The sequence below is a fragment of the Lepisosteus oculatus genome, chromosome 16, assembly GCF_040954835.1.
Source record: "Lepisosteus oculatus isolate fLepOcu1 chromosome 16, fLepOcu1.hap2, whole genome shotgun sequence".
Classification (NCBI taxonomy): domain Eukaryota; kingdom Metazoa; phylum Chordata; class Actinopteri; order Semionotiformes; family Lepisosteidae; genus Lepisosteus; species Lepisosteus oculatus.
Genome location: NC_090711.1, coordinates 12,098,867 through 12,156,886, shown reverse-complemented (window position 1 = coordinate 12,156,886; position 58,020 = coordinate 12,098,867). Strand labels below are relative to the sequence as shown.

The 58,020-nt window shown below is 43.4% G+C and overlaps 1 protein-coding gene across 1 annotated transcript; it reads right to left on the bottom strand.

Moving 5' to 3' along the window:
* Window positions 1-35,351: 35,351 nt before the first annotated feature.
* ptpn1 (protein tyrosine phosphatase non-receptor type 1) lies at window positions 35,352-57,764 on the bottom strand. The gene is made up of 9 exons (XM_015364601.2): window positions 57,501-57,764; window positions 47,135-47,225; window positions 45,267-45,367; window positions 42,700-42,798; window positions 41,459-41,596; window positions 39,053-39,262; window positions 36,866-37,027; window positions 36,289-36,491; window positions 35,352-35,728 (listed from the first exon to the last, which is right to left on the bottom strand). The coding sequence occupies exons 1-9, from the start codon at window positions 57,567-57,569 to the stop codon at window positions 35,476-35,478; spliced, it is 1,326 nt and encodes a 441-aa protein (XP_015220087.1). The 5' UTR covers window positions 57,570-57,764; the 3' UTR covers window positions 35,352-35,475.
* Window positions 57,765-58,020: the final 256 nt, after the last annotated feature.

Below are 58,020 nucleotides of genomic sequence, written 5' to 3'. Positions count from 1 at the left end.
TTCACATTCAGATGGTTTAAAAATGTACAAAGATCTGCGTGTTTCAAAGGCCTGTTGAACATGCATTGTGCACACCTAATTTGTGATTTGGAGACTCAATAGCTGCCAAAACACCAGAAAACAGGTCCGAAATTAAAGATTTAAGATCCTTGGTTCACATTCATTTGGTTTAAAACACGTGAATTACCTGGTTTTCAAAATAAGTGCTGGTTTCAGATGCCCCTCGAGAATGCATTGTGCACACTTGATTTGGCATCTGGCAAGACATTGACTGCCTGACACCAAACACAACAGGTCCCCTATTAAAGATATAAGCCTCTGGATGCACTTTCAGAAAGAATCAGAAGACTGCATTCTGTCTGTGTTCTCCAAGGCCTCAGCAAACAGCACCCAATGAATCAAAAGCCTTTTGACTCGGTAACCCAAGCTTTGGCACAAGACGAAGTTGCAACCTTGTCCCAGCTCCTCCTCTGGTGACACACAGCTGGAATACAAAGGGGATTTCCCAGACTGCCTAGAGGCCGCTGGATTTCTGGAAAGAAAGGTCCAGCCCCTTTTTTCCGTAAACTTTTACTGTCATTGCAGTTTGTGCCTGGCAGTAAATTCTGCATTGCATCAGTACGGTTGCTTTTCACATTAACCCTTCTGACCTCAAGCTCTAGCCAGGATGTTCTGCTAACACAAACATATACAGTATACACAGACTTCACCGTCACCTGTTTTAGGGTTTGCTTAATTCGTAAAATTCCCACTATTTAATCCAGCACGGTCTAAATTGAATTTAACCAGACTGGGGACAAATTAACCAAATTAAGAAGTGCTGTCTTACATTTCCAGGAATGACAATGTTTGGCTTTGGCCAGAGTTGCAACATTTGCCCTATCATTGAATCTTCCTCTATTTATTCTCCGTTAGTAGTAAACAGACCCATCACTTCCCCAAAAGATAGTGCAAGCTCCATCTAACGAGTGCTAAGACATTTTACTTTCCTCTGCCTTTTCTCAGTTTACATCTCTTTTCTTTTCCCTTCAATCCTTAGTAAGACAGTGAAAACCACCAAAAACATGAAAAAAAGCAAAATATACAGGTTAGCTCCACCAAATTCAGACTATTTGTGCTTAATCTTCAAATACAATTTATCCTGACAAGCACCTTAGTGGAAGCACACTCAAACGTTCTATAGTGTCTGCTCTAATTATGTAAAGTCTACTGAAAACCTGTTAATTATAAAAACAGGTTTTCCCAGAATCAAAAGATTCTTCTTTAAAACTGATCCTCAAGCTCCTGGTTTTGGACTGCACAGATTCTACATTCTGGGGACGGGGATGTGATGGGGATAACCAAACTGCAAATAATTGCAATAATTGGAATGTAGAAATACATAAAAAAAAACTTTCACTCAATAAACCTTCACTGATGTGGTGTGAGCTACAATTGCAACATGAATCACTTTCTCAATGTGCACTTCAGATTACTGCCAAGTGATATTGAGGCCCACGGTAAACAACAGGGTAATACTGTAAAAAACAGGTAAGTAGAAAATTTACAGGCAATTTTCACAGATTTCACAGGGCTTTGAGGTGCAATACAAAAGGCCTACAATCCAAGTTTTTACAATCCAAATTGATTACACCACTAATTTCTGTAATTCTTAAATTTCAGTTTTGCAGCATTTGTGAACACTTTTATTCATGTTTCATTTTTGTTTCCTACAGCTGAAATGGAAAAAAACTACACCATTGTTTTTAGTATTTAGAGGAAGAAAATAAACACCATGGAGATCACTAGTCTGTAAAGGATTGTTTCCAAGTAACTAAAAACAGTTCTGTTCCTATAGAAGCGCTTTTTGTTATTGCTCTCTCTCTCGATAAGTGTCACTGTTCAAAACACACGCTGATGAAATTAGACTGTACTGTAAGTGCTCACTTTCACACCCTAAGCTTTTATACAGTATATCTACCCAAAAACTTGGGTTTGGACTTTGTGATTTCTCCCTGGAGATCTCTTTTTCTTTCAATGAATTTGAAAGCTGTCTTGTCCTGTCTATAGGTACTGTAAGCCACAATGTGGTCCCTGACATACAGGAAGAAAGGTTATTTCTAGTCTTTAATTAACATTAAAGTGGAAACAAGAGCTGATACAGCAGTTTTTGAAGGAATTAAACTTAAACACTTACTAGCACACCAGAGAATTTATAAGACCTCTTAATAGACTAAACAAGCACATAAAGTCAGAGACCAAAAATATTCATCAAAACCTTGCATTTATTGCTTTACTTCAATATTGTTTGCTATACTATACTTATAGTATAGCAGAATAGTAGGTGATGCCCCTTCCTATTTCCACACCAATACCCTGCTATGGTGAACAGGGATGCTGTATAGCAAAAGGGAATTTCCTAAAGGATGAGATGATAAAACAAAGGTCTGGACTCCTTAGTCATTAAAGATCCTATGGCTTCTTTGTAAGAGTAGGGGTGTTAAACCTGGCGATAAGGCTAAATTCCACTCTGGGCTTGCACAATCTAGCCTCCCTAAAATTCCCCCCTTAACTCAACTGCTGAAGTAACTTCTCACTTCTCCAACTGTCTGTTGTGTAAGGGGTTGCCGGCACAGAGTGGCGTCATGCGTGACCCAGGTAAGGGCTGAACCTCAGAAGTTGGTCTGGTCCATGCGTAAGGTCATCTGGGGGCATTTGGGATTCTCGGTGATGAGCAGCAGTATACAAATCCAAATGCAAGGAATTATTTTCATGTTTATTGCCACATCCTAGCACTTAATTAACACCACACTTACTGTTTCTGTGGTTTACTGTTTTATGCTGCTGTAATCTGCTCCCTTTGCATCTTGTCCATATCCCATTGAGAGTCACTTTGGATACAAGCTTCTACCAAAGGAATAACAGCAAATGTAAAATTGTAAATGTAAATTGTTATCTTAGTAATAGTGTTATCTACAAAGAAGCAGGAGTCCTGTTAATTCACCTAGAGGTTTTTTACCACTTTCTAGGATAAATTAGTGTCCATTAATTAAAATACAGTATATTATTTATAAGTATTGTTTAAAAAACAATATTTCTTAAAATGGAAATAAGCAAAGATGTTTCAATTGAAAAATGTAAATAACTTTGTCTCTGCCTGTGTAAAATATATAAGATACTGACTTTATTAGCCATATACAATTTCTTGCATTAGGAATTTGTCTTTTCCATACACCCCAGCTTGCTCCCCATGATGCACACAGATACGGAGAGAAGTTTGGGGTCAGAGCGCAGGGTCAGACATTGCACAGCGCCCCTGGAGCAGCTGGGGTTAAGGGCCTTGCTCAGGGGCCCAACGGAGTAGGATTCCTCTGCCAGCCATGGAATTTGAACTGGCAACCTTTCAGCCACAGGTGCAGATCCTTAGCCACAGAGCCACTGCTCCGCCCCTTATATATACAGTGTAACCAAGATTCTTTCATGCAAAGAATCTTGTTTATACCATACTTTTATCTTTATCTTCATCCAGCTCTTCCTGCAGTCTTCCATCTTGCCCTCTTACAGATGTCTGGGGTTCCATTGGCCCAGGGGCAAGGGGGTCTTGACACTGATTGATTTCTGGGGTTGGCGTACCCCTTACTGTTTTTTTTCCATTTCCCAAAGGTTGGAGTGAGGGGGTTGCTGGATGAGGAGGGAGTAGTGTTTAATTTCTTGATTCCTGGTATCATTTTAGGAAATGTGGAGGAAGAGCCCCTGACCTCACACTGTATGAAACGTTACCAGAGTATGCAAGTCTCTGGTCTGCTAGCTGCTGGGTTGCACGTTCAAGTCAGCTGCAGACACAGCTGGGGCACCCTAGGGTGATGTTTGCTTGCCCCTGATTTTTCCAGTCCAGTGCTGTATAAATGGGGAGCAGCATTACTGGGGGTAATAAAAAGGTGTACTGACCAAGGGAAAAGATGTGGGTGTGGGTTCATATCCTCTTGTCCACAGGATAAGCTGGTCCCATGAGCTGATGTGACTCAGATATGGAAATGATCACTCTTACAATGATGTCACACACTCTTGTTTTTGTTCTTGTGTTTCCAGGCATCTCAAGCAAACCCGCACATATCACTCCACACTTCTCTGGCTCGTCTGTGGCATTAATGTATAAATAGCAGTACAGGAGGTACATATTGATCCAAGACTGAAGTCTAAAGCACAAAGGCAATTCTTTCTGAAGATCAAATTCAGTTTTCCAAGGGTTCTCTTGGTCATTTGTGCTTATTGCTTATTTAAAACATTTGTTTTTCAATTTGTGATCGGCAAATGAAAAAAGAATGCAGGTCGAATGTTTTAAGCGATCAAAACAAACTGAGCAAGGCTCTGTACCTCAAAGCTACATGCCATAGACTGTGCCTGAAAAATATTATCTGTGGGTGGCATGGTGACACCAGGGTGAAGGGTGGGGGTGGCTTCTGCTCTCTTGTCCACTTAACTCCATGCAAAGCATTGCAGTGTCACAGCCTTGAAGCCCCGAGTTCAATTCCTGGAGTGCCATCTGTGTGGAGCTTGGAATGCACTCCCCTTGTTCAAAAACATACTGGTAGGTTAATTGAAAATTGGCCCTAGGTGTGAGTGTGCCCATCAGTGTTTGCGTCTGCCGCACAATAGACTGGTGTCCCCTGTAGGGTACACACGCCCCATTGCTTGCCAGGATAGGCTCTGGCTCCTCTACAACCCAGAATTGTCAAAAGGGAGAATATATTTTATACTACTCTAATAGTCTGTAACCTAATTTTAGTTTTTTGGGTAGCGATACTGAGGTCTCAGACTCATAACTGCAGGTCCTCCGGAATAATGCAAGTAGAATTAAGCTGTCTGAAATTATACTTAATTCAACTTAGTGCCAATCAGGCCCTATTCACACAAATCCGGTATCTTGAAAACATCTTCCAATACTGTTGTAATCAGGTTTCTGTTAAGCATTCTCAACTTTAAGATTCCTGATGTCTGTGCGTAGCCTTATTTACAGTCTATGCAAGTGTGGCAATTATTTTTAGCGTGGGTGTTTTCAATACCTATTACCTTGGTGAGACAACACCTAGCACACACGTTATCGTAACAACACCACAGCTAGAGCATCACCGCAGTTCTGGTTTTCTAGGTTGGCACTCTTTCATCTTTCAGAGCCTGTCTGGGAACCTACCTGTTCTTTCTGTTTCCTTCTTAGGGAAAATCTGCACAGCCTTCTTCCTTCTCAGTAGCTCTTCACATGGTTCTACTGAGTCACTAGCGCTTCTCCTGACTCTTTACTCTCCATCTTCATTAAACCCAAGTGCTAGAGTATTGAATTCGATGCACTGTTTCTCAATTGCAATCTTCACAAAAATCACTTTGTCTCAAATCTTTGCTTTTACTACTTCAACTATTCACTCCTACCTTTCATCCAGCACCAGATCTTCACTAACTACACCAGCGAACCCTGTTTGGCCTCTCCGCAACCAGCACTCATGGCCCTGACACAGCATCAACTGGGTTGTAGTTCTTTAATGCCACATTCTCTGCGAGTCCGCCAGTGTCCACCAATGATAAGGACTCTGCTCTCTGCCCTCCTCTCTCAGCTGTGGGATGATGATACCCCACTCCACCAAGTACCAACACCTCAGTCAGCCCAGGTTCAGCTGTCCAGTCCTGTTCCTTGCCACCACACTAAAACCATCGAGACTGGCAAACCAACTTCCAGTGTAAGACACTGTTATTCCTTCTCCTTTGGGACTTTTAGGGGAGTAGTTTCTCCCCCTCACCTCTGCAACCTTTTGGATACAAATGCACTGCCTCGCTAACCTTCATTAGTTTTTTTGTGTAGTTAAGAACAATCCCCTTCCTAGTTCCTACGCAGCCCACCTGGAAAGGCGCCTCTGACACCACTTTGTAAAACCTAAGCAGTATTTTCCTCAAGAGGCCCCTCATTGCCCCCACACTTTTTTCATGTAAACCAACCCAGTCCATTACTAACGAGACCTCTCACTCTCCCAACCTTCCGAGCTGAAGCCTAAACACAAACTGAAACATTTTCCTCTTTTTCATATTAGCCTCTTAATCAGCCCAGAGGACAGATCAATTACTGTACATACAGAGCCTATCCTGCAGCTCCTTTCCCTCACATGGAATTTCTCTCAATGCCACCTCTAACTTGGCTTATTATGGCATATAATGTGTAGTATTTATAGAGATGAATACTTTCTCATCTCCAATCAATCCTACACGTAATGGCATTAAAGGTGAGAATTACATGTCCTGCTATTTGCTAAGTAGCATGAGGTGTTCAAGTCCCTCCTAAATTCTGCTTTTGACTGGGCATCACCATGCTTAAAGAGGAGTCTGTAAGTGTACATTTTGGTGGGAATCATGTGTCATACAGGTATTAGGTGAACTGATCTATAAGCTCTTCTGTCTTATGTATTACCACAGAGATATTCAAAGAATCATGTACAGTACTTTTTTGCTTAATATCTTTTGTAAAACATTGAGCCAATCTATGTATTCGCTTGGTTTTCTTCGCTGTCTTTTGGGAAGGCAATTGACATCCCACCATGTCGAAACATTTTAAAAACTGCAAGAGATTGTCCTTTTTTCATGAGCTCTCAATGTGTAATTACCAATTCTGATTCAGTGCTTTTTCAGTGCATTGGTTTCTTTTTCATGCTACAGGGCAACTACAACATCAGCACAGCAAAGGCAGCAGAAAGAGGTGTGATGCAGCTCTCACTGACAGCACTGCGGGCTCACAGAGGTCGATGTTGTTCCAGGCTGAGGAAACCCTAAAGGAATCTTATGCCAGCTAACATAACAGTCTATACAACCCCAACCTAAAACCCAGCCTGAGCTGATGTCTTCACCAGATGAATTGCTCAGGAGCCCTAGTAGTACAACATTAAGATGTACAGTGTTTGTCACATCATCTATTTACAACAACATCAATCCCCCCAAAAAAAAAGTAAAACACCAAGTATGTTGCTAACATCACATCCGCCTTCCTCTGCAACACTCAACAAAGTGTTGAAACTTCCCACTGACTAACGGAATCACAGAGGCACAAAAAGACGATGAGCTGACAAACACAACACACACACACCAAAAAAAAACACAAAACAGACAAGCAAACAGAAGTTAAGAAACCGTTTTACTTAAAAAGAAATACAAAAAAGGAGACCAGAATAAAGAGATCAGCTTCATGCTGAGAAGGACTGAATTCCAAGTCTCCAATGGCATGGGATTAACATGAGGGAGAAACGCATTAGACAAATGAGTGAACCCATGGAAAGAACACATCCAAAACATTCCTCAGATGCGTATTTTTGCTCCACAGTGATTTCTTCAAGACTTCTTATATAAACATTCGGTGGAGATATTGACCCTTGGTACTGGTAGATGGAGTTCCTCAACGCACCTCTGGAGGTGCCCTCAAATTCAAACATGGCCATTTTCAGTGGAAGCGCATGTCTCAGTCCTCATGCTTCCTTACCGCGGATGTCCGGGCTGGCTTAGCACCCCATCCCTGCCCGGAACAGAGTTCTGGTCAGATCCAGTAACTGGAGAAAAAAGACTGGCGCCAAGCCCTGCACAATTTCGAAACGCCCTGAAATTTCACTTCCCCTTTTTTTATATTGCAAATCAGCCCGAGCTTCAAAAACCTACTGACGTCCAGGGTCTTGTGGTCACGGCAACACCAGTTATCACGGGGCCAGTCTTGTGAAACTGCAGGCCTTCCTGTTGTTGCACAAGGGTGCCCCAACCTTGAGAGACGCTAGGGAGGACGCGGAACATGGCGGGGACATAAAACAATGGAAGAACCATGTCGTTAAAAGACACCGCTGAGACCCATGAGGCTCAATTGTCGACCTCCTCCTTAGAGTGGCTCTCCAGTGAATGGATTCACACCAAGGTGCCTCTCAGTGACTGAACTGCAGACTAAGAGCATATAATATTGCGATGTGCTGACGCAGTGTAGGAATGAAATAGTGAAACCAAGTAAGGCGCCTCTTAAGACTGCTGTCAAAAAGTCTGATTACCCTTTGTTCACTTCCTCTGTTTCAGTATTAATGCACACTGTACATCACAATACTGTCACTTGGTCACCTACAGTTCTTACCACCTTTTTCTAAATTTACCACAGTATGGCTGGGTGGAAATTTCACACTCCTACTGGGACCTACTACAACATTTTGATTGCCATTGCTCTGCCTTACTATACTTTCCTGTAGTTTATTTACTCATGCTTTAATACGCTTAACACAAATGGACTATTTACGAGACAGCCAACAAGCTAAAAGAGCTATACAACACTTCATCAAATCTAGCAAGTAGTTTAGTCATGTTCCAAGTCACCTCTCATAATAAAGCTTACTTAAACGTGGGGACATCATAGGAAGGCAAAGGAAAATGCAGAGGAAATCCAGTACAAAAATGCAGAGATTATCGCCAAAAATTCATAAGGGCAGTTATTGAAGATGATGTCCCGAGGAAGGGGCAGTGTCCACAGCAGGGCATCTCTATGTCTAGAGAAAGAAATCACATTATGCTTTTCTTACCTGACACATTAATCAATAAATCTTCCCGATTTTCTCCTCTGGCATTCCGAATTCCAGCTGCCCATGCTGAGAGCTATATTTCTTCCTGAAGGAGGACAGATGCAGGGAAAAGACTGGAACAGCATTTTCCCCAGGAAACATGCAGAATGTCAATCCATCCATTTTCTTACCGCTTTATCCAATACGGGGTCATGGGAGAGCAGATCCCGGCGAGCAGCGGGCACCAGGCAGGATACACCCTGGACTGAAACGCCAGTCCACTGCAGACAGACACCAACACACACTCACACCAGGGACGGGGACGATATTCCTAGAAGCCAATTAACCTTCCGGCATGTCTTTGGACTGTGGGAAGAAAGCAGAGCACCCGGAGGAAACCCACAGAAACCTGGGGGAACATACAGACTCCACACAGACAGCATGTCAGGGCCAGGAAAAGGACTGTGGAAGGAAACAAGGGGAGAACATAAAAATTCCAGCCAACAGCACTCCAGGAATTGAACCCTGGGCCCCAGCGTTGTGGTTCAGTAATGCCGTATATGTTAAACATATTTGCTTAAAATACTCTTTTGTAGGACTCCAGGTAAATTTACACGAATGTGCAATGTGGTGAAGGAAAAACATAGTGTACATTTTAAGTGCTGCAATACAAATGATTTATTCCTGTTCTTGTAAAGTGAAAATTTTACCGTAACACAGGCCTAAATGCATTTTTAGGTGTAAGAAGTTAAATAGCCAAAACTACAAATCCCCTTTGCCATGACAAGTGTTAATTACTTTGACTAATCTAGCCAATCAATTAGCTGAATGGCCACAGTTAATTCTCATGGCTTTGTGGGGTTTTACATGACTTCAGAATAAACACATCTGTTGATGTAAGGTCTTTCAGTCAGGCTTGCAAGGTTGGTACAGTCTTATCAAAAAAGATTTGCAGCTGTAATTGCTGCTATACAAGCTTGCATCAAATATTGCATACTTATGTTATCAACATATTTTCAACCTTAATGTTGCTTTGCTGACATTCAACGTCTTTCACCCACAGAAGTGATCAGTTTCAGCATTCCATTTTTCATTAAAACTATCATACATCTACAAAATGTGTACCATATGTAATTCAACAAAAATGGGACATCACTAGAAAGTGGATGAACGCTTTTGCAGGACACTGTATGCTATATTGAAAAGTCCTGATGTATCAGAAACACATTTATGACACATTGGATGAGTGGTTTGAGGGTTTTGTGACTCACGAATAACATCACCAGCAGATAGTTTTCTCCCATGAGCACGTCTGTTTTTGCAGAGCTGTTTCGCACTTCTCAACACACAATGACACCCATTGGCAGAAAGGAGTATCTCTGCATATTAAAAATAACTGGCTATGCTATGGTTATGATCTCGTTGATATCAACCTGGCTGGTATGTTAAATTCAAAAATGAAAAAAGAAAACAATCAAAAATAACTGCTTCATCAAACTACACATTCAGATTTAGGACTCGTTTGCTGCAATACTTAAAAAGCCAAGACAAATGCTACCCCTTACTAAAACAAACAGTCCAGACTTTCCTTAACTTCTCTCAAAGATGATATTCCTTCATTTCCTTATCACAGGTCATTTGGTATTCAGGGCAATGGCGATCTTTGCTGGCAGTGTGATACAGGTACATGACCTGCCTCTGGGTAACAGCCTGTTCTAGCTGGGTTACGACAGCAATGATGACCACCAGATTGAGTTTTGCAACTCAATGTGCACGCCCTGTTCTATCTCACTTACCAAGCGCTTCCTAACCACAGAAACTTCCGAGGGTTTTGAGATGGCAAGATAACTTAATCTCTAGAGACTCTGCACTGATGGTGCTGGATGGAATATTTATTTTCAGTAGCCGAAAGCTGCTGTGTGCCTCTCTCTGAATCTTTCTCCTTGCCATCACCACGATTCATGTTCACTACTTTCACTATTACACAGCACGCTGACAGTCAGCTTCATTGTATCTTTTCATTTGTAGTACACATTGGTGCCCCCACTCAATTTTAAACAGCAGCCTGGGTATCACTGTTTTAGGCAAATATATAATTCAATCAAGGACAGCAACACAGAAAGGTGATTCAGGTGTATTATCCCTTGCAAGAGAAATTATCATCACCAGCCAGTTCATGAAGTCTGAGCTTCCAAGAAACTGAATTGAAAAAGACTGTCTCTTGACATAATTATGAAGTTAGGCTGCAGACGAGCAGATACGTTTTTCCTAACCTTGACGGATGATTGAAAGTTCTATGTGATAATCTATTTTATTATTTTTAAATCAAACCTATGAGAATGGAGCACTCATAGGAGTGACTTCACTTTTTATCAATATACTGGTCTTCTGCAGGACATAACATTGAGCAGATCTGCTCAGGTTGGTAATAACAAATCTGTGTTAGGATACTGTTGGTCTATTTCCTTCACCTATGATCATCTAGAACCTGCAGCATTCCAAATATTGTGTTAAAACACAACATGATCAGCTTCTTTCTTTTAAAGCAAAAACAAGGAAGAAGTGCATTTTAGACTGAAAACAGGAAGGCCTTCTTTTCAGAGGGAGTTGTGGTTTTCTGCATCATACTTGTAGACATATCTTTGCATATCGTTTGGGAAACAGATGAGATTCTTGGATCATTATGCTATAGGAACCAACAATCAAATGAGCCAGAAGGTCATAATGGCCTTCTCTTACTCAGAACCTTTCTTTTGTTTTTAAAAATATTTTATATTTATAGAAGTTATCATTTATATTTACAGGGCAGGTTAATGAGGTGGGTGTTCAGCTCTAAGATAATGATGATAAGCTGGTGTTTGGGAGGCAAGTGGAGAAAAGGACATAACAAGGAGAACAAGCAAACTCTACACTAAATTAAACTAGGAGAGCACTAAGGGAAATGTAGTTGCTAATGTAAGTGGTTTTGATGGACCAGTAGGTTTGCTCTCTTCCCTCTGGATGAGAAGTTTCAAAGCAGTTCTGTAGAACAACAACAGGGACGCTGTGCTGTCCTTCAGATGAGATGCCAAACCGAGATCCTGTATTAAATATCCTCAGACTCTGCTCTGAACACTAGAGGTGTTAACCATGGTGTCCTGTTTGAAGTTCACTCTGGGCTTCTACAATCTGGCCTCTCTAAAGTCACGTATACCTGACCTTATGTGTAATGGGGCTGTACAGTAGGCGCATAAGCCGGGCTTCCACAGATCGCTCAGTGGGAGCAGTGTCTGAGAGTGGATGACATGGGTCCCATCCATATGAGAATAACAAATATGTTTACCCTGGTCCTAACAGGCGCTTTGCTTACTGGGACACATTTAAAAGGAGAGGCTGTGAGCAGCACTTTACTGATTGAAATAATACTGTTTGAAAATAAGACCTACCAAAATGATATGGAGGTTATAAATGTCTATTAACACATTCTAATGTGGTATGACTTGGGGCTCAGTAACATTAAGATCTGCACTACAGTTGGCAAATAAGCCCAAGGCTAGAGAGCTGACAGATTAAGCACTGCATTACTTTTAATGGTAACATTTCAGAATTACAGCAGCAGATCCATAATGAATTCTGAATGAATGACACATAAATAACACCTTGGTATCTCAGGTACATTCTTTGATTTGCACATTCTAGTTATAAATGATGATCTTTTGATATTATCCAAATGTCTGAAATTCATAATGCATGCATCCATGCCATGTGAATTGCCTTAATATCTGAAAGTGTAACCCGTTTAATCGTCTTTAACTTTAGAAGATGAATGCTAGGAAAAGGAGTGGAACTAAAACATAACTCTCCCTCTAGGACCGATACAGCAACCATAAAGCTTGGTTATGCTTTAGGATGAGTGGCAATAAATTAAATTGAATTTCACATGGAATTAATCCATTTTCAATTACCGCTGTTTATCACTTACAAAATCCAAAGTTGGGATAGTTGTTATTCGTTAAAAATGAATGTTTTTTTTCCCCAGATACGACTCTAGTCTGCCCACGTTATTACGAATTACTCGCTTTAAAGAAGAGGAAGGGAAGTGGTGCGTGTGTCGGCGGGGAAAGGCTAGGAAAACACGAGCAGTAATAAAGAGTTCAGTTTCTGAAAAAAAAAAAACTTTATATTTTAAAAAATGTGGTTTTAAACGAAACTGAATGAAGGTCGGAATACATTTTCTCATGTAGCATCCAGATAAAGAAATTCATTATAGCGTGAAACCTATTGTCTTTGGAGAGCAAGGGCAGAAGGTTTGGGGAAGTATGGACTGTTTGTTAGATGTTATTATTTGCAGTTCCAACTAGTTTTGGGTTGTTTGCTTTCTCAACAGAACAAATGCCACTGCAGTCTTAAATCCGAAACGCAAACGTGTTTACCGGCGTGTGAACCTGGCCCGGCTTTTATAGTGCTGTATCTGTGCTTTTCCACGGGCTGCTCGCTGAACCCCGCGACCCTCTTCCAGGAAAAAGACCACGGCGATTACCAGAAAGCAAAACAAAAAAAAAAACTCTGGCTGTCAGTTGACCAATCAGAGATCCTGTGGTGGTGACATAAAACCTAGTAGTTTAAGAGGAAGTGACTCATTCGGGAATATGGAGAATTTGCATAGGGAAGAGCCGCCTTCTTAATATTCGTGACGCCCAGTTACAAACACCTGGAGGGTTGGGGCGCTCCAAGACAGCCGGCCAAACCGCAGGCTTAAGCAGCTGTGTGAGTCGGCTCTGGGATAGTTCCATAGGAACATGTCTCCAGGCTCTCCATGTTAAACCAAGCACCGCTTCCCAACGGCTTTTTTAATTTACAAACACAGAATGGGTTTAAGTTAAAGTTCGTGGGTGCTGGAGACCCATAAAAGTCGAGTGGCATGATTCTCACAATTATTGCGCATTTGAAGCGACCTCATGTGTTGTTGTTTTTTTTTTAATACCATGCGCTTATTACAGACGCAGCCTCTGGCGCCGTCATCTTGGCAAGAAACAAAATAAAACTTCAGTTTAAGTGCGTCATTTTGAAAAAGAAAAGCGATTGTAAAACTCGAGATATGTGGGCAATATCACTTTACATTTTTAATGTAGAAATAAATATTATCTGAAAACGTTGGCACCCCCCATGTCCAAAAATTGTTTTGCTAGCGCATTGTATTTACCACGTGTTTAATGAGTGTCCATTCTCCTCAAAATAATTGCGCAATGTTAAAAACGTCCATTTTATGTAATAATTAACCTTTACAAAATCTGCACCAATTGCTATTGTGCCTGTACAGCTGAACAGCCACATATTGATGTTAGATATTCATCTAAGTTCTAAACAGTTTTTCCAATACAGGGTCTTGGGGAAGCCAGAGTCTATCCCAGCCCGCAACAGGTGCAGGAAAAGACACACCCTGGACTGAATGCACAGTCCATTACAGAGCGCACACACACACACAAAGACTAATTTTCTCAGAAGCCAATTAACATACCAGAAAGTCTTTGGACTGTGGGAGGAAACCAGGAGTACCCAGAAGAAACTCACACAAGCATGGGCCTGGAATTGAACCCAGGGCCCTAGTGCTGAGGCAGCAATGCTAAGCTGGAACACTCAGAGGAAACCCTCACAAACATGGGGAGCACCCCAAGAATAGAACCCAGGACCCCAGTAAAGCTAGCCACTGTGCCACCTATGTATATAAATATGTCATATCCAAAATAAAATCCAATTTGTTTTGGAACCCATTTATACATTTAAGTTTATTGGAGTAAAGGGTAAAGTATCGTGTTTAAGGGTGTAGTAGCAGTGTCCACACCTGGTAGCTGTCCTCAAACCCTCCAGTCAGGAGTTGAGAGCACAGATCACTCCTTCATCCTGCCACTGTAAATCAACTCACCATGTGCTGAACAGGAAAATAGATTGACAGCTGTAATCTGAACTGTGTCTCCTTCCTACACACCATGAAGGATCCCCACCCCCCCCCCCACAAGCAACCTGAGTCACCGCTAGAAAGCTGAAGGTGGAAACGTTTTTACACATAAAAACTGTCAGATCTGTAACCACACATTAGTGATTCTCTAAAACAAACAACAGTGGAGGCTTTCAAAGTCAGAATGAAAATAAAATGTTCAAAAAGCATTGAATCGCTGGGTTGGTTAGGAGTATATTAAAAAAAAAGAATTGCAGAATTGAAATAAAATGGACTATGAACCTAATTAAATCTTCATATATGTAGGACAAGCAACCTCACTGCTTTTGAATATGTCCCATCGAAGGGGACAGGTTGGCCCTGAGCTGATATTTGACAGGGGGAATTCCCTTGGGTAACTTCTCCCAGTTGACACATGTGATGAAATAAGAGTTTCGGAGCTTGCAAGAAAAAAGTTCAAAGCCATCTAATAATTCCGACAACCGGAGAGTCACTGCCCACAGAGAAGTGGAAGTGCTTGAAAAATCATTTCCAAGACCTTCTCCTTGGCTGTAATGTCCACAGTCGGTTCTTGCATTCGAAAGAGACAAATAGCATCCTGGTCAGAATGGGGAACTGCCTCCGTGTGAGAGCTGCACCGGAACAAGTTCATTGCAGTAAAATGTAAGAAGAAATTGCGGGAGGCTTTGGAGATGTACGACGATGACGACGACTCTGTTTTTGCACTGGGTTCAGCCTAGAGAACAACCTGACCGCTATCACTGCTTCACATGTTTGTCTTAAAGGACAGGAGGCAGAGCAGGAAGAAGTTTGAAGAGGACAGAACTTACTGAACTAGGATGACAGAGTACGGCGGACATTTGTCAGTGAAGATCAGCTGCAAGCTCTCCACTCGTAAAATGCATTACAGGCGGGTCAGTGTGGGATGCTAGCTGCCTCACAATGGTAATAGGTAGTTTTCAAAGTCATGGGCATCCGGCACCTACCTCCTCTGTCGAGTGGAAATTGTTTTAGAGATTCTGGTTGTTGTCTACAGTCACAGTCGGTCTCTCAAGGAGCTTGAAATCAGCTTGGGCACTACTGTTCCGTGTACAGTATGTACATGAAATAGGGGAGAGCCAGAGAATGTGGCCATTTTGCTTCCTGCCTGATGAAGGGCTGGCGTGAAAACATTACTACTCTGAGTGAGAGCTGATTCCAGTGTGGGTGTGAGAGTTGTGAGGTACTGTCACTGCATCATGGGAAGATTTACATGTCATCCGTTGCTTGACTGTAATAGTCCTGGCGCTTTTAAAAGTTTCCACCTGTAAAGCAGCACTCAGTCAGATGCAGAGCCTGTGGACCAGATGTCGTTGGTCTGAGCCTGGGTCTTGTCACCGGTCAACCAATGCCCTATTCCCCTTAGTGGTGGCACGTACCTGGCAAAGCACCAGCAGGTAGGGAAGTCCTGCTGCCATAACAACATCTGTGATCTGCCATACAGCCGCAGGACGCACACGTTTCGGATCATTAATTGTTGCTGCTAGCTACAAATGAAAAACACAGAGTGCATTTGCTAATTTTGCTCTGTTTGCCCCTGCCACAAAGCAGTGTCTCTTTCAGGAGCTGTCGAGTACAAAAATAAAACATATGTCCGTGTAACTCAATGAAATGGGAAACATTATGCAGCAAAGCCCCCAAGGAATTAGAGTAAAAATGGATTTGGCCCACGCTTCAATTCTTTGAATGTTGGTGAAGTTCGCGAAGTGAGGAACCTTTAAGCACTTCGTCAGCAAGGGTCACGACCAAACTGGGCCTGAGGAAAACACGGATACAAAACCTCCAGCTGTGTCACTCCAGCTGTTCTGAACAACATTCATTAAAATGTGTGAAGAAATGCCTCTAACTCCACACAGATAGCGCCCCAGGAATTTAACCCAGGGGAGATTTAACAAGCAGTTGAGTTCAGTGACAGCTCATACGGCAAGGACTGTCAGAGTTGTATTTCTACACCTGCTCAGGCTCTTGTAGGATCAATCAGAATGTGGTCTATTCAGGTATAAGTGTTTGACAACCTTACAAGAATATCAAGCACCTCCAAATCTCATACAACCCCCTTGTTCTGACCTTACATGTGGATAAACCATCCCCTCCTCTTTGCCGAGCAAACTATTTTATTTTAACACTATAACAAAATCCAGATGAAATTACACTTGGTATGTCATGTGGCTACACCCTCTTTTCTGCACCAGTCTTAGAGGCATCGAGCTTTGAGGCACCACGGTTGCAATTTACCACTGCAAACACCAACAAACCCCAAGTGCAATGTCGCCTGTGGTATTGAGGGAAAGTGAGAAGTCCACACGTTTCTGTGCTGGTGCCGGTCCCAGAATGTGTCACAAACACACACAAATAGAAACCGCAAAGTGAAATGCAAAACAACAAAATAACAAAAAAAAAACCAAACCACGAGCCGGTCTCTTTGAAGCGTCAGGGGGGAGAGACAAACCGTCCCGCCGGCCTCCTTCCACCACAGCCTGCGTGTGAGAGGAGACAGCACGGCAGCGGTGACGAAGGCTCGGTTCGTCGCCGGCCTGCCTTGGCGTTTTGTTTACACGGCGGGGCTGCTCTTGCCTGTGATGAGAGCTGCCGAGACGTCAGCAAGACCAGCGACACTTCCCTCTGCACAGGGGCAGGCGGAAGGAAGTGGAGCCCTCGGTGCAGATAGCAGGAGGGGAAGCACCGAGCCAGGCGCTACGAGCACGGCACTTGTGCACAGAGACAATTGACGTGACCTATTTGCCTTTTTTTCGGTCCAACGTGCTTGGCTGAAAATCACGGTATCGTGCACGATCTCCCCCTCTGCCAGGGTCGGCAATGAGGCACAACAGGGAGAAATACACAGACGGGACACTTGCATACCCGCTCTCTAAAGCGGCAGCACGAAGCAGCTGCTCCTGCCCTGTTGTTTACCTTCTGCTCGCACAGGAGGAAAGAGGTCAGCACGAGGCAGCGACGAAGACGCTAACGCAGCCTGCCTGACGACGTCAGCGTGGACCTCAAGTAGTCGTGCAGAACAGCGGCCCCGTGTTCCCACAGACGGCCCCAGACGAAGGAGATACAGACTGTCGAAAGTAAAAAAAACTCAGCCCTGCTTGTGAAAAATGGTCATGTTTCTAGGTCACAGCGACAACACGGCAAAGGGTGCTTGAAAGGGAAAATGTTAGGGCGGGGAGATAATGTTTCAAGATCGCTAGTCGGCTTAACTTTCTAATCGACATCCTGCTCCTACCATCCTGCTAGCGAGGGCTGTGAGGGGTCTTCAGGTGGACGCCGCAGCTCAAGCCACAATCCTTTTTCCTGGGACGTGCCAGTACCCAACAGGGAGGCAGGAGAGCTGAATGCCAGCTGCTGGGGAGAGATGCCTACCTGATGAGCTTCATGCACCTCTCGCCTCTGTCCTATTAGAACTGCTGTGGGGAGGCGTGCTACAACGCAATCTGCTCCCTGCCCTGCCAGATCAGATAGCAAGCTGAGGCAAAGCAAAACACCGATAAACAGTTAATTGATCCAGCTTAAAAAAAATTTAAAGATAGAATCTTACATCTCTAGTACCCTAGTACCGCTAGCGCTTAGACCTACAGAGGTCTAGGTAAAAAGAAATAAGACAGCTCCATTTTTGTTAGCTGTATTTTGTGTAAATCAATATTCAGAGAAAAAGAAACTAAAAATGCATCTCTGTATTGGATGGCCTAATGAGTTCTTACTCTAATTATTTATAATAATTGATGTAAAGGAGCATAGGGACCATGGCAGACCATTTTGGATTCCAAATTACTCCGTTCATGAAGCTCACCCTGGATGAACCAACAGCCCTGAAACTTTGGATGGATGACCCCTGACATTCTCTTCCAGGATTTGCTGATGCAGCACTGGTTCCATTAATGATAGTGAGCTGGGTCCTAAAGCAGCAAAGCAGTACTAAATCATGATACCCCTGCCGCCATTCTTGATGGTTGGGATGGGGTTCTCCTGTTTTTGCAATTGCAAAAAGCCGATGAGATCAGCTACAGGAAACATCTAGTTGAAGTCATCGCTGATGAGATGTCACCAGCTACTGAATCTAAGGGCTCGCAGGCCTACTCACACAAGGCCATTATCTGACGGATCATGGTGTTAATTTTTTAAAATATATATATATTTATGTCCCTGACATTTGAGGGTTTACTTGCAAGAACAGCTTCTTCATGTCCACACCTGGAGATGGCCTCTCCACAATGAAACATTTCTTCTCCTTCAGCCATTCGGTTGTGGGTCTCCTGGTATGTTTACAATCATTGTCTTTACTGCACGACTCACTGGGGAAGCTGACCAATGGATGACCTGACATTATGCGCACGAATTTTCTGCTTCCCCACAGAAGAACCCCATCCTAACCATCTCTGCCCTGTCTTTCTCACACCTGAAGAAGGCTCCACCGCCAAAACATTGTGATTTCTTTCTTCTCTTTTCAGCATGGAATAAACCTTTACTTGTTCCTTTGCAGCCTACCATGCTGACGCAGCTACCCACCTGAACTATATATATATAATATGTTTTTTTGTATTATACATTTTATCAGGTTATCTTCACCCTTCATGACGATTTTCATGAAGATCTAAATGTGTTTTAGGTCTGAAATATATGAGAACACAGACCAGCTGAGATGGTGGACAAACTGTTTTTCAGCACTGCACATGCTTTATCATAAACAACCCGCATGTACAATTCTTTCAAAAATTTGAAGGTTTGATTAATTAAAAAAATCTCCTTCATTATCATGGCTGTGGAGGCTGTGGGCATCTCTCCATCCAAAAATATAAAAAAAGTACAGACATAGGTGTTGCGCGGTGCTTGTTTGGTCCAGCATATTAGCCGTAACTGCATTCATCCTGCTGGAATAAATTAGGAAATAAGATAATGAAAATGGATTTTGTTTCCGTTTTTTTTTTATGTTGCACAATCAGAAGGAAATTGAAAACTCTCAGATAACCTCTCTGTGTTCATATGACTTTCTTACGAAAATAAAGATTAGGCAATCATGATCCATCATCAGAAATAAAAGATTTTGTCACTAAAAATAAACACTTACACCCCCCTTTTCATATGTTTATACACTAGGAGGAAACATCTATTATTCACACCCTGGCCCTCAAATTAAGATTAAGATTGAATTAAGATGCTATTTAGATTCTTGTTTTCACAACTACTGCTAGAGCAACATTGAAGTCTACATTCCTCTAAATATTAGTAGATTTTCTTGTCTGTTTTTGGAATGAGATGCCTGGAAATTCTGTACAAGTTTTAAAGGAGATTGAAGGAATATCTACAATCTTATTTAAGGCACTTAAAATTGTTCCTTCAGTCTGCATGCCAGAGGGTTAACAGAGTGTACACAGGCAGTACCAGAGAGGACACAGGGGTCTGAGGTGACTTTGCACCTTTAGTTTCTGGAGTTTCCAGAATTTCTACCCTCAGGAACTATCTAAACAAAAGGTGAGGCTGGAGACGTACAGAATACTGGCATCTGTCAAAACCCCTGCCATTGACAACACCTTTTTCCCTTAGGCATCTACATCGGAACTTCCCAGTGATTCATTAACCACAAGAGGTGTAGACTGTGATTCTCATTGGACAGGAATAACTCATTCTTCTTCCCATAAATCTGTGCCACAGCAGTCTAGTCAAAAGGAGCATGGGGTGAATTAATGTTAGCAAAGGGCCCTGGACACAGCATAGAGTAGGCCTCTCAACAGCTTTTAAAGAGTGTGCTTTTTTAAAAGAACTAAACTGAATCCTTAATCACCAAATAAGGAAGGAATATCTTGTAAATCTTATAAATTCCTAAGACTCATATACTTATATACTGTAGCACTTTTCTGGATAATCCACACAAAACGCTTTACAGGTAATAGGGACTCCCCTTCACCACCGCCAATGTGTAGCCTTCACTTGGATGATGCGATGGCAGCCAAGAAAATTTTGAAAAATCTTGAATCTTGAAAATCTTCACTTCAGCAAACATTAATCCTTATGGAAATACAGAAAGACCACAACTAAAAAAGGGTTATTGAAAGTAGCCTTTACGGAAGATAATACATGAAGAGGTTTTGTCTCTTGAATTCCAAATCATAAATCACACAGAAAGTTACTGTATAACAATCCTGAACACATGGCTGATTACTGTGTATATTACAAAAGCATCTCACGCCAGTGACCATATTGAACTACTTGGCAGCTTTTTATACCAGAAATTTACTCTCTCCATGATTTGTGTCTTTTTTCTTGTGGTTACAACATTGCTTACAGTGGGCCTGTGTCCATATTTTAAAATCAGCCTCCCAAATAAGTGAAAATCACATAAAAACAACTGGTACAATTTTATTAGGAAAAACGTCTGTGTCACTGGAACAATTCCATTTGCACCAAGTTAGTTCCCGAACATGACTTCAGTAAGGCAGTCCTTCACCACGTACTGTAATTCACTCTCATACCAAAGCAGTTAGACACTGCAACGCAATAGCAATTTAAACAGGAAGAAACTGTCCTCAAAAGTACTGTGAAACTTTGAAAGCAGGGAATTGAGAAGACAGCTGTTTTAAGTTGGGATTTAAAATCGAAAGCACAAGCAGACTCTACTGCAATTTGAGAGTCTATTTAGTAAACAAAGAAACTAAGAACCAAAACACCAACAGGAGAGCAAGTTAGTAAGTGGTAAACAATATGTTGCTAGCAACTCAGACAGATAGAATGTAGCCAAACTGCGCCAAGCTTAGTATATTAACAAAAGAACCTTCATATCATTACTAAAAAGAGGAAACAGGAAGCTAGACATATAGGTATTTAAGTGTTATATGGGGTGGCACCATCGAGCAGTGGTTAGCATTGAGGTCTTGCAGTGCTGGGTTGTGGGTTAAATTCATGGGGTGTTGTTTGTGTAGAATTTCAAGTTCTCCCCTATGTTCGTAAGGGTTTTCTCCCAGAGTCCAAAGACATACTGGTACTGGTAGGTTAACTGGCTTCTGAAGAACATTGACCTTTGTGTGAGTGTGTTTGTGTGTGTCCTGTGTTGGCCTTGTGTCCCTTCCAGGCTGTTGCTTGACAGGGAAGTCTCTTGCTCACCCCCTGAACTGGATGAAGCAGTTAAAATTTGGATGGAGGCAAGTATTATACGGTCTGTAATTAAAATCCTGGTTAACATACAGTATTTGTGGCTGAGGACTTTATCGTGAATTCACTTAAACTATTCTTAAATTTGAAACTGCACTTTTGAGACAGGGGAGCTAGGCAGTACCTACAAGTAAAGAATTATAGTGGGCAGTGTGATTTCTTAACTGAATACATCCATGTGAGATTACAGTTCAAGGCAATCAATGGGGTATTCATCCATGACTGTAATGAGGATCATTGTGGTCAAGGGACACTAAGAAATTATATGGCAAAATAACTATGCCATCAAAACATGGTAGAGAGCATATACCTATTTGAAAGCTAAGCAGTCGTTCCATTGCTCAAGAACGATGCTGAAGAAACTCAGGTGCATTTTCAAATTGGGAACTTCAGAACAACTGCTGAGTATAACAGAACTAAAAATGCTTGAGGGCTAGGTAAGTAAAGCAGATAATAAGCAACTGAGTATACAGCAGAAATGCAAGTATCTGATGGTGACAGGCTAACACTGACTGTGGTATGTAAGCTTGGAAAATGAGACAGAGGCCATAGGCTACAAAGAGTTCCATGAGCATTTTACAAGAAACATTTCCTGTTTTACTAGTTTGAACCAAACCATCTAGAAGCCTTTGCTCACAAGACTGCCTTGTAATTGAACTGTTGGCTGTGGTTTTTCTTGTAAAAACAAATCTTCTGTAATTGAAATAACACAAAGGACCTGATTTAGGTTTAAATGATACTTTGATTAATAGGAAAATACATTCCTGTTTATTTTTAATTGAGCAGTAATTTACTGATATCTTGGGACCTCATTTTTCAGAAGGCAACAGACTCCTGAGATGTGTGAAGGCCATTTCAGTTTCTTTTATTTTCTTTCATGCCCAACACCTGAAGGGGAATAAATCTAAAAAATGATGCTGAAGTAGCCAACTGAGGTATAGTCCAGGAGTACAAAACTAATGAGAACACACAGGAGGAGTGTAATGGAGAAATACGTCCTGTATCTTCACATACAGCCCAGTTATTGAAGGTACCCTTTCCATCATCTGTACTCATTTCCTTCCATTCATTTTCTAACTGCTTTATCCAGGACTGCAGGGCATACTGGAGCCTATCCCAGCAAGCAATGGGCACAAGGCAGGATACATCCCGGTCAGTGCATAAGGCCATTGTAGGGCACACACACAAACACAAACATTCACACCAATATTCCCAGAAGGCAGTTGACCTATATGTATGGCATTAGACTGTGGGAGAAAATCAGAGCACCAGGAGGAAACCTACACAAACTCAGGGAGAACATACAAACTCCACATAGACAGCACCCCCAGGAACTGAACCCAGGACCCCAGCGCTGTGAGGCACTACGCCATTGAGCTGCCCTTATACTCTTTTCCTTATTGCTATGTTCCATTTATAAAATGAGAAAGCAGGATAAGCCGACAGTCTCTTACCAAAGGTACGCAATGCAGATGTCATGCTAAGCAAACAGAGGCTCCTTTGTACCAGCATGCGTAGGAGGGCCTCTCCTTCATGAAAACCTTAGACCAGATTTTAACCATTTTATGTCCCTTAAGACTAATGAGATCTTAATAAGACCAGAAGGTGCCTCATAGACCTGTCACAATTCTGTCACTTGTGATGGTCAAAACAATGAATATATAATTGTACGTTCCATTCACATAGACATACTGCACCTACAAATTTACATTTACATGCTACACATCACACATCCCATTTGTGCATAAGTCCACAGTCCAAAAACAAACGTGAAAACACAGTACGGGTAAGTGTTCTAAATGTATTTGAATGACTTCGTCCTGATATGACTCTGACTGAGGGCAGATAAGAGCAGAGTCACAAAAAATATATAAAAGAGGAGTCTAACAAACCTACAGCTTTCTTGAATGTTTTACAGGCATATTGGTACTGCATAAAAGTACTCAATTATGTCCTCTGCAAACACAGCTGAACGTGGAGACACTCAAATAAAAAAGGTAGACATGTGATATACTGAGTAATACTGGCCTGACACTAATCTAAGGCAGCTGTTTCATTACTTTTACAAATGATATTTTATGTAGGATGTAAGATGATATAGCTATTATGAAGAAAAATAAAACAGTGGTTTTCTGTGGAATAGCACCCACCCTTGTACATAGTACAGTAGAAATAAACACCCAATTGAAAGTTAGGGGTCTCGGACAGTTTAATGTACATGGTGGGCAGGCAGTGGGCTTTCTCTCCTTCCGATAACTTCCTGTGATAAAGCACCCTTAACAAGGACGCACTTCGTTTGCAGAGTGTAAAAAGGACCACTGCACTTTTCAACTGCACAAACACACACACTTCTTAAATGAAGACATAAACAAAAGAAAGCTCGACAAGAACAATTAAACCAAGCAGTTTTCTCTTATATCAGTTTGCACTTTAATTTTCATGATTCATAACACACAGGCAACGTCACCGACACTTTTAAAAACAGGTCCCTTTATATGACAAAGCAGAGGCAGGGGTTAATTAGTACCCCCCCATGAGCAAGAGAAAAAACTTTCAAGGAAGATATATCCCATTCCTTCTTAAACCTTTGAAACAACAAAACGCAACAGAGCCCAAAAATGTAAGCCCGTACTTTCTGAAAATTAAACTGCTGGTACAGTATCTCGTATATCAAGGAAATCAACATCTTGCCCAACCCCCGCCCCCTCACTGAACATGTTTTTTCTATTGTATCCTGAACTCACACACTCTACTGCCTTTTCTGTCTTTTGGATGATTAAGCGTTTATGGGAAAGAGCGATGCTTTAATTTAACCGTGAGGAGGTTAGCACTGACTGCAGCAGCAGATCAAATTCAAAGATTTCCGACCAAACTGAACACGGAGCACACACCTGATAGTGCAGACGAGCGCAGGGTTTTGCTTGCAGGCAGTTAAAACAAACCCTAAATACAAATTGGGAAATGCTCTGCTAAAAGAGGCAATTTATAAACCGCTTCAGGTGTTGATGTTGCCATCCCACTTACTGTACATCTTCTAAACCTTGGGGAGCAATAAATAAGGCAAACAAATGTTAAGCAATATAGTTTAAAGTGTAGAATTCAAATTAAGGAGTGTGATGTTGAAACTGCATAACACATTATAGTTGGTGGGCCCCTTTAGAAGATTGTGTACAATATTGGTCACCATGTTACAAACAAAAAGCTATCACCAATCTGCCATCTGTCCAGAGCATACCCAGAGGACTTTTGGAAAATGATCATTGAGATATCACCCAGAGCACACAAGTGAAAACTACTCGAAAGACCATTTAAAAAGTGAGAACACGAGACCCTTCGGAACGATCTACCCAGCAAGACTTCATTCAAGAAAACGAGACAGGTGAACCAGATGACCTCTTCTCATTTATAAACCTTCTTATGTTCTTACACATAGTGCGCATGTATTTTAAAAGTAATACGCAGCATTGGCAGTCGTGTAAATCGCTCTTCTCCTTGGCAACTTTTCCTCAGCCTCTAAAAAGCAGCACCTCATTTCAGTCCTTTGCCATGGATCTTGACTCATTTCCTTTGAGGACATTTTCTGTTTATTGCAATACGGAGTCATTGTGGTCATAGAGCAAAAATGATTACAACGAAAAAAAGGGGGCTAAAAATATGTTTTGAACTGCCTTTGAAACCAACAGCTGGAACCGTTTTATTTAGACACAGCAGCATGTGCGCAGTTTTTAAAAGCAGGCGCTCCAAAGTGCCTTTATTTCCTCGAAAAATAGAATTACATTCTGCGCGCTGCAAAATTCGTTTTAATTTAGACAGCTGGCTGCAAAACAAAGTTTGAGGTGTGAGCAAAACCTTACAAAACCCCTTCTAAGCACTGACCTATAATGCACGCAGTACTTTGGTTTAATTGGCAAACAAACAAAAAAAAATGTAACTGGAAATTTCCACGGCGACAGTCTAGGGTGTTCTGTCCACAGTCCTCTCGCTCACAGCTGGCATGAAACAGCGCTGTCTCTTTAAGACCATTTCCTGCCGCTGGCCCCGCCTGCCCTGTACTTTTCCCAGTCTTGCTCAGAACGGCCTGTTCCATCCTGTGTGCTGACGTCAGCCAGCCACTGGAGCGCAGTCCGGTGCCGTTACTCAGCACTAACAGCATTCCTTGACCGTGCGCTCTCCATGCGCCTTCCGCCCACCCTCTCACTCCCAGCACTCCCGGCACAGGAAGCCCCGCCTGCCACTCGCATCTCAGATATCCACCGCAGCTCGAAGTCCTGACACTCAGAAGAGAAAAGCCTACCTGTCACAGTTCCCAATACACGTCACAGCCCCTTATAATAATATCACAGGTTACCAGCCATTCCAAAGACGAAGTTTGGGATTCTTTGCTAACAGGAGTTTTCACCCAGGGCTCTGGTTGAGGGGAGGTCCTCAGAAATATACTTCAAGCAGCCTGTCATATCAACACAGACACTGGATTTCCACTGACAGTGCTTACAGAAGACCTTTTGAACTTAATCAACCGTGGACCTTAGAGAGCTTGTTTTTTTTTTTTTAGTAGATAACACTTTGTCTTATTCTTTAAATTATCGTGAACGTTTTTTCCTGTGGCAGCCACAGGTGTGCTTTGCTTTTAAAGAAGCGTCGCCAGTAAAACCTTTCATGATTGCTTTCAAAATGGCCCCTTTGCAAATGCACTCTTCAACATACGATACACACGATCCGCCCGACCCCCCAAGAGGGAGATCACAGCCAGCCAGTGGGAAACTCAGAGCAGTGCAAAGAGAGGCAGAGATAAAATCAGCGAATTCGAGAGAAAAGACAGCCTTTCCCGTGTGCGTTTGCCAGCTCATTCTTTCCACATGCCCTTTTGGTGTGAATCATCAGTCAGGCGTTGCTCATTGTCACCTCCTGGGTTTTCACTGGAGTGGCACCCAAAAGAAGTACAGTCAACATGGGGAGCAGTCTTCCGAAGAGGGTGCACGCCGTCTCCCCTGGCTTCTCTGCAGAGCTAGAAATGAGACATGTTAACATCTCATAATGAAACTTTCGTTTCAAACTCCGTTTATGCTGCCACAATTCAGTTCATACCTCATTTCTGTGTGGAAGGTGGTGCTTTGGAGACTGTTAATAAAATCTGGGGAACTCCTGGGAATGTGGTAAAATGCTGTCAGTGACAGGGCCCAAGTCAACTAACTTTTCCATCATGAAAGTAGGCAAAGAGCTCCCCCTTTCTCCAGGTGCTGGAACATCATACTGTTGGAAAGAATAAACTCAATGAACCACACACAAAAGCACAACCTGCTGTCAAGCAGTGTAACCCCTTTACCATATACTGCATGAATGTCTCCTCCTCCTCATAAGCATTTATTTTTAAACTTGTCAAGTTTATCAAGGAGCACATCTTCGTTATCGTATCATGTAACCAGACTCACAGGATGCTACTAACAGGCATTATAAGCAAATAACTTAAATGAATTATTAAGTCAAAAATAATTTTTGGACAGCTCTTTCACATATCTACGAGCTCTGAGCTACTCCCTCAGAGAATGCTTCAGTGAGGCACATCCTTTAGGCCTTCGAAAAGTCATGTGGAGGCCTGCCTGGACACACCTCTCTGCTGAAGGAAATGTCTTATCTTTCATCTCTCTGACGTAGAAAGGTGCCAGAGACAAGCACACTATTTCACAGGGGAATATGAGGCCTGCTCTAATCTAAAGCCTCCGTGGGCTGTTTTACAACCTCACTGAGGAGGCGGCTACGGGCTGTCTTACGCTATATTGCTTTGCCCACATTTACCTCTGGGGCACAGAGCCTTATTGTCTGAACCTGAGGGCTGTCAGGAATCCTTGGAAATTAATCCCAGCCCATTCTTGCTTCTGGAAGGACAGCCTTCCCAGAAGAACCCTTTCCAAGCCTGGATTTGTCTTAACCTCATTTGCAGACTGCTGTCCTAGCTTTTTATATTTGCAAATTAAATTAGAATCGCAAAAGACAAGATCTTGATCTAGTGCGGCTTTGAAAGAAAAAAGGAAAGATTAAATGTTGTTTAGATGGTCTTTCTCGTGATTTATTTTATAATCAGATTTTTTTGTGTGCTAAATTGAGTAAGCGACTGTTCCGGCAAAAAAAAACAGAACAGGACTGAGTCAGAAGGACTCTACATAAGCTTGGTGACAGTGTTGAGCTGCTGGTGTCAAAATGGTGCAATTCTTTTGTGCACGTGCAACACGAGCTCAGCCTAAGTCCGGTTTCCCTTGGCAGCTAATAAACTTTCGATTTGCCAAAACAACTGATACCACCTTCTAGATAAATTCTCTTCTTCTGTTACCTCTCTGCTTGAGACGAAGAATTTAGCTTTGTTGCTTCTTTTAAATGTGATGAGCACCATTTTAACTGTTTTATCTTAAACACTCTACTAAACCTGAGTAGGTAAATAAACGTACACTAATGGAAGATTAAACACTGTTGATCGCACAGATACATTCGGATTGGCTAAAATTGATTTTTTTGCTGTCAATGTGGTTTTTACAAAACCAAATTTGAGCTTCACATCGGTGACGCGGTCCGCACGAATCCCGCATGGTCATATGAATAGCTGAACGCAAAACCCTCTACTTTCCTCACGAGTCTCGACAGAATGCAGCCTGGCAATTCAGAGTATGGAGCAAAATTACAGACCCTGGAACAGATATCTTTTAGATTTCTTCATCAAAAAATTTCAGCCATCCATTATGAAACCTGAAGCACACTCAAAATGAACACGGAAGAACATCATGTTGAAATACCTTTTTACGAGAAAATGTCTGTTTTTACAGTAAATTGGTGTCAATTTAGATATTTGAAGTTCGAAGCAGACAAGAACAGTAGCGTGCAGCCTCAGTAACTTTTTTTTTTGCCTCTGTGTGACTGATGGGTGTCATCTTGGAAAGGGTGTGGTGGCACCCACTGGGGTTAACTGGTTTAGTGTAAAGCCACAATAATGAAAATGAGCGAGCTTCAGAGATGGGAGTTCCATATTTTTATTAAAAACTGAACCTTATGCCGGCATAACTAAGAACTTTTAGAGTACAGTATCTTACTGTAACACATACGGCCTCCATTGCTTGCGAGAGCTGGCTTACCAGCGCGGTGACGTCACCGCCCTTCCCTGTGGATAGCAGGGACCGCAGCTGCCGGGCTGACGGGAGATTTCCCTTTGGCTCAAGAGGCTGGATCCCTGCTGAGTGACGCCAGAGGCCCGGGTTCGAGTCCCTGACGGCGGGGGGGCCGACCTGATGCGGCAGCGGCAAGGGCGCCCACGTGCACCCCAAAGCGTTACATTGGTGTTAATAGTGGGATGGGATAGCCATTTGCCGAGGATGGCGAGTTAAGCGGAGGAGAGTGTAACGCATACGGCCTCCATTGCTTGCGAGAGCTGGCTTACCAGCGCGGTGACGTCACCGCCCTTCCCTGTGGATAGCAGGGACCGCAGCCGCGGGGCTGACGGGAGATTTCCCTTTGGCTCAAGAGGCTGGGTCCCTGTTGAGTGACGCCGGTGGGCGCCCATGTAAATCCCGGAGCGCTGCACTACGATTGTAGAACCACCACAGAAATGGAAGTCTGTGGTTACTGCGTAGTCCAAACAGCCTTGGAAAAAGAACTAATCTCTCCTCTTCGTGAACTTCCATCAATCCATTTTCCGAACCGCTTTATCCAGTTCAGGGTCGCAGAGGGATCAGAGCCTATCCAGGCAAACAATGGCCATACACCCCAGCTGGAACACCAGTCCATCACAGGGCGCACACACAGACACACGCACACCAGGGCTAATTCTCCCTGAAGCCAATTAACCTACCAGTACGTCTTTGGACTGTGGAAAGAAACCAGAGCACCCAGAGAAAACCCACGTGAACAGGGGGAAAACCTACGAACTCCACACTGATAGCACCGATCAGGTCTGGAATTGAACTCCAGCACTGTGAGGCAGCAATTGTTAATCACTGTGCCATCACGCCACCACAATTCACATTAAATCTTAACAAAAATAAATGGCTGAGTTCTCATGAAGACTTTGACTGAATTGTCTGAATCGTCTGCTATTCCGATGGAAGCATTTGGAGAATAAGACACAAAGTGTGATCTCATAAACCGCAACCAACATTAAATTCAGATGCCTGATGCAGATTTCTTAATTAAACTATAATAAATAATTTCTAGACGAGAAGCCTTTCCTGTTCTTCTAAAACGTCGTACGTACTTGTACATTCTGTTCAAGTGAGCACGGACAAGGTAATCACGTTGACACAAGATGCCTTGACAAAGGTATAGCTTAGAGCGCCCTCGTGTGGATATACGGGATATTACTTACAAAATGAGTGAGCGGCTCAGCGACCATTGTTGTACAATTTAACCTTGATTCTACACACAGAGTATCTGAAGTGCGGAATTAGGTATTTAACAAACAGGTGAATGCATAGTGTTTCGTTTTAATTTTCTTCTATAATCTGGAATTGTCATTTTTTATGTGACTTAATACTCAGGCTGGCAGAAAGTAACAAATGCATCCCGATTGCCAAGCAAGCCACTTGGCACTGGAGACCACAGAAAGCCAACAAGCTGGGTATTTCTGTGTGGATGCTAAGGAACTGCCCTTGCTAGGGTAGTACTCCTGTAGTCCCACCAGTAACCCCATTGCTACAGGTTTCGTTCTGTACCCATGGTACATCATGGTCATTGCTGGTGTTCAACTATTTCCTTGGCAAATTTCTGAAACTTGCATTCTTCCATCACAAGGACATTTCGGGAAGGTAACAAATTCAAACATTCACTTGTCTCTTTGCCTCCAATTTGTATGGAAACAAACAGTGGCATTGGAGAGAAAACCCTTGTTATCTCATTAAACTTCAGTGCTGCCTACTGTTTAACCCACAGGCAGAGGAATGGTCTAGTACGACCTGCACTCTAAAAAAATATGTAACCATTGATTGAAAATGAAAGGGACTGATGCACAGTAAGACAGATACAGAAAGAAAAAAAGCTAATAAAATCTTCTGTAATGTATACAGACATTACTGGACGTACCCCTTGCAGAGATTTACAAACAGATTTGTGGGTCATCACAAAAACAACCAAAAAAGAGCCATTAGCCTTTCCTGAAGTCATGCAGGACAGTTCCTGTCCAGTCTGCTATTGCTAACACTGCTAAAACAAGAGAAGCCCACCCCAGCCCTCACAAGAAACAGGAGGAGTTTGTCACCATGGAACTGTCAAGAAATCTCCTCAGCCATCTTACTGGAACTAAACCCAAGCAATTTTCCAAAAACTTTCAGTCTGGGAAGGGGATAGTTTTCAGGTAATAATAATAATAATAATAATAATTGCTTACACTTATATAGCGCTTTTCTGGACACTCCACTCAAAGCGCTTTACAGGTAATGGGGACTCCCCTCCACCACCACCAATGTGCAGCATCCACCTGGATGATGCGACGGCAGCCATAGTGCGCCAGAACACTCACCACACATCAGCTATCAGTGGGAAGGAGAGCAGAGTAATGTAGCCAATTCATAGAGGGGGATTATTAGGAGGCCATGATTAGTAAGGGCCAATTGGAAATTTTGGCCAGGACACCGGGGTTACACCCCTACTCTTTTCGAGAAGCGCCCTGGGATTTTTAATGACCACAGAGAGTCAGGACCTCGGTTTTACGTCTCATCCGAAGGACGGCGCCTGTTTACAGTATAGTGTCCCCGTCACTATACTGGGGCATTAGGACCCACATGGACCACAGGGTGAGCGCCCCCTGCTGGCCCCACTAACACCTCTTCCAGCAGCAACCTTAGTTTTTCCCAGGAGGTCTCCCATCCAGGTACTGACCAGGCTCACACCTGCTTAGCTTCAGTGGGTTGCCAGTTGTGAGTTGCAGGGTGATATGGCTGCTGGCATAACTCCTTTCAGTGAGAAGGCCCTACTTTGAACTGTCAGAAAATGTTTGATATTTAATTTTTTTTATCGGCAAACAAAAATGCAGCTTCTAAACAACATATATAATGCAAAACAGTACAGGAGACACTAATCTATAATTAACCCAATACATTATTACCATATATATGTGAATATATTTCTCAACTGAGTTTCATACATCACTCTTTACCAAAACGTCCATTGCAGCCTTCCGAGGTTTTTCAGTTTCTATTTTTGATGCCACTTTTTTAAAGCAGATTCATGAGGGATATTGAGCTCTTTTGCAAATATCTCAGATTTACCTTCTGAAGAGTCTCCAACAGTGCTCATTTTAGCTTGAAAACCGTTAAGATGAGATCTTTTCTGTCACTGCCACATCTAAACAAAGATCACTTCACAGGGCTTGATGGGATTCATCTTAGAGCGACATACCCAGACAGTTCACTATTCTTGAATATAAGCGCACACGTGGATATGTTTAAGACTCACCTGCTGTCTTTTCGAGCTGAGCAGAAGCCATCGGTTCTGAACTGCATGGGATTTCACTACCTGGGTATGAAATCCGACCAGCACGAACTGCACATCGCCTGTCCGGCCATCTCTGTAATCAGCAACCTGGCAGAATTTAGGATTGGCTGAAAAGTGAAAAATCCTTGCCGTTTTGTTAGGACTTGAAACAAATGCCATCTTTTGTAAAACAAAATTGTGCAGATACTCACCTCAAATCATGATCCACACACTGGACATGAGTAAATTTCAAATCACTGTACATTTACACAAACATGGATACTGGAGTTGTAGGTCTAAAGTGAACACTAGCATTTACTGTATACCGTAGCTGATAATATTCTATTTAACTCTGTAATAAAAATCACAGACTGCAGATGAGCTCTTGCACTTCCCTGAGTCACAGGCCAGGAAGTCTTCAAGACCCAAGATCTGAGGGGAAAGATTACATTGGCTTAAATGTAACTATTCTCTATGGGGTGTATAATGACTTACTGTGATTCAAGTGCAATCCAAACAGCTACAAGAAACCACCCTAAATGCATCTAGATGAAATGAGAACGCACAAATTCAGTCAGCTTTGACTGAACATTTTCAACAGGATCCCAAGAGTGACATCACTTGAGGTAAAGACCAACTTTCATCTTCCAAGCAAGCAGATTTAGCTTAGTGATATAGTGTGCAGTACTCTGTACCTTAAGTCTCAAAAACATTAACTTCCATTAATAATGAAGAGTACAATACATTTTAGAATAAATTAAATATAAGAAGCAACCTATTTAGTTTAATAAAATAATTTTCTGCACTTTATACAGGGTTTAAAGACAGCATGTCAGTAACTACATGATATAAACAAGATTGAAATTCTAATTTCCAAAGGACAGCAAAATATTGTCATTCCTAAGTGAATAAACACAAATACTACAGCAGAGTTGCATTTCCAGAGACATAATTTTATTACCACAGCCTATGTTTAGAATTCAGCCTGAAAATGAAATCCTGTACATTTTGAGATGCCAAAATAAAGAACAAAGCAGTAGTTATAAACAATTGTAAAAAATATAATAAAAATGACCATGCCAAGAGCATGAACTGATAACAGGAAACTCACAGAGATTTGGGGAACTGTGAATGCCCTGATAATATCATGCCTAACAAATGCACTCCAACAAACATGTAAAAATAATTGATTTGGGGAAGTGGGAATAACTCATTTCACATTCCAGGAAAAGGTACGCGTTTAAGAAACTCTTGGGGGGGAAATGAGTTGCTGCTGCATTTATCTTTTGTTCGAGATGCCTAGAAGTCAACGCAGATTCAAGGTCAAATCAGGTGCCGAACAATGAGCTCTCTGGAATTCGTGTAAATATGATTTTACCAGCGTGAACCGCACCGTTCCAGTAAAAATCTCCCCAGTCCAGGGGAATGGCCCTTGTCCACAAAGGACCCGATGTGCTACCATGGCAAAAACCCATCTGTTTGGCACGGAATCCGCCAAGAATTTGTTTGGATAGTATCCTTTTCCTTTTATGTGACTCCCATCACCCCACACCCCTATCTCTTGTACCGAAATTTCATTTCTTCAATTCCATTGGCTTGCCAGTCAGCTGCATGTTCCCAGTGCTCTTGTCCGGCTTGCCAGTACAGACCAGGCCCTGAGCAAGTCGTCACAGGGCGATGGCTTGTATTGCTGGTGTAGAGAAGGATGCAGAGTGTGGCAAGAGTCTTTGGGAGTTTCCTGCCAAAAATACTTCATGGTGCAGGACATGGTGGACCTCGCCAAGAGGCCTGGCTACACTTCAGAGTTAGGGCTTCGGATGCTCTCCGAGTTGGCCTCTTGCTCCCTGCTCTTTTCTCCCAAGGTTTTGACTCTGAACAACGAGCACAGGCATTTCCGGCCATCAGCTACACCTTCAAAATGCTCCTTTTCCCCGGTGACCAAGCAAGCGACTGGCCAAGAAGTCAGCCATGTCAACTCTGTCTCGGCAAATACGTGCGATTAATGATGTTGCTGGTGGGGTCTGAGGAAGAAGAGATCGACACTGCTTTTTGTGCGTGTGTGTGTATGTGGGGGAGAATATATTCCCATTAAATGCTACTGGGAATGAGGAGGAGTAACAGAGCATGTTTACAGATGGCAAAATGAGAAAACGCAACTCAGACAGGCAGAGCAGGCTGGAAGGTTAGCTCTGCAAGGAAATGAAAACGGAGCCAAAAACAAAATGCGTGTGGACCAACACAGCTACCAAGAATGGCCAAAAATGCCCCCCGTTGTTCCAATTTCTTGAAAAAGGTCAAAGGTGCGCGGTCAAGCAGTTTGTTAAAAATGCTGAAGCTGGGCGAACCGATTTTTAGAACTTTTAGCAGGGTGTCATATCACCTTATAAGACATGAATTAAGCAACGTCTGTACAAAGGCACACGACATCAGCCAGGACTGCCCTAAAGTGCGTCAACTCCAGTTTATACTGCGGAGAGCAACCTGGCCAAAACGCTTTCCTGACGCATGTTCTTCAGCTCGTTCATGGGACGATTTGATTACACCTAGCGAAATTCGCCCGCGACAAAGCACTGCGCTGCTGCTTCATCTGACTACAACATGGCCCTCCAGTGGGTCTGAGAACACTAGCAACCTCCCATCTTTCAGTCTTCTGTCACACAAAACATTGTTTCTTTTGGCCTCAGCTTATTCTCTGGTAGAACACTGAACCCCCTTAAAAAAAGAACCATCAACCTAAAAAAAAAAAAACAGGAGTACAACTGGTTTTTATTTTGCAGGCATACAGACAAAACAGCTCCATGCCTACCTCCTAACCCTGACACAGGCACGACTCACAAAAAAGTATTTTTTTTAAAAAAAAGGTCTGGAAAGGCAAACTAACAAGTGGAAAGGAAAACACAACATAAGAGCACATTTGTGTAACGGGTAACAGCCGAAAGGTGCGTGTGGTAGGGGGTTATGGTTTCTACATCATAAAAATTATAAAATGACAATATTATATATATACACATATACACAAATTCCCTTACATAAAGCGATGGAAAAATGTTTGTTTTTTTTTTGCGAACTGCTGTTTTAACGGTTCGGGTGTGACACCTGATAAATCGAGGCCCTGAGCTTAGAATGTGAGGAGTTCTTGGGGAGAGACAGCTGGCGCGAAGCCCCCTGCCTCCCTCTTCGCTTCAACTCCTCTGCCTTTTGCACTTGAAAGAAAATACAACTTGAGTCCCCCCCCCCCCCCCCAACCCAACCCACCCCCCACCCCCCAGTCGGCAGTGCTCCTGCTCACAGCTCTCCAGCTGGATGGAGGATGGTTTCCATGGCAACGTGGCTGGCTGGCCTTGGCGACGGCGCGAAGAGAGACAGGAGAGGTCAGTGGAAGCAGGCCCGGTAACAGACGTACACCCCCAGGGCCAGCGCCGTGCACAGGCACACGTTGGCCAGCAGAGGTTTCCAGGCCCCCAGCGGGCTGTCCCCATCCTCTTCCGCTGCGCCCACCTCCTTGGCCTGCGGTCTCTCGGCCTTCTGGTCCCAGGTGCCGGCCTGGCCATCTGTCTGGTGGACCGCGGAGGGGGCGGCGCCGTCTCCCACTGCCCTCTGCCGGAGCTCGGGCTCCACCCAGCAGCTGCACACAGACGACACGGACATGACACCCACTGCGCTCCCCACATCTGTTGGCGTGCCCGGCCATTGCTCGCCTGAGCCCACCAGGCACACACCTGAAGCGAGTTTCACTAAAACCGCCGTTTAAACTTTCAATACTGTCCCAATTTGGAAAAGCCAGCAGTTGAATCAACCAATGACCCAGCGGCACCTGGGAAAACTGCTGTAGGAGGTGAGGTAGCAGTCTTCAATCATCGAAGATCCCACAGCACTACTGTGAGAGCACGGCTGTCAACCCCAGTGTCCTGGATGAATCTCGTGCTGGGACAGCACAACCTGGCCTTCCTCAGTTTTCCCTCCCTTACTAGAGCTCAAGAGCTTCCATGCATAAGCCAGGTAAATGCTACACTTCAATTCACCTGTAGCGGTTAAGCCACAAGGGAGGTTCTTAAGAAACCCCTTAAAACAAATCTATCTATATTTGCTTTATTTGTGGACGTCTACATTTATCCGAATGAAGTGCCCGGAAAATGGATGGATCTAGAGGAAGGACGGCGTCTGGGGACAGTTTGCTCTGCTCACCTTTCCACATGGAAGTCATTGTGCTGTCTCTCAATGAGCTCCTCCCTCTTGGGAACTTCCGGTTTGGTTTCGGAGGGGAAGAAGGAAAGGGGCTCGGTCTTGCCGTTGGGGGCGTCCACTCCGATGCGTTTGGGGGGTCGGGGAGGAGGGGGACTGAACTCTGGGGGAGCGTCCTCCTCATTTGAGAGCTCCTTCCACGATTCCTTAAGAAAGGGAGCACAACCACAGAGGCAGAATAGATGTGATTTTCTGTTTATCTTGTTGGCAAAGCTGGCCTAACTGGTTAATAGCGCAGCAAGGTAACTCTTACATGTTGCCTCGCTTTCAAGAACAAAATTGCTGCTGTTAATTAGCGTTCTAAACTTTTTAAGGAAAATAAAATCAGAGATTGTTATAATTGTCCAGATCAGGGACAGGACTCAAGACGTTCATGTTTAACTTATTTGTTGGTGAGGTACAGGAAGTGAAAGTAGGTCTATGATCCTCTTATAGCTCTAAAAATACACATACTATTTAAATCACACAATTTGGTACTGACTTGGATGTACAGATATGCAAAACCTCTAGTGCTGCCAACCTGGACTGACGCGTCTCCCATGATGCACTTGGCACCTTCGATGACAGCGAGGTAGGAGAAGCGGAGCTGGTCGGCGGTCTGGATCAGCCCCATTCGGTACCGGCGCATCTCCAGCAGGACGTCGCGTATATGGACAGAGGACGGGTCCTTGCGCAGAGACATCTTAAAGAGGACACAAGAGATCAGAATGACTGGGGAGCGGGTACCGCTGTTTCCAATCCGAAACAGAAAGCATTACATCACTTTTTGGACCCTGGGGAGTAGAAGTGAGATGTGTTTATGAGGTTCCATAGGTTCAGTGCACTCTAGTATCAAAGAATTAGATCCACCATAAAAAAAAACTAACAATAAACAGAGCCAACCTCAAAATCAGGACTTTCTGAAGTGCCCTTAACAAGCAACACAGTCCAGCAGCCATGGTATCTGCACTGTGGATTAATTTAGCTACCCTTGGGAATATACTGGGCCTATTCAACAGCACAGTGAAATCTGTACCACAGAGCAATGAAATCTGGTGTAAGCACAAATTCCTGGCTGGACATTGGGGGACCATATTCCATCTTATGTTAATGATTTATTGCATTTATATAGAATTTTTTTTTTAATCAAACCTTTTTTAATGCAGAAGACCCATTTTGCCCATCACTTAAGTGCATTTAGTCATTTAGTCAAATTTAGCCAGAGTGTGCAATCCAGGAGTGGAATTTAGCCAGGACACTGGAGTTTACATGAATCTTATTCCCTATTCTTACAATGGTGCCACAGGATCTTTAACGGCCAAGCAGTCATGGGGATCTTGGTTTAATGTCTCAGCTGATGGGTGGGTCCTCCTACCTCATTCACCACCAGGGGATCGGCTGTTTCAACATTTACAAATTGGCACAGTATTGGAAGAAAAGAATGTTAACAGAACAACAATTTATCATTTAAAAACTGCTGGTGTTGCCCTGAAGAAAGTGAAACTCACTTCATGCATGTCGGTAATGAGGTGTAAGGTGGCTGCTTAATGTCATTTCAGGCACATGAACAGACGCGTGGAGCGCGGTTTTTGTCATGTGAGTGCTGTCTTTACAGCAGGTGGGCACAGCCCAAGCCCTAGCCCTGGCAGAAGGCAGTGGGAGATAGCACTGCTGCACATAGCTCTGGTTCGGAGGGAAGACTGCCACCTACTGGTCTACCGCAAAACATCTTTCCAACATCCTGAACATAGAAGAGCTTGATGCAGATCAAGCCCAATTGTCAAAAGGTAGATGTTTCCCAAGCCATATTTCTGTTTCCACAGGAACCCATTCATGAACTTAGAGATATCTGAATTATTTATCTAATACCAACCAAACAAGCAAGACGGGTTAAAAGAATTCCTCATTTGCAAAATATAATAGCTCACTGTTCACAGGAAGCACTACAGAACTGGAATGCAAGTGCTACTTGCAATGGAAAAACACAAGATGAGAAAGTGTTAAGGGAGATTCGCAATCTGTCTAACTCTGAAGCTCTCTGCCAGCTCATTACATTCATCATCGCATTTTCTACAAGCTTGTTCAGGCCTAGCGTAGACCTTCTAAGAATTCATAGGAAATGAACAGAGCTCTCTGGAGCTCCTTCTTCAAAAGAGAATCACTCTCAAACAACCACCTCAAAAAGATCCTACAGTATGAAAAGCTATAGACAGCAACGTAGAAAATCAGGAATTCCCTTTCTTTCAAAAGACCAATCCCAAGAACCTATGAAGAACAGCTGGCAAACCATGTTGTCTGCTTGCCAAAAAAACTCCAGCCTATCAGTTTGTGTTTAATTTGTCCCCAGAGCATCAACTATTTTTTTTTAACTGAATGATTGTTGGCTTTCTTACTCTTCCCAAAAAAAGCACATGGAGACGGAAAAGGCATGGACCACACTGTAAAGACAGCAGACTCAACTCTAAAAGGCAAGGTCTACCTGACTAAACTGAGTGAGAGTCAAACTTCCTCACAACAAAACTCCTCCCTCAGCAACATGAACAACAACATGTTTTGTACTGAACACATTCCCTTCACAATGACAACACACAGTGTAACAGTAAGTACAGACTATGACAAGGCCTTAATTTATAAATCGAACTGAAAATCATTTTCTAGATGTTTCCTTTAGTTAATTTATGGAACAGAACACACTTTATTGTTAATACTACTGTACGGCATCTCTCACCAGGAGGAGGCAGGTATCCGCGAGGCAGAAGGTTCCGGAACGCCCAATGCCTGCACTGCAGTGCACCACCACTGGGCCCTGGTCCGAGTTCAGGCACCCCGACTCCCGAACTTTGAACAGGAAGTTGAGGAAAGAGGCGGGCGACTCCGGCACCCCAAAATCAGGCCAGGTGGTGTAGTGGAAATGAAGGATTTCCCTGGTTTCCTGTGTCTGGGATAGGAGTGGGTGGGGGAGTACATAAACAGGAAGAGCAGTCAGACCACAAGCTCATGACGTTCTGGGGGTAGCCCCCAGGATACAGCTCACCTCTGCTGTCAGCATAGGGCAGCACTCTGTCTACAAGGGCAACTCTTACTGCGAGAAACCAGTCGTTCATAGTCATGGCTCCCCCAGTGTAGCGGTTTAAAATATTGTATCAGAACTCAAAATATATTAGGAATTATTTTATTTTGATTTAATTTGTTGCGAAAACTGTGATTTTAAGATAACATTCCGTCAACTGCGAGGTGTATGAAACTGGATGGAGATTTAACATCAGGGCTGTTGAAGAGAGTCAGATAAAACCAGGGCACTGGTTAAACAAGACGTTTAGGGAAAAAGTTTCTCATCTGTTGCAAGCTTCTCCAGGCAGTCTCCAAGATGATACTTAAGACTGTATCGGCTATCATCTTCTCTACAGGCCTGGCCATAGTCGTGTCTCCTAGCAACCTGAATAGGACACCCATCTTTCAGGAAGTGTCTTGCCAATATGTGGACAAGTTGCATGACCCTAGGCCAGATCCCACTTATTCTTGGCACGAGAAGCCCTTAAATTTATTGTGAAAGTCATCCAAAGATGAAAGGAGAGATTATTAGTCTTTTGGCAAAACACTGATCTCATTTCTGCCACAGCTAGTATGTGGAAAACAGCGTTAAGTATTTAACGGTTTTCAAATAAATAAGATATTCAGAGATTGTCCCCCTAGAATTGAAATAAATAGCTAGCATAGACTGGGTACTCGAATGTACCTATAAAAGAAAGCTTATTGGTTGAGTAGCTTTTGTCAATGGGAAGAATTCTGTCCAACAACCAGAAAGCAGTACTGGTCTACAATGCATGTTATTTTTACACAATCTTTCATTTTCTCTTCAATGGCACTGCGTTATAAGTAGTTCTTGCCCAGCTCTCTTTGAGACTTCAGTGCACGTGCAATCTCACATGTTAAATTCACTGTGGGAAGGCAACTCCCCTGTGAAAAGAATAGTTCTCTGTTTGATCTCATCTTGCATCATACACCCTTTGAACTGGCTTACAAAAGATAAGTCGAATTTCTTTGCCAAATCAATCTGATTACGTGCTCAATCAGACAAGTTTCAGCCTTACAGTTCAGCCACCCTAACCTTTCTGGGATCCACCCATCCACTTTCTAACTGCATCATCCAATTCAACTCCTGGGGTCTCACTGGGTGCCTCTCCTGACATCACAGCACTGCAGCAGAACAACATATCCTCATGCTGCTCGTGTAGCAACAGCTGTCTTGCGAGACAGTAATGACACTACTAGGCCATGGGTGCCCAACTCAAGCCCCACTGATTATCTGAGCATTCGGCTGGGACAATGCAGGACAACTAGGGTTCAGAGACCAGTGAGGCACATACTTGCCCAGGCACAAGAGAAAAGGGCCTGAACCCCAAAAGACAGTATAAGCAACTTGGTGCAACACATCTATCTCGGACGTACAGCTGGCATTGCTTCTAACATCGACTCCACCTGCTACTAGCCTGCGACTCGCAGTCAGTGGACCCCCTGTTGGTGACAAATGTTTTTCAACATAATGCATTTCCTTACATCATGTCTGTTCAATAAAATCTCAGTAAGCCTGCCACAAAAACTACTAGCCTCAAAACAACTGTATCTGCTGCGGTGGTGAGCGGGGTAGTTTCTTTTGATGCTCAATGGATTCCATTTCCACGCCGGTGGATGGCACAGCCCGGTTAGTTAATCCGCTATTGCTGCTGCCTCACGGATCCTGGGTCCCGATTCAAGCGCAGACTGAGGGCACCTTCTGTGGGGAGCCTGCATGTTGGGATCCTTGATCCTTGCCCTTGCATGGGTTTTCCCTATGCATTAATATTTCCTCTCTTCTATAAGGACACTCTGGAGAGGATAACTGCTGTGTCCGAACTGACTCGGTGTGCTTGTGCCCTGCGGCCGGACTGGCATCCTGCCCGGGGCAAAGTCCTACCTTACGCTCTGTGCTTCAAGGATGGACCCTAGGTGCCCGCAAACCTTGTTCTGATAATGGGTGGGTGAACCAATGGAACAAGAACTAAAAGACACCAGGACCAGCACTGGACGCCCCGATAAGGGCGGCAGGTGTACAGCTTCCCCCGTCAATCCCAGGCCCAGGGCGAGGATGAGGTACCGAGAGGTTCTCGAGCTCCAGCTGGCGCACGGTGTAGTAGGACTTGACATCCTCCGAGATGAGGGTGAGCTTGAAGTTGGTGTCCTCAAACACCATGTCCTTCTCTTCCCGCTGGGGCCAGTACTGGGCACACTTCACCTGCGCCCAAGGAAAAAAAAAAACACACGTTACAGCTCAGCAGACTCCCACAGGAAACCGAAAGCGTCAGGACTGTTTCACCTCAGCCTACATTTTAGCAGAGTTTACCCATTGCCGCTGCATGTAGCTCACACCTGTGGAGTTCCTGAAGGAACAGTTAAAATTCTTTAGTCCTCTTAAGCCATTAAAAACCTCCTGTACGGTTTATCATGCTTCCTGTGCAAGACTGTGCTTGTCTGTCATTTCATTTGATTAAAGCAGCCTGCAAAGGACTTTCTCAGAGCGCATGGGAGACAGAACGGGCCCGATTTCTCCTGTGGGCAAAGCGCAAGTCTAATGAAACTCTTGTGGATTGGGCGCCTTGCCCACCTTCTTCACTCACAGCGGGCGATACAGACCCAGGCACTGCTGTGCAATGCTGTGAAAACAAGCTGCAAGATGCATGTTTTTCAAGCCATGAATTCTTCGACTTATCACAGCCAGCATCAGTTAGAGGTTAGAACAACCACCCACAACTCTGGACAAAAGTTACACCCTCCCATTCTTTCTGTGCACATCTAATGTCGACACTGTTAACAAAGACAACACCAAAATGTGTCCACATAATATTAGTTGTTTTCACTGAGGCAAAGTCCTTTTTAGGCAAAAACACCATGTGAAGTAACGAACTAAACTGTGCAGAAACCACACATTTGTCTCAACTGCGGGCCTTAATGTCTCATGATTATTTTCTAGGTCTAGGTTCTAGCAAAGGAAGCTACCGTGCATTTCCAAAAGAGGATATATTTTCTCCTCTCATATTTTGCAACAGAAAAACACAAAATCTCTTGGCTCAAGTTCACTTTGGAAAGATTCTAACCAAGTACGGGCACAGTTGCCAAACAGTAAAAAAAGAAAACCCTAGCGTCAATGAACACAGTCTTCACTTAAACAAAACAAACGGGAACTTTTGTTATTCAGGTGGTAACAGCAGGGGCTCTGCAGAAACACAACATGACAGGATCTAAAAGAAGGAACTGGTATAAAATGAGGGGAGGAAGAAGCCCACAGCTGGGTGCGAGACTCGGCGCCGAGCTGCTGCTCGAGAGAGGAGCCGTACTCACAGAGCCCTTCTCGATGACACGGTTCAGCATCACCACTCCGCGGGTCCGCTGCTCCCACACCATCTCCCAGAAGTGGCCGCAGGTGTTAGGCAATGGGCCCTGCCAGGAGAACATCACCAGCAACAATGTGGTTTAATTCTTTCTGCTCTGCGATGAAACCAGCCCTTTCCTTTCAGCCTGGGAAAGGGGAAAACTGAACGTGGAATAAACTGGAACCAGGGTAAGGCAGTGCTTAGCATCGCTGCCTCGCAGCACTGGGGCCCTGGGTTTGATTCCGGACCTGGGGTGCTGTCTGTGTGGAGTCTGCATGTTCTCCCCTAGCTAGGTGTGGGTTCTGGGTGCTCCAGTTTCCTCCCACAGTCCAAAGGCGTATTGGTAGGTAATGGCTGCTGGGAAAATTGGCTCTGGTGTGGGTGTGAGTGTGTGTCTGTGTGTGCTCTTTGATGAACTGCTGTCCTGTCTGGGGTGTATCCTGCTCATTGCTTGCCACAACAGGTGATTGCTCCCCTCTGGCCCCGTACTGGAAAAAGCAGTTAGGAAATGAATGGGTGGATGAACTGAAATCAAGAATCAACTAAGACTACAAGAAAGATCTCTTCCATGTTGTCATGTCCAGGTGTCACAAGCTGAAGACCTCTGTGACTGGGGTTATCGTGAAGACAACAGGCCGGCAGATGGGGAGGCCCCATCGGGCTGCCCCACTCTCCCTGTGTGGGTCCAGGGGTTGTCACAGAACGGAGACGAGAACCGACACCAAATCAGTCTGGCAAATAACAACAACTGCCAATTCAAAGATTAAACAAATACACTAGACAAAAAGAAGATCACTTTAGTAGCCCTATACAATTTCTTGTATTAGAAATTTGTCTTTTCACATACCCCAGCTTGCTCTCCATGAGACACACAGACAGGGAGAGGAGCTGGGGGTCAGAGCTTGGGGTCACCCATTTATACGGCGCCCCTGGAGCAGTTGGGGTGAAGGGCCTCGCTCAGGAGCCCAACGGAGTAGGATACGAACCGGCAACCTTCCAGCCACAGGCGCAGATCCTTAGCCACAGAGCCACCAAGCCGCCCACAAAGTCAACCATACACAAGAAGTTGTGTACAGTTAGTTAAATCCTTAATCCTCAAAACAGTTTTACATCTGCACAGTTTCCACTGTGTAATAGTGGAACAGAATGAGTTCAACTCGCTCAACAAACCAATTTATGGTTGAAATCCATTTTATTATCTTTTTGACAGGACAAGCTATAATGATGCCAATAGGCTTGCATATGTGCACACCAGTAATGACACCATGGAAGAAGAATACAAACAACAAAATAATAAGAAAAATACATAACTGTATAGCAAGGCGTGAGAGGACATCCTACAAGGACTTCCCAACTATCTAAAGAGCTATTTTAATTATGAGACATCAGATTCACTACCTGCTGCTGCAACATTTTAAGTAACTTAGCAATTTTTCTTTTCCGTTTTTCTGAATATGACAATTGTTTAAAACTTGATACTCGCCTAATTTGAATTTCCCTTTTACTAAAATTGGAATTTTGAGAGCATTTTCAAAAGCTTAAATCTGCTGGCCTAAATTAATTGTTAAATACAAAAAAAAATTCAAACCCCTCACTGCACTGGTAAGCATCAAAATCCACCAACGTGCTCATAAAGACAACTCCCTGGACTTCTTCAGAATGATCGCTGAAGCATGAACCAGCAGATGTTCAGTCACGTCTGGGACCAAAAGGCACTTCTTTACCCCAAGGGGTGTGGGAGTATGGAACACCATGTTGTTGAAGCCAATATCCTGGCTTTGTTCAAGCAACAGCTGGATGAGATACTTGGATGAATTAACAGCTAATTTCTAAATGGGCTGAAGGGCCTCCTCTTGTAAGGAGCCATTCTTAAATTCTCAAAGGTTTTTACACATAGGAAAAGGCAATCACTCTTGAATACAGAACACATACATTGGTACACAGGTGAAGCAAGGTGTTAGTGAGATTATAAACCAACACCCAGTTTCTCAATAGAGCAGGTCTGGACTTGGGAGTCTCAGCAGGCAGGAATCAGAAAACATTTCTCAAGATATCCTGAAGGAGTTAGGAGTTGGGGGGGGGTGAGGGTGACGCAGAGCAGAACTCATACACAATATTGGCTAATTCTTGGAAAGATCCAGTTTGCGGAAGCACACACTTGCAGAGATCGGACAGCCAGCGCATTCCTGGAAGCGACCTAAAATGAGGTCATGGTCAAGCTGCAACAGTAATGCGTTTATTTGACACACAAACAAACTGTGTCTGCATTAAGCTGAACGGCTACAGAGATAAACAGTATGGGGATGCGAGGCTGATAAAACTGGGCTTTTATTTTAACACTTACTGCAGCGATAGTTTCATATTTAATTGTGAGATCTGTGCATCAGTGACAGAGAGCAGGCTGTGCTCATTGCTTTGCAACATGCTGAGCTCACAGATCTTACTCAAAACTCAGAGGCAGGCCCAATGCAGTTCCATGCTTGAAGACCGACACAAGCCTTCTATGCTTAATGTAGTTTGTGCACTGGCACTAACCTGTGTGAGAATGTAGCTCCTTTGTGCCTCCTCCACTGAAATGAGGCTGGCGTTGATGTAGTCATTGGTTCCGAGCTGCAGGCAGATCCTGCTGTGGTCAACTGCACAGGGGAAAAAGAAAGCGAATGTGAGAGTGTCCTTTTCTCAGAGACCTATCCCAACGCCCCTGTTGAACTCCATAGTGGATATAGGCCACGCCTCTTAAAGAGGGTCTGATCAAGAACACCCTATGCTCTTCTGCGCTTTACCACAACAGAAAAAAATGGAAAAAAATTCCAAAAGGCGTTGTCACCCTTCCTACAAAAGGGTCAAATCTCAGATTGCGAACTTCAAGGCACGGCGGCCTTGTGCACACTCATGTTCCACCACGACAGTGAATGTTGTGCCCTGAATAATTAAGCTAATTAGCGAACTACACGACTAGTTCACCAAGTTAATGATAAACCATTTTAAGAATACCAGAGTTTTACAGAAAAAAAATCTGATTTCAAGAAAAGGAAACCACAACCACAATACACTTCCTAGCTACAATGAAAAAAAATTGAGAAATCTCCCTTTTTTTTTTAACTTGTCTACTGACTAGGACTCGTTTTATTCATGGCTGTCCCGGGCCTGTAGATCACCTGACTACATAGACATGTTTCCTGTTCCCTGGAGGAAGAAGACAACTTTCTGAGTCCTGCTTACTCACTCAGCGTGTGGTTTACAAACATGATCGCAACTGGTGACAAAAAAAAGTAAGACATTCGACTTTCCGACTGACAGTACTGACAGTCCACCGGACATTTTAAAGATCGAACTCGAGCTCTGAATACATTTAGAGGCATTTGTGGTCCTGACAGAAAATGCTTCTTCTTGCAACTGCTATGTTTGTGTTACTGCTGTCGTTATCTTACTAACACTTTGTCACCTGTCAATCAGGGTGATGGTCTGGCCCATCTGCCCTTATCCTATCACTCAGATGGATGACCTTTTGACATGTAAAAATGTGTTCACTCTTCTTTTACCATTGGAAAATCCGCATGCTCCAGTTTTCAGTGAGGCTTTCAGCAATAGTGGTTTGATACCCATTTGACAGGAACAAGTGAAGGACACTTTTAAATTAGACACAAAACAAGAAGCAGCAACACACTCTGCCACAAGAAAAGGACATGTTTTGCCAGGATCGCCTTCTTCGTTTTGATCTCACGGGTGTTCCGCCGGGCCCGACAAAGTGTTGAAACAGGCTCGGCGAAAATTCGAGTCAATGAGCCAAGGTATGCGGCAGCCGAGATAATTTATTCAACGACCGCACTGAAGAGGACAAACGGAGCTGAGACAGAGGAAAAACAGCTGAGGCAGTAGCTGCGCAGCTGAAGCAGGCAGAGCAGAGGCTGAGGTCTGAGGTGATGAAGAGGTGATTAGTGGCAATGATGACTGAGGAACTGGAAACTGAGGATTAAAAAACACTGGGAAATACTACTGAGAACCTGAAACTGAGACAAACTCAAGGCAGGGTTAGTGACTCAATATCTAAACCATTCCTCTGGGCTTAAATACTGTGCGAGGTTCCCTAATTGGCCTGATAGGCCTGGATTGATCTCATAGAGGATGGCCCCAGTGAGTCTCCAGCACGTGTGGAATGCACACTGGTAATTGGTGGAGCTAATGTGGCGGTGCTGGAGCTCATCGGGGCGTAACAAAAGGTGCACGGTTGTGGTGAATCAGGCTACACGGTAACCGGCCGCGTTTAACGCGAACCTCACCTGATCCTGGGAACGGTACCGAGTCTGAATTCTCCGGCGCGATTTTGGCTCGCGACTCTTTGCGATTTGACTTGCGGCGGGCGCCGAACCCTACTCATCGATTCACTGGCACGGGTTACTCACAGGGGCTGACATCTCGGTAGCGATTCCTGGTCTTGTTCTCGGGGAGCTTGGCTAGTTTGCAGGGGAGTTCACTGGACTGCTGGCGGATCTCCTGCAAAACAAACAACACACGTGATGGTGCTTGTGATCTCTTCTGGGGAAGAGGCACTGTGCTGAAAAGGGAACTACTCCTTAAGAGTTTGACGACTTCCACCGAACTGGGGACCTCACGCATGGCATGCCAGGGTTCTCTGGCATTTCATCTGACCACAGTTCCTCACGCCCAACGAAGGTTAGACACATTCTAACCTTCAAAGAAAACGTGTATTTGAACACACACAGCTCAGTAGCGAAGTTCCTTTTCGACACCATCTTTTCACGCACCACACACTTTGCTGTAATTTGCACTGGCTTCTTGTTTTGTGGTTAACAGTAGAGTCAGTTCTGAGAACTCTGGCTGCTTCTCATACTCTGAAGTGTGGGGCTCAGCTGCAGGGGTGTGCGACTTCTCTTCATGACAATCACTGGTCCAAGACACACAGCTGGGCAAGGCCGAGCAGCTGCTGGGCACACAAACGGCAAAAACCCACTCACAGCATTACTAACATTTTCCCTTGCATAGAAGCACTACACACGGAGACCAGCAGCAGAGCCTCAAACCCTGGGACTGCTGTGAGATAGCACCGCTCTAGGAGAACACCAGTCAAATTCTGACATCGCTACTATGCTGCTACACGGGAGACTTGAGTGCCTTGTCTCAAGCACAAAATTAACAGGAGAAAAAAAAGTGCCAAGCACTGAGATACCGTCATTCTCGGAAAACGTTTTAAAAACTTTTCCACAAAATGATTTGCATACATGTATAAAGCTGTGAAACACACGACAGAAATGGAACTGTTTGATACTTTGAAAAAGACTGATAAAAAGTAAAGTGAGCAGAACCTTTTTCTTCCCAGTTTTTGAGGGGGTGGGGTAATGTACATCAACAACATTCATAGCTAAACAATTACTGAATTTGGCTCCACTATGTAAACTAGTTTGCTTGCTTCTGCCTCTGTGAAGTAGCAAAGAGGAGGAGTACACAAAAAATTCTACTGCCTTGATAGACAGAACATGTGAAATATACCTCCATGTGCCCTAGGAGCTATTAAAGAGCAACTTCAGGTGTTAACTTTTTAAACTAAAAGTAAAAGACACATTTAATTTAGTGCAAAAACCACAGAAATCCTACAGAAATTAACTATGAAACAAAGAAAACTAAATTCCTCATTTGCGGTCTCTTTATAAAAGACATGAGACCGAAAGCAGTTTCACCTTATACTTGCTTTTTTACTTGGAAAAAGACAATCACATGACCGCGGTTTTTAAACTTGAATTCTGTTCATCAAACAGATTTTTACAATCACTAGAAACAACAGTATGTCAGAGGTGCAGATGCCAATAAGATGGGATATAACTAAGGCCATATCCTGGGAGGTGAAAGGACCCATTTCTCTCAGTCTGGCAACACTGGTACTGTGGTGCAGTTCTGTACAGAGTAAGAATGACATCTTTACAAAAAATATTTTCATGTGTACTCCATCAGTACTAAACCAGTGTTACAGATGGCAGTGGGTTAGAGAATCTAACGGTACTGGGTCAGAGGAATATAGCTATGAGCAGATAATCAGGATCATCTACTACTCAGGCTTATCTGCTGATGGCCAGTAGAGAGGTGCCCTCTTTCCTCTGTATGTAGAAAATGTAGAAGGAAAGAAACACAACGTTTCGGCTGTGGAAGCTCTTTGCAGCGTGAAATAAACTTGTACTTGTTCCTTTGCAGCCTACGCATGCTGACACAGGTGCCTACTTGAACTATGTAGAAAGTGTGTTTCAAACCCCATTTTCAGCCACTGTTCTTGTTTCTCACATTAATAGCACACAGGTAGTGGTTTACTGATAAATAAGTACATCTCATGTTGTGAGATAGAGAGTATCAATGATGAAATCATAATTGATGCCACCCTTCTGTCACTAACGGCTCTTCAACTTTCACTGCAGGTCATGATGACAGACCTGGTGACGTGTGCACTGTGTTTTTTCAAATTGCAATCCAGTACTTACCCAAAGCAGCAAAAGGCTAAACTTTCTTATCTCCCCAGTGTTAAGGTAACATTAAGATAAAGATGGAGTAACAGGAATGAACTGGCAAAGCTCAGAGCCATCCTGCTAGACGACAGGCCAGCAGGGGTTAAGAAATCAAAGCCGCGTGTACATGACCAAGACAACAATGGATATTCTTCACACACACACCACAGAATAAAATGAGCACCGATTTCATATTAACACACAGAAAACACAGGTCACCTATTTGGGGTTGTAAGGACAAGACTGACCCCCGGCCTTATCTTATGAGATACTGGTCAGCGGTCTGAGAGGGGAAGTCACTGCCTTTCAGGTCGTATCTGGGCCTTGAGCAAGCAAGCCATGGGGGTGGGGGCGCCGGGTGACAAAGACACCAGCTCGTCACGCGCTTGTCCATTGTGGACGTGAGAGAATGGACAATGGAGGAAAGGATGAGGTCTGAAGGTCGGAGGAGGGGGGCATGTGATTATCACAACATTTATCCCCCCATCACGGCTTACTCGCCACAAAACCGTGTGTAATCTGAAACACATAGGGATGCAGCTGTATCACACCAGCACCAACGTCTGCTCTGCGTTTCATATACACATGTATTATATAATGGGAGGCCATTTTCTCTCAAAGGAACCATGGGTAGGGCAGACTCACTCTTAGTATTCAGCTATACTATCTCTAGTGCTCAGTGGGTTCCAAAATGACAGATAAATTTTAACACCAAAGTTCGCCGCCCGTTTACTTCTGAATGTGCACACTGAAGGGTTTTTCTTAGTACTATTTCTTCTGTTCAAGATCTTCTAACTTATCAGGTTTAAACAGACTCCGCAGACTAATAAACTGAAGAATATGGTGAAGCGTTCGTGACACCTGCCTTAATTCACAATCTGAAAAAAAAACACCGTGGTTTCATCAAGTTTTTGGAGACATGGGGATTTACAGATGTCATTACTCGGTATGATGGCTGTTTATTTTCTAAACTGTAATGTTTTTTTTTGTGTTTATTTTTTCACCTGAAAGAGATTACGAGTGTCAGAGCTCAACTCTGCAGAAGCCCAGAGAGTTACAGAGACCAAGATGGAAGATGTGAGGGTTTACACATCAATGTCTAGTAAAATCATCCCAACTCCCACAAAGTTTCCTTCATAATTACATCACTCAGCCGTCACCTCACCAAGTGAAAAACACCCTAACTCCCTTTACACATTTTCAGAATACTGCTTTTGCGTTTGAACCTTTACAGATATTAATTTCAGCTTTTATGAACAGCAGAAAATAAATTGCGGGGTGCTTTTTTCCCCCACTGCATCGTATGAAAAAAACTAACATCAGGAGCAAATAAGTGATTCCTAAAAAAAGAACATTCTTCCATCTGTAATTCTCCATCGCCGTTTCGTCTCAGTTTAGGAGGCATGACAACGCCTCCATTGTAAGAATGACTGCGAGAACGCAATAACACACATTCAGAAAGGATGGATAATACTGTTATGAGAGGAATGTCTGGAAAATTCATTAATCTGACGTGTAATTTGCTCTAACAACAGAGACCAATGTGCAGACCCAGAACCTCAAACTCAATTCAGTATCTCAGAGATGCATGTTGCTTTGGTTATTTTTATTAGAAAATGACTTATATGAAACATGTAAGGAGGCTCTGTGTGCTTTCTTTCGAGTTTCCCTGTCTTGTGGTAAGATAACTTAAGACTTTCATTCAAGCGGTCGCGGGTGAAATGTTTTTTTTTTAATTGCTCTCATTTCTAGCACATGCATTCAAATACACCGAGAAACAGAGATTAACACACACAAACAACAGGCTCCCTTTCGATCCACATCGCAATAAGGCACAGACATGCAGCCTCTGCCATGAAGTGTCCTGGAAAGTTTTGTGGAGGGCGAGCGCACTACGAAGGAGGGACACAGATTTCCAGGGTAGACTGAAGTGGATATGACACCGGAGTTTCCGGGGCCTTCCGTCACAGCGGCAGAGCTGTGCACATAGGATTCCTCCTTTTTTTTAAAGACGAATCGTTTCAGTGAATCAAACGAAGGTTCATTTAATGACCTCCAGTGGTATTCCTCAGCGCCGAGTCTTGCACCGATTCGGAGGCGACTGGGTAATGAGGTGAACCAGTTCGAACGAATCCTCCGAACTGACTCGCTTAACTGGTTCAGAGGCAGACACTGGTTCGGGTTCAGAGACAGTTTCTTCCCCCAAAACTGTCAGATTACTGAACTCTACCACTAGCTCACACTGACGTTTTTTTTATTCCTAAAATGCAAGTTACTAAACTTGTTGTTGCTGCTGCTCTGTCTCTAATGTTTTTTGTTTTCTTAACGTTTCTATTCTTTGTATTGGAGCATACATGCAAGAACGCGTTTCATTGCACTTGTGCATATGACAATAAACTGAACTGAATGGAATCGTTTGATTCACTAACAAGAATCAAACCTGCCCAGCTCTACACACAATGCCTGAAAAGGAAGAAGTCCTCCACGCACTGACAACATACCCCCACCCCACGACATGCCCAAAGCTCATGTAAGGGCTAACTGTATGATGACTGCCTGAATCTCACCCACCAACCAACCAATCAGCTTCAGAAGATGTTTTCCCGCCAATGACATTTTCCCATTATTCTATTTTTTTTAATCCTAAAAATTCTCAACAAAAAAACATTTGGGCTACACTGCAGACTAAGGAGAGAGTCACAGCTATCCCAATCACAGGGTTTCAGGATAGGGAACCTACTTCAATGATTTCCAGCAGACAAAGCACATTTTCCAGTCAATATCGCTCCATTATTGCAGATGCGTTTGGTAGACTTTAGGAACCATCCCCTGGAGATAATGAAACCGGGTCCTTCATGACTGAATAATACTACAGAGTATGGCAACGGACTTCTACCGATGAGTTTATTCCAGTGTGACAGAGTGGATAAAAATCAGCACAAGGGTCCCAGAACTGCACTGACAATTCTTTCATTTTTTGTGCCCTTCGGCAATTCTTATTGCAGGGTAAAGGATGCATCATTTATTAATCAGAAACTGCCAGCAACCTGGTCTTTCCTAAGCAGTATCATTCAGCAGCGCACTGAAGGGCGAAAAAAGGATCAGACAAACAATTCCACCTCATGCTCTTATTTTTGAAACATGGAGCTCTTTTGCCCAGTTGTGTTCAAAAGAAAACAAGGCTTGATTTTTCACGTGGACTGTTAAACAACATGGTCTACTCTCCAGGGCATAACACAGGCCGTTCTTAGTTTACTTGAAGAGGACTACTTTAACGAAGACGGACACATGGTCAATCAGTGGTTTAGTTTGTGTCTAATAGTTGGGTGATTTTTGAAAAGGGGCTTAAAGTACTGGTGGCTGCCTGACACCATGTTTTTTAAAATACAGATACTAGACCATTCCCATTATTTGGGTAGGAGCCAGCATTATTTTGTGGTTACATTGCTCTGTGCGATAGCCACTTTGCATCCCTACAAAAAAAAAGAGAGAGAACTCTGATTAGAAAACATTTAAATCCATTTTATGTGGGAAATGACATTCTTAGCTGAAAGAAAAGAATTATGTTGAGAATTAAGTGGGAAGAGGAGAAAATGAGGGTAGGTCAGACCAGATAAGTGATGCCAGTCAATCCTCAGAAATATCCAACACTAAGCACCCCCTGCAGAACCTAATCATTTCTCGGGTATGGTTCCGATAGCAGAGCCTGGAACACAGTAAAGCTTTTGGATAAAGCAAGAATTTTAGGTGCACAGGTTACTTGCAAATTTATATCCAAGCATAAGTATTCGCGCATATATTTGGCCAGATTATTTCAAATGCTCCCTTATGTGTCCTAATACAGTCTTAAAGGCAGAAAAAATATTCTGTCCAACATTAAAAGGTTACTGACCCATTGGCCTGTCAGGATGGCCTTTTGTGCTGTTGTTAAAGACTGAAGTCTGCCTGGCAGAATCAACAGCTCATTCGAAATCTTAAGTGAAAAAAATATGTTTATTGTGGACAACATTCAGCAATACTTACTCCGACACTAGTACACTAACTGCAGCGAACAGTTGCCTGTATACACTGCATACATACGTGAAATTAGTATCCGACTTAAGATTAGAATAATGATATTTACAGAAATGTGTTCAAGAATTTCCACCTATGAGACCTGAGGTCCAGAACACAAAGTGAGGAAGCAGAGTGAGAGTTAACATTTCACGGGTTTGTTTTGGTGTAATTCCTATTTTAGAAGAAAAGAAAACTATTTTAAGTATGTGGCACAAATATTTTCCAATGAGTCGTTCTTTGGGCTCAAAACCCGTTCTTCATCAAAGAACACGCCCTGTGTGTGAAAGCTGATGAAAAATCAGTTATTTATTACCAGTTTGTTGTACTGGTCTGCGTGCGAAAACTGTTTTTGCCGTGTCAGATGAGCTTTAACACGAGTTGCTTCATTAGGGAGAAGTACGCCCTGTTTCCGAGCTGCGTTTCAGGTTCAAGCCACTTATCCATTTCCTAAAGACGGCTTCTTCCAATTCAGGGGCGCAGGGAAGGCGGAGCCTCTCCTGGCAACACCAGGTGCAAGGCGGGGTACGCCCTGGATGGGATGCCAGTCTATTGCAGGGCAGGCACAAACACACTTACACCAGGACCAGTTTCCCAAAACCATTTAACCTACTAGTTTGTCTTTGGCCTGTGGGAGGAAACCTACACAGACACAGAAAACTCCACAAATATAAAACCCCAGGTCCAGAATTTAACCCGGTACCCCAGACCTGCCAAGACAGCAATGCCAGCAGTAAAGGTTAATTCCACGCTGAAAAAAACAGAAAGGAGAAACGCTGTTTTGCTTTGTCTGAAATGTTGTGACTGCTCTCTATTTTTCAGCATGGAATTAACCTTAACTTGTTCCTTTGCAGCCAACACATGCTTCTGATGCTGCTGCCCACTCAAAAATGTTTTAAGCTCTGCGGGGATCTATTTATTCGCAGGTCAAAACACTACTGCATTGGACTGGAAAGATGAAGACAAGTAAAAAGATTGAAATTTCAGGTTTCTTCATTTCACAGTCTGAGAGCAAGCTTTGCTTCCTCATGATAAAGGCATTAAAATATTAGCCAGTGCTATCTGAGACGAAGTTTACTTGGCCAGATGAGTTGAGGATTTTTTCTTACAATGAGCAGTGTATAGTGCTAGTAAAAAGGACACAGAATAGGGCTTACAGACATCGTACCTGGATAAACCAGTTCCAGCCAGTACACCATTGAACGGGACACTAACATGAAAGATCAGTTTACCACCTCCGATGTCTGCTACTTTGCACTGCAGTTAATCAAATATACTGGTTAAGCAAACCTGCAACACCTCAGTTTTATTCAAAATTAATATATTAAAAAAAAACTCGAAGAACGTTTAATCTGCAGTTACCTCCTGCACACCTGAAGTCAAGACTGTCAATTCACTAAAAGAACATTACCTGAAATGACATGTATTTTTGAAATATGATGCTTTCTGAGGTAGTTATGAAAAACTACCTTAGTCTTATAAACGACATGTTGAAAAAGAAAGTATAAACTGTTATCCCTGTTGTAAATATTTACCCCACAATGTTTCATTATTTAAAAATATTCAGCATCTGGTGAGTTTTTTTACCCAAATTGTGTTGATGATAATCTAGAACCAAACAGGAATGTTTTATGTTAAAAAAAGTCTGTTTTGTTAACATTTTCTGTTGAGGGGAAAACTGTTAGTAAACACTTTAGGAGATTGTAACACATTGTGCTATTCTCTGCATGTTAACCACTGATACATCCATAAAAGTAACTCTAAGCAGCTGTGAGAACTTGTAAATGATCGTTAAGTTTCCTTCAGTTGACATCCTAAAGATTTCTAGCATTAAAATTATATACATTCACATAAAAAGATGAACATGTGGGTCAAATGCACAGAAGATTTTTAAACTCACAGGAAAGTTGAGTGAATACATTTCAGGTCCTTTTCTATTGAACATTGTTCCTGTGCTGGACTAACGCAGATTGCAATGCAAGCTCTCATTTCCCGCCTGACCTTTACAGTGAACAGTGGTCTGTGCTCCAGACAAAGCTGGGAGAGATTTCCAAAGGTGACAGCGAGGAATCTTGGACAGGGAAGAGAACTGAAAGCCTATTGATCTCAGATTACAGCCAAGATTTAGGGAAGCTACTGGCATTTCTCCCTTTCCCTTAGACCTGTCTAAATCCATCCATTTCCTAACCACTTCTTCCAATATAGAGTCGCTGGGGAGCTGGAGCCTATCCCAGCAAGCAACACTCTGAACAGGACGCCAATCCATCTGAGGGCACGCACAGACACAGACACGCACACTCACACCCAGAGGCCTGTTACCAGTATGTTTTAAGCTGTGGGAGGAAACCAGAAACGCGGAGAGAACATACAAACTCCACACAGATAGCACTCCAGGTCCAGACATGAACCCAGAGCTCCCCAACACTGCTAACCACTGTGCTGCCACTGTCCACAACCATTCAAGAACATGTCAGAATTGCAAGTTTGATAAACTGACACTCTGTGCCCTGACTGCCAACTAATGAGTCCTGTCTTGGGCTCTTTCAGGTGCGGGTATGCACTATATGTGAGCACAATACCCTTTTCACAAACAGACATAACACACCTGCACAAGGCAATAGCAGGAGTTAGATGGCAGAAAGGCAGTGGAAGTCATTCACGCATGTCTTGATGTTTTACATGACCGCAATGCTAAAAGGTTTACAGATACTGCTCAGCGTCTTCTATAGTACAGTCCTGTGTTGTAAACGCTGCTTGAAGAGGAGCACCAATGCGTCATACTTTGAGGTTTTATTTCACACCTCCGCTTTTGTTAGCTTGATAAGGAGCAGGTAAAAAAAAAAATTCAGAACTGTTCCCTTGAGTTAAAATGATACTAGGAGCCCAGATAACAGGTGACGAATAATGATACTACTTTTCACTTTGTTGTACTGATTATTAAATTTGTAGTAAAAAAAACAAAACACTTTTGGCTAGTGACTCAAGTCCCGAGTGATGAATAAAATATTTTGGGTTTGGGCTAATACTTGCTTAGCAATTAACAGTCATTAGCCATTTCCTCTTTTCCGCATATCACAGAACAGGCTCGCATCAGAACGACTGATTGCACAATAAACCGATCTACATTATCAACGACTTGCAAAGCCTTCGAACCGCAAAGGGAACTATGATGCTCCAAATACACATGGCAATTTTTACATTTGGAAGTGGGGATCCTCAGTCTTAAGTTAACGAGTTATTAATACCGATATCTTCTGCTAGGGCCCCGGCGTGCTGTATGTGTAGTACAATACAGTTTTATTTCCTGAAACTGCCGCTACCGTTAACGTTAAAAAGTAAGGTCGAAATCGTGTTTTGGGGTGCAAAGAAACAACACTCGGAATAATCTTAAAACATAACATTACCGAAACAGAAGACTAATATAGTTTTTTACATATAGGTTGCCGACACCTTTCTAGGTTTGAAAACTAAATTATCGGAGTTTGTTTTACCCCCCCGCAGTGGGCGACTTTAATTTACATATTAAATTACATTTCTCAGAAAAAAGACACCGTGTCGCGCTGCAGTAAATTAAATTCAGGGAGTTCATGTAGAGAGGGGGTTTTCCGGCCACATTACAAATACATGTGTTGTGTCAGCGCAGCTCATCACAGCGTGCCTTGTTCAGCGCATGTATAAATAATGCTCATTTCCAGGTGTGAAAAGACCACTTACAATCTGACACACGTGTGTGAAAGCCAAGAAGTCACGTACTGTAGCGAAAGCAGTGTACTTCGTGGGCATGTGGACATCTTCCACGAACTCGAGCACATTGGAAAACTAAAGAAAATCACTTTTAAGCAGAGGGGAAGGGATTAAGCATTTTATCCTTTTAAATCGCGCGTTCTCCGAATCGACTACACGTCCAGTGGCAAAATCAGCAAATATCAGCCCTTTTCGGCTATCCACGTTGTCGTGGCTTCCCAGTTATTTAAAGTCTCTTCGCCTCCGGACCAACGTAGCTGGGGATCACCGTGTTAGTTGGACCAGTTCGCTCCGGCTAACGCGGCACATCCGAGATTACTTTGAGCTCCAAGCCAGCGCCAAAACCCGGGATATCCCCTCCTTCTTTAATCTATCGCGGCAGATTAGCAACGAGCCTGCTCGAATTACTCCTGTCGCTGCCTTCTACACCCCTATCGCTACCTCGGTTTGCCCCAACACCTACCTGGTAAATGGCGCTCCAGCTCCCGGACTCATCGATTTCCCGAAACTCGGCTTCCACTGCCGTGCTCATACCGCCCTCTCTCCCAGCTCCCTCCCGGTAAAAAACGATTAAATTGACAGCCGATGCCTAACTAATTACAAACCCCGATCGCTCCTTTTTCTTGTCCAGCATATAGATTTAATGTATTCTTTTCAGTTGTTTCCTGGCCTGTTCTAACCGGAAACACGCCGCTTGCGCCTCCCCGCACCGAGACTGTCCCTCCGCATTCACGGGACACGCCCACACCGCCGCTACATGGCCAATCGTGTCGCAGGAAGCGCGGAACTGTGAGTGGGGGAGCCAATCAGCGTTTCCCGGAGGGGCGGGGTTCCCAGCGGGCCAAACAGGAGGCGAGGAGTGAGGGCTCTAGTTTTTCTGGGACTTGTAGTTTATATATTAGAAACAATACGGATTTGCAGCTATAATTAATACTGTTGTAGCTGTCAAGTTGGTGGAAACATAACAGAAACGAAGATGATAC

Coding starts and splice junctions, on each gene's coding strand:
- ptpn1 (XM_015364601.2), bottom strand. CDS start 57,569: ATGAGCACGGCAGTGGAAGCCGAGTTTCGGGAAATCGATGAGTCCGGG. Junction 41,597..42,699: donor GTGTCATCGAGAAGGGCTCT/GTGAGTACGGCT, acceptor CCTTGGGCGCAG/GTGAAGTGTGCCCAGTACTG. Junction 39,263..41,458: donor TGGAGCTCGAGAACCTCTCG/GTACCTCATCCT, acceptor CTCCTATCCCAG/ACACAGGAAACCAGGGAAAT.